This window comes from Cibotium barometz, chromosome 56, assembly GCF_041138505.1.
Source record: "Cibotium barometz isolate CiBa-2024 chromosome 56, ASM4113850v1, whole genome shotgun sequence".
NCBI lineage: Eukaryota > Viridiplantae > Streptophyta > Polypodiopsida > Cyatheales > Cibotiaceae > Cibotium > Cibotium barometz.
Genome location: NC_141101.1, coordinates 8,938,120 through 9,010,208, shown reverse-complemented (window position 1 = coordinate 9,010,208; position 72,089 = coordinate 8,938,120). Strand labels below are relative to the sequence as shown.

The 72,089-nt window shown below is 41.3% G+C and overlaps 1 protein-coding gene across 1 annotated transcript; it reads right to left on the bottom strand.

Moving 5' to 3' along the window:
• Positions 1-29,202: 29,202 nt before the first annotated feature.
• On the bottom strand, positions 29,203-53,804 carry LOC147606863 (dnaJ protein homolog). The gene is made up of 7 exons (XM_086791037.1): positions 53,306-53,804; positions 52,415-52,586; positions 30,938-31,079; positions 30,705-30,838; positions 30,480-30,622; positions 30,176-30,374; positions 29,203-29,764 (listed from the first exon to the last, which is right to left on the bottom strand). Exons 1-7 carry the CDS (start codon positions 53,453-53,455, stop codon positions 29,445-29,447), a joined length of 1,260 nt encoding a protein of 419 aa, XP_086647163.1. The 5' UTR covers positions 53,456-53,804; the 3' UTR covers positions 29,203-29,444.
• Between the last annotated feature and the right edge of the window lie 18,285 nt (positions 53,805-72,089).

The following is a 72,089-nucleotide window of genomic DNA, read 5'->3' as shown; positions in this document are numbered from 1 at the left end:
AAGACCAGTCAAGGCAAAACAGGAATAATATGCGTGTCGCAGATCAAGCTTTCGTTGCTAGTCTGAGAAGCGGGAAAGGTAAAGCTGGCTTTTCTTCTAGTAAGCAGAAATCTGCAAATGCTGCGCAACCAAAGAAGGAAGACAAAGATGAGAAGAAGGGTGACAAACAGAAGACATTTTGCAAGTACTGTAAGGGAAATGATCATGTCATCAAAGCGTGTCCTAAGCTGGCTGCGAAAGAGGCTAAGAAGAAAGAGGCTGGTATGGCTGTTGCAGATGCCTCTCCTTCTAACAATGAATCTGCTAATGTTGTGCTAGATACAGAATGGGCATTCAATGCGCAGTGCAGTTATGACCCATCTTTGCATGACACATGTATGTCTGCAGTAGATTCAGATGTATGGTACTTTGACAGTGGTGCCACTAAGCATATCACCTCGCAGCGCAGTTTATTCACTTTCCTTGAGTCTGCTCCCACAGGGAATACTGTCACTTGTGCCAATAACTCCTCTTATCCCGTTGAAGGAGTTGGACAGATTGTGCTGAATGTTGCAAATGGCAACACCTTTACACTTTTTGATGCATTGTATGTGCCAGGGATCAAAAAGAATCTACTGTCAGTCTCCGCATTTGCCAAAACAGGTTTGGTTGTAAAATTTGTGGATGACAGATGTACTGTTCATGATCTCTCTTGTGGTGACATCATTGTAGCATCTGGTTCACTATGTCGAGGGCTGTATAAGCTCAATATGGATGGCAAATGTGTAGAGGATTCAGCATGTGCTATTATGGATACGCAGGCTATTTCAAATGCAAAACTGTGGCATGCACGTTTTGGTCATCTGAATTTTGCAAGTTTGCTGCGCCTGCAGAAATCTGAAATGGTGTCTTCTTTGCCTAAGCTTGAGGCACCTGTCAAGCATGTTTGTGAGGGCTGCATATTGGGTAAAATGCAGCGTGCTTCCTTTCCCAAAGATGGATCAGTGAGAGCTGAACGCAGATTGCAGCTTGTTCACAGTGATGTTTGTGGACCCATGCAAACTCCATCATTTGGAAACTACCTTTACTTCGTGACTTTCATTGATGATTTTACCAGGCATGCATGGGTATATCCTTTGAAGGCAAAGTCCGAAGTGTTTTTGTGCTTCAAACAGTTTTTGGTTATGGCTGAAAATGTGTCAGAAAGTAAGATAGGCACCCTCCGTTCAGATCGAGGGGGGGAGTATATGTCTTCAGAATTTAATGCATTTCTGGCTGAGCGTGGGATAAAACACCAATGTACAGTGCCGTATACACCACAGCAAAATGGTGTGGCTGAGAGAAAAAACAGGTCTCTCATGGAAATGGCAAGATGTATGGTTAAGAGTCAAAGTCTACCACATGGTTTTTGGCTTGAGGCTGTCATGTGTGCCACTTATGTACTAAACAGGTGTCCCACCAAAGCATTACAGGTTGTCACTCCATATGAGGCTTGGCATGGCCGCAAGCCATCTGTTGGCCATTTACGTGTTTTTGGTTGCCTGGCATATGCATTAGTGCCTGTGCAACATCGCAGAAAATTGGATGACAAAGCTGTCAAATGTATTTTTGTTGGATATAGTGCTGAGAGCAAAGGCTATCGTTTGTATCATCCACAGACAAAGCGCATTTTGGTTAGCCGTGATGTTGTATTTGTGGAAGATGCAGTTCAGCCCTTGGTTTCATGTACTAAGGAGACAGATATCAGCTCACGTGATGTCTATGATACATTGTTGCCTCTTTTCAGTGGTGCACAGTCAAGTGCAATACCTCATGAGGCAGTTTTTCAGCCTATGCAGGTTTTAAATGATGGCACAGATCAGCCTATATCTGATGCAGATGTGCATGATGCACTTGAGGATGAGAGACAAGAGATTGAGGGCTCTAGGAATATGCCTAGATGGCTGGTGCAGACTTTGCGTGACAGCAAGTTGGATGCCCCTTTGTCTAGTCGCACTCGTTCTGGCTCTCATGGTGCCTCTTATGCGTCAGATTGTTATGCATTGGCTGTTTCTAGTATGTGCGATGAAAGTGAGCCTGTTTCATTTGATGAGGCACAAAGTTCAGAAAATTGGACGGCTGCTATGCAAGCAGAATACGATGCTATTATGAAGAATGGTACATGGTCTTTATGTGACTTGCCCCCTGGCAAGAAGGCCATTGGCACTAAGTGGGTATACAAATTGAAGCGTAAGCCTGATGGCACAGTGGATCGCCATAAGGCTAGGCTTGTTGCAAAAGGTTATGCTCAAGAGAAGGGCATTGATTTTGATGAGACTTTTGCTCCCACATGTCGTATGACCACTGTTCGTAGCATCTGTGCATTAGCAGCTCATAATGGTTGGAATGTACATCAGCTGGACATAAAGACTGCGTTCTTAAATGGAGATTTGCATGAGGAGGTGTATGTATCGCAGCCTCGTGGTTTTGTTCAAAGAGGGCAGGAAAACAAAGTGTGCAGGTTAAAAAAGGCTTTATATGGTTTAAAGCAAGCTCCACGAGCTTGGTATGAAAAAATACATGCATATTTGACTGCACATGGGTTTCAGAATAGTCCAACAGAAAGCACTTTGTATGTTAAACGTGTGGATGGTGTACATCTAATCATTGCTCTCTATGTCGATGACATGCTGCTCACAGGACCAAATGAGAGTCATATTGCTGATTTTAAGGCTGATTTGAATGCCTCTTTTGAGATGTCAGATTTGGGGCATTTGCATCATTATTTGGGGATACAATTTAAGCAGTGTGATGGAGGTATTGCTTTGTGTCAGACAAAGTATATTGAAACATTGTTGCGGAGATTTGGCCTTGAAGACTGCAAGCCTATTGCTACTCCAATGGAGACAGGTTTGAAGTTGAGTCTTCATGATGCTGGAGATCACTTTGATGTCACACTCTATCAGACAGCTGTTGGTTGCCTCATTTATGTATGCATTACGAGGCCAGACATTCAGTTTGCAGTCTCACAGGTGAGCAGATTTATGCATAGCCCAGGCATTAAGCATTGGCAGGCAGTGAAGCGTATCTTTCGCTATTTGAGTGGTACTCGGCATCTTGGGTTGTTTTATCCCAAGGGGGGATCATTGCCGCCAGATTTACATGTTTTTTCAGATTCTGACTGGGCTGGTTGTTATGACACACGCGTGTCCACGAGTGGTTTTTGCTTCATGCTTGGAAGCTCATGCATATCATGGTTGAGCAAGAAGCAGCCTACTGTGGCCACTTCTAGTTGTGAAGCTGAGTACAGGGCAGCTTTCACAGCTACGGTTGAGTGTGTGTGGCTCAGACGCCTTATGGCTGATTTGGGTGTTGGGCAGCCATCTGCCACCACCATCTTCACTGACAGTCAGAGCGCATTGGCAGTTGCGCGGAACCCAGTGTTCCATGCTCGTACGAAGCACATTGAGGTGCACTACCATTATGTCAGGGAGAGACTCTCTGCAGGAGAGATCAGTTTGGCTTATGTGCCAACACAGGATAACCTTGCAGACCTTTTCACAAAGGCTCTGCCTCGTGAGAAGTTCGAAGCTTTTCGCAAAGCTTTGGGCTTACTCCCTTTTGTGGATTCGTCCACATAGCTAGACACTTCCCTATACATGAGTGCTAGCTCTTGTTCACCGCATCACTCCAGGGGGGATTTGTTACCATATTATAGTAGTGATGTGTGTGAACACACTTAGGACCGCCGGGGCACTTTTTCCCTCACTAGGAGGTTTTTTCCCCCGTGCATTGTATATACGCCCATTATCTTCTAGGGCTTGTTATCTTTCATTTTTGGCACTCATAATACACTACTGTGTTGTGCTCAAGCTTCCTCATCTTCTTGAAGTTGTGTGTGCATTCCTGCAACCCTAATTCCAACAAGGTGATGACTTCATTTTGAGCCCATTAAAGGCATTACCTCCTAGGGAAGGATTAATGCATATCCCCTACACATTGATAGGTCCAATCCTACCTCCAAGTGAGTATGAGCCAAGTGACCATGAATATCACACGAGGACATAGCATGCCTCACAACTTTCTTATCCTTGGAAGTCCAAGTCCCGATAAGTTCTCTTTTACAAAGAAATTCTCAACTTTGGAGAGACTTATCAAACTAGATGAATGGGAATTTAAGAGCCCACATAGCTGAACCTAAACTTGAAGAGGAAGGAGGATGAGTTATTGTCTATTGAGCACTCTCCTTCCATACCCAAGATAAAAGGATAGCCAAAAGTGCCCACGAACAAGTTGGGATACTACTTCAAAAGAGATGAATGAATACCATGTTACTTGTCATCTATAAAGGCACGACGATCTCTGTATAATCTTGGATGGTAGTGCTGGTGTCAACATAATCACCAAGGATTGCTAGGAGGCCTAGGACACGTTCGTGTAGAAACACATGGATATCTATAAGGAAGGCCCACCACTCACACTACAAGGCACAAACCTTGTAGTGAAGTTTGTCTCGACATGAACACATCCAAACCCTTAGGCATCCTATAAAAAGAAAAAATTAAGACCTTCAAGCTAAGCTTCCCACCACACATTTGTGGTGATGGATTCTCAAAGAAGAGGGTCATACACCATGATCCTTGGAAGGTCTTACATGAGAGACATAAGGCTAGTTTACGATTGGGAAACCAATCACATTTATATACACAAGGGTAACCAGTCTTGAAAATAAATGTGATTGGAAAACCAATCACATTTATATACACAAGGGTAGCCAGTCTTGAAAATAAACTTGAAAATAGGGAAGACTAATCCCATAGGTCGAGGCATTCTCGCTAATGAGAGACACAAGGCTAGTTCACAATTGGAAAACCAATCACATTTATATACACAAGGGTAACATACTTGAAAATAAACTTAAAAACAGGGAAGACTCATCGCATAGGTTGAGGCATTCTCACCAATGAGTCTGACACAACTACTCATATGACTTTAATACCGATATTTTATCATGGAAGTGAGATTTTTCAGATATTTTATTTTTGCAAAAGAAAGCTTGTGGAGTAAGCTAGGATTTATGAAATATTTTATTTTTGTAAAAAGAAAGCTTATAGAGCAAGCTTGGGCTAAAATAGTAATGTAACCTATTTTTTATGGAATAAAATCTATAAAAATACTCAAGCAAGGATGCTTTTGGCACACGTTTGGGGGGCAGTTGGGACCCAATCTGGTGTTCTCTTGCGTTTGTATTTTTCTATTGACACACTTCCTGAGGTTCCATATACTTTCTCATTTCGGTGGTATAAGAGCCCAGGGTACGTTGTGCCCAAAAGGTATGTGTTTGTTGGGCACCCCAGACCGCCTAGGACTAGAGTTCATATGTGCATGAAGGTAACAGACGAGCGTGGCACGAAGCCCAAGCACGACAATTGATTCCAAAGTACACCCCATCATGAATATAGGCTCAAAGCGCCAACACGATGGATGCAAACGCCAGACGACACACCACACCACCGGCATGCCAATGGCAATGGCAACAAGTGTAGCTCCGGTTGCTCGTTAAGAGACAAAGGCACAAGGCACTCCTTTTTTCCCTTTATGCCCCTTCCTTCAAGCAAACAGATGCCATATGGGATTCAAAGAGACTACGTGGCAATGCGAGAAAGGCTGTGTGAGGAAAAGAAGAGCAAGAGAGTAAAGAGAAGAGAGGAGGAGATAGAAGAAAGAGAAAAAGAAGAAGAAGAAGAAGAAGAAGAAGAAGAAGAGAGAAGAAGAGAAAGAAGAGGGAGAAGAAGAAGAAAAGAGAGAAGGAGGAGACAAAGAAGAGGAGATAGAAGAAAAGAAGAGGAGGAGAGACAGAAGGAGAAGAAGAAGAGGAGGAGGAGAGAGAGAAGAAGTAAAAGAAAAAGAAAAAGAAGAACAAGAAGAAAGAAGGGAAGGACAAGAAGAAGTAAAAGAACAAGAAGAAAGAAGGGAAGGAAAGGAAGAGAAAAAAAAAATTATATGATCATAATCTAATTGTTTGGACTTTGGATTTAATGGTCTTAGATATTTTCTCAGCTTTGTCGACTTAGGTAAATTTTTCGGTTATACACCTAGCTCAAGACCATCGTTATTCTAGGATGTGTGATTATTTCCTACGCAGTTTATGTCGTAATTATGAAGAGATAATAGTCTTGAGTTTGTGCATGAGGGTAGGCATGTGTGGTGTAAGCATAATGTGCAGGTTATACCAATGATTCTATCATGGAGCCGCATTGAGTTTTCGACAATTATCATCTCGACTTACACACGATAAGTCCTCATTTATCATCTCAACTTAGCAAATAATTATGTTTTCAATTATTCACAAATTGTTTTAAACTCCCTATTTCTCTTAACATTTTCATTTTGTAGCCAACAATACATCAAGGTAAGACTCTCTTATTTTTGGATTTTATTTTACATCATCAAGTTTTGTTTAATATTTGTTGTTTAAGTTTATCTCACTTGGACTCAATATGATCGATGATGATGAAGAACAAGACCACCATGAGATGACTACTCCGACTCTTAGGGTAACATATTCATTTGATTATCTCTACAACAAAATTTATTTAAGAATTTTTGTAAATTTCAAGGAGAGTTCTTATGCATCAAAAGTATAACTTCTTGGAGGAACTTTCCCTTCCATCTTGAACTATACTTTATGAATTTTTCACTATGTATTAGTTTTGTGGTATGGGACACAAGATTAGTCTTGTGTGAAGTATTCCGATGCATACTTATCTCTAGATTTGTGTGGGATAATTTTCGGTGGTATGGGACACTAGAATTTATTACACATAGAAGTCCTTGATACAATGTCCCTTTTACATGTCTATGATGAATACTTAGTGATATTTATCTGTGATGGATAACTTATCACAAACTGAGTGTTGGTTGTTGTGAGTGAATCCAATCAACTGTGACATGTGTGATGCATGTAAGGAATGTGTGAGTGAATCCGATCAACTCTTTTGATAAATTCTTGATGAGGGTGACCCAGTGTGGTATAAGAATTGAGAGGAAATATGATTTTTTAGAGGGTGAACCTAGTTGTGAGTGAATCCAACCAATTATGACACGTGTGAGAAGTGCGAATACGTGTGATGCATATGAAGACATTGTGAGTGAATCGAATGTAGGAGGTTGATTGTGAGTGAATCCAATGTAGGAGGTTGATTGTGAGTGAATCCGATCAACTTTAAGACATGTGTGACGTGTGTAAAGATTTATACAATAAGATGAGGGAATATTAATAAAAGCATGATTCCAGCCCTCTTTCCATCCATTTACACATGGGCTATGAGCCTTCCATTAGCACAAAACACGCTTGGACTTTGTGAAGATGCCTATCAAAAAATCCTCTATCTTGCCCAATCAAATGGGCATCCCAATTGAGGTCCATGGAGCCATTGGATCAATGCATCCATGTAGAGAACTTCTCACAGTGGTGATTCATGTTGGCAACAATCATAGGATCAACCATGGAGCTATGGAGGATGAAATCAGGCTCTCCATCATCAAGGAGGAAGAAGAAGAGAGAACTTGAGCAAGCAAGAGAGAGCAAGTTGGGCATAACACAAGGTGATTGTATTATGAATGAATGAGATGAGATGAATGAACCACCAACTATAATACCCTTTTATAGGTATCAAACCCTATCTTTTGGCTTCAACTAAGAGGTTATTCACACCTAGATTATTCACACCAAGTTGGCTATAAACCTAATGACTAAATGCCCGTATCCCCAATGTCACATGGGATTTTGGTGTATTATTTCAACACCCTCTCTCAACAAAATATCCATGGCTACTATGATGTCAATGCTAGCTCTAGTTAATGCTTAAAAAGCTATTTATGATGACCATCCAAGTGCTTGTAGGTCTTACTCATGGTGGTTTACAATGCCAGTCAATGATGAAAGATGTTAAACATCTAGTTATGATTACATTTCACGTAGGATACAGGGGTAACCACATAGGTGGGCTAGCCTTGGTTGGTTCAGAAAGCCACCTATGCCTTTTATAACATCTAGTTATGATTACATTTCACGTAGGATACAGGGGGTAACCACATAGGTGGGCTAGCCTTGGTTGGTTCAGAAAGCCACCTATGCCTTTTATAACATCAAGGCTAAGCTAAATAACAAACCCAAAAGGCCCAAAAGATTTAGATTTTGGGGGGCTGCCTGAGCAAAGAACCATGATTGAACATAAAATAGAATTTAAAAATAAAGGGGAATCTCCCCTTGATGTGATGAATATGCTGATGAAGATATTCTGGATGTAGCTTGTAATGTCGATGTAGCTCTTGATCTTCTTCATGTAGATGTAGATCTTAATGTTAATGTAGCCTTTGGTCTTCTTCATCCTTGATTTCATTGTGTAATGAAATCCATGTAGGCAAAGATGGATCATATTCTCAATGTATTCATGAAGCCTGACATGATGATAATGCATGTCCCTTTCAGATGATAATATGTTGAATCTGCATAAGGGTCTTAGCCTTATCATTGGCCAATGTCTTTCCCTTTTAAAATTGATTTGTGAGCATGATGGATGAGGTACATGAAGCATATAAGCATAGAAATCCCATTGTCCCAAACAATGATTTATACTCGATTTTGGATTAACAAATTGACCAGTCAAATCAAGGGGCAAATCTGATTTAATGCTTTACAAAGGTTTAGCAACACTTGAATATGAGATATGAATCATTAATGGCCCTAAAAACCTCAGATGATTAGCATTAATCAAGGTATTAGTGAATGTAATTTTTTGTTAATTGAGCAAAAAATACCCTAATTTGGAGAGCATCTCATCGAAGGGGCAAATTAAGGGGCTTTCTCAATATGAAACTTTGGCAAGCAATAGCAAGTCTCCAATGGTATGATTGAACCGTCAATGTTCCAAGAACACAAGGATTAGTACTGATTAGTCACTGATTAGTAGAGACAATTAACTATTTGTAGTGCAAAAGAAGGGGTAACTTGGAGCTTTCAATTGAAGCCTTTTCACAAATCTTCTTCCAGAAACCTTCAAGGGGAACTAATAGCAATATGTTTAGTTGAGTTTGAAGCCCATATTCATGAGATTAATCAGAGTATGCATACCTTAATCTCTCTTTGCCAAAATGACTATTAGAGGCAAGCCTAATGTTATAGCGACTTGTGTGATGCTTCTTTCAAAAAGCTGAAGATGTAGACAGATTTGTGTTGAAATATACAAGTGAATAGGGTGTGTGCGGGAACAAGCCCTTGGTTAGAGGCTGTAAAAGAGAATGCGTAAATGTGAAAGAACCTGTGAAAAGGTGAGAAGAATCTACTGGGAGAGAATAAAGGGTAGCATGAGAAGATTTAGGAAGTGTGGAGATATTCTGGGAGATATTCTAGGAAAGTGAAGAGGTGGAGAGAATCATGGAAAAGAGGTGGAGTGAATCATGGAGAAATCAGTGGGATTTGATGCTTGATGTAAACTCTATAAATTGAGGCATTGCCCTAATGAGAATTTGCTGGTTTTTGAGTATCCATGCCTACATTAATCTATTTGTTAATTACCCACTAATTATGTCTTAATTATTTACTAATCACTTTATTAATGATGTTGATTCTAGTGTTTGATCTACCATAGCTCATCACAATGCTCTAATTTCAACTTGGTATTAGAGCTATTCTAATTTGTGAGTCCATTATCTTGCTAATTAGGATTAGTAGAAAATTATAATTTTCCCTCTTTTTTTTAACTCACCTCTGTACCCCCAGCCAGTGGAGGAGCTCCCTCTCCTTGCACACATAAAATTAGGTCAAACCCTTCTAGCACATGATAGCTATCTCAGTGCTCTTCAAGCTCATCAAGAAAGAAGCGCAAACCGTCAACGGAGCTGGGAGAAATCGTTGTTTTAGCAGGCGCCGTTTTTCAGCAGAAGATCTCAGATCTTGTCTTCACCAAATCAAAGTTCTCTAATTCCTCTTAGCCCAAGGTGTTTTCAAGCATGCTATACAAGCTGGTGAAGACAGAATTCAATTTCATCAAGTCTACAGTGAGATCCAAGCTCTTCATCAAATCTGCAGGTGACTTTGGTAAAACAGAGATTAAGCTTTCAATATTTGGTCAAATCTTGTGTTTCTTGGCTTAATCCTCTACTAGACTCATTGCTATTGATGCCTTTGAAAGCATTTGAGCTCATTTGAAGTCTAAGGCACCAGATCTGGACTCCCCGCATACTCTGTTTTTTACACACAAAACAATGGATTAATTTACTAATCAATGATTAATCACTGCTAATCACTATACTTTGGTATAATTGAGGGTTCAAATTAACCATTAGTATCTGATACAGATCCCTATAACTTCAGATTTCAATTCGGAGTTGGTTTGATACTCCAACCATTCCGTACAAATTGGTTATCCTTGATTTAATGTAATTTCTGGTGATTTTATGCTGATAAATTTGTTGTAATCATCTATTAAACACCAGATTGAGTTGTAAAAGGGTAGACACTACCCTTGAATCTTGAAGTTGGATCAAGAGGTAAGACCCCCTTCACATCACCATGAGTACAGCATAGGAAATAGCCAAATTTAATGGGGAGCAATTTTACACATGGCAGACAAAAACCATGCATTTGCTCATGAGGAAAAATCTGTGGGGATTAGTTGAGGGAAGAGATGAATGCCCAGAGAGAGGAGAAAATGAGTGGAAAGAGCAGGAATGAAAAAGCATTGGGACTTATTGCACTCAGTTTAAATGATGAAATCATTCATCACATCACAGGGATACAATGGGCAAAAGATGCATGGGATGAACTCAATAAATTATTTGGCACACAAGCTAAAAATTCAAAGATAAATCTGTTAATGCAATTCTACAAATTGGACATGAAGGAAAGTGAACCTTTAATCACACACTTGAACAAAAATAAAAGCAGCTGGCAGCTATTGGCAAAAAAGGTAGAAGATGATGAGGCACTAGCAGTGCTTCTGAAGAGTGTGGACAAAGGTGAATATAAAAATATTGTAGCAACACTAAAGAATGTACCTAAATTGAAGCTACACGAGATAGAAGCAGCTCTACTAGAGCAAGAGAGGAGAGGCAAAGAGAAGAAATGGCTCGACTCAACAGCAGGAGAAGAAAAAGCATTCTTCACCCGAGGAGGATTCTCTCAAGGACGAGGATGAGGAAGAGGCAGAGTAGGAGGAAGGACCTTCACTTGCCACAAATGTGGAAATCCAGGACACATGGCGAGAGACTGCTACAGCAAACCCAATGGAGAAGGAACGACATCGGCAAACTTCATGGAGGTTCCAAAGGAAGTGGAGTCGGATCATCTTTTCTGAGAGAGAGAGAGAGAGAGAGAGAGAGAGAGAGAGAGAGAGAGAGAGAGAGACCCCACAACCCCATGTAACCTGCCCCAACAAAGTAAAACCACCTCTGAGCCACCGATGATGTAGGCCACGTGGTAGATGTATGTGTGAGCACTTTAGTCAAGGTCGGGGGCACTTATAGTAGCCTTGGACACATAGAGAGAGAAAGTGTCAAGGACTATGGAGTTTAGGGACTTGAGGCAATGGTCGCGGGCTATCAAGAAAGAGGGAAACTTGGTATAGGGTCCAGGTGTGCTAGAGAGTATTCACTTGAGGGGAGGTGTTGAAATATACAAGTGAATAGGGTGTGTGCGGGAACAAGCCCTTGGTTAGAGGCTGTAAAAGAGAATGAGTAAATGTGAAAGAACCTATGAAAAGGTGAGAAGAATCTACTAGGAGAGAATAAAGGGTAGCATGTGAAGATTTAGGAAGTGTGGAGATATTCTGGGAAAAGTGAAGAGGTGGAGAGAATAGTGGAAAAGAGGTGGAGTGAATCATGGAGAAATCAGTGGGATTTGATGCTTGATGTAAACTCTATAAATTGAGGCATTGCCCTAATGAGAATTTACTGGTTTTTGAGTATCCATGCCTACATTAATCTATTTGTTAATTACCCACTTACGTCTTAATTATTTGCTAATCACTTTGTTAATGATGTTGATTCTAGTGTTTGATCCACCATAGCTCATCACAATGCCCTAATTTCAACAATTTGCAGCACCCAAAAACCCTAGGGTAGCATGGAATCTCTCCAATTTTGCTTCATTAAAGTGCTACAGTGTTTTTGCGCAAAAAACTATGTTTTTTTCAATCATCTTCTCTTGGCGATTTTGTGTGTGATTGTGCTCGATTGAATTAGTTTTTGCATGCGTCCTTGAGAGCTAGAAAGAGCCTCCAAGTGATAGCTTAATAAATGGTTGGTTGTATGGAGAGCAATCAAGGCTCCAATGACAGGAGATATAAATGCGTTTTTACAAGAAGAGGAAAAATGATAACATGGGTAATTTCTCACTAATCAAGATTAGGGTATGTGTTGATGACCAGGTATTAAGCATGAATCACTGAGAAGAATGGCTCTGATACCATGTTGGTAATCATAGGATCAACCATGGAGCTATGGAGGATGAAATCTCTCCATAGTTGAGAAGGAAGAAGAAGAGAGAACTTGAGCAAGCAAGAGAAAGCAAGTTGGGCACAACACAAGGTGATTGTATTATGAATGAATGAGATGAGATGAGATGAATGAACCATAGTTGATGTTTATGTTTTATGAGTTTTTTTCTTTATTAAGGATCATTGCATTTTAGTTAATGTTCATGGTTTATGGATTTTTTAAACACTTTGGCTATCATATTGTTTATTAAAAATTCCGCTCTTCCCCATGCCTTTGTACCCAAACATCGTCTGATGGTGGCCAAACTTTGTGAGCATGCAAAGCCCGGTCACCATTGGATGATGTTTGGGTTATCAAAAAGCGCCAACAAGTGTTGTGGATTTTTTAAACACTTTGGCTACCATATTGTTTATTGAAAATCCTGCACTTCACCATGCCATTGTACCCAAACATACTCTGATTGTGACCAAACTTTGTGAGTATGTGGGGAGGGTCCCCCCCCAAATGCTCGCAAAGTTTGGTCACCATTGGACAATGTTTGGGTTATCAATTAGCGCCCAATGCAAATTTTTCAAGTCTCTTAGTGCTCGAGAGGCCATGGAAAACCCCACTCTTCCCATGCCATTGTACCCAAACATGCTCGATGTTTAGGCTATCAATTAGCACCAAGTACGGATTTTGCAAGTCTCTTAGTTTTCGAGAGGCCATGGAAAATCCCACTCTTTCCCATACCATCATACCCAAACATGCTCCGATGGTGCGCAAACTTTGTGAGCATGTGGGGGGGACCCCCCCACATGCTCACAAAGTTTAGTTCATCATCCGACGATGTTTTATCATACCCAAACATGGCCCAATGGTGATCAAACTTTGCGGCATAAGGGGGGTCCCCCCCACATGCTCGCAAAGTTTGGTCACCATTGGACCCCCCACATGCTCACAAAGTTTGGTCACCATCGGACAATGTTTGGGTTATCAATTTAGCGCCCAGTGCATATTTCTCTAGTCTCTTAGAGCTCGAAAGGCCATGGAAAATCCCGCTCTTCCCCATGCCATCGTACACAAACATGCTCCAATGGTGACCAAACTTTGCGAGCATATGGGGGGGACCCCACCCACATGCTCGTAAAGTTTGGACACCATCAGAGCATGTTTAAGTTATCAATTAAAACCCAGTGTAGATTTTTCAAGTCTCTCACTGCCCCATAGGCCATGGAAAATCCCACTCTTCCCCATGCCATTGTACCCAAACATGCTCCAATGATGACCAAACTATGTGAGAATGTGGGGGGAGGGGCAACCCCCCACATGCTCTAATGGTGACCAAACTTTGCGAGCATGTGGGGGGGACCCCGCCCACATGCTCTAATGGTGACCAAACTTTGCGAGCATGTGGGGGGGACCCCGCCCACATGCTCGCAAAGTTTGGTCCACCATCGGAGCATGTTTGGGTTATCAATTAGTGTCAGTGCGGATTTTTCAAGTCTCTTAGTGATGGAGAGGCCATGAAAAATCCCACTCTTCGCCATGCCATCATACCCAAACATACTCCAGTGGAGGTGACCAAAATTTACAAGCATACAGAGAGCATCCCCCCCAAATGCTCGCAAGGTTTGGTCACCATTAGACGATCTTTGGGTTATCAATTAGCACCAAGTGTGGATTTTTTAAGTCTCTTAGTGCTCGAGTGGCCATGGAAAATCCCACTCTTCCCCATGCCATTGTACCCAAACATCGTCCGATGGTGACCAAACTTTACGAGCATGTGGGGGAGCCCTCCCCCACATGCTCACAAAGTTTGGTCACCCCATCGGACGATGTTTAGGTTATCAATTAGCATCCAATATGGATTTTTCAAGTCTTTTAGTGCTTAAGAGGCCTAAAAAAATTCCCACTCTTCCCCATGACATCATACCCAAACATGCTACAATGGTGACCAAACTTTGTGAGTATTTGGGGGGGGACCCCTCCCACATGCTCGCAAAGTTTGGTCACCATCGGACGATGTTTGGGTTATCAATCAGCACCCAGTGTGGATTTTTCAAGTCTCTTAGTCTCGAGAGGCCATGGAAAATCTGCTTTTCCCTATGCCATCATACCCAAACATACTCCGATTATTGTGACCAAACTTTGTGAGCATGTGGGGGGAGGGACCCAACCACATGCTCGCAAAGTTTGGTCACCATCGGAGCTTATTTGGGTTATCAATTAGAACCCAGTGTAAATTTTTCGAGTCTCTTAGTGATTGAGGCACCACGGAAAATCCTACTCTTTCCCATGCCATCGTACCTAAACATCGTGTCCAATGGTAACCAAAATTTGCGAGCATGTGGGGAGGGTCACCATCGAACGATGTTTGGGTTATTAACAATTAGGGCCGCCCACTGCGGATTTTTCAAGTCTCTTAGTGCTCGAGAGGCCCTAAAAAATCCCGCTCTTCCCCATGCTGTCCTACCCAAACATCCTTCGATGGTGACCAAACTTTGCAAGCATGTGGCAAAGTTTGGTCACCACCATCAAAGCATGTTTGGGTTATCAATTAGAACACAGTGTGGATTTTTTAAGTCTCAGTGTGCCCGAGAGGCCATGAAATGCTCGCAAAGTTTGGTCACAATCATAGGAGCATGTTTGGGTATGATGGCATGGGGAGGAAGAGCGGGATTTTTCATGGCCTCTCGGGCACTAAGAGACTTGAAAAATCCACACTAGGTTTTAATTGATAACACAAACATGCTCTGATGGTGGTGACCAAACTTTGTGAGCATGTGGGGGGGGGGTCCATCTACACTGGGTTCTAATTGTGCTCGCAAAGTTCGGTCACCACCATCAGAGCATGTTTGGGTTATCAATTAGAACCGAGTGTGGATTTTTCAAGTCTCTTAGTGCCCGAGTGGCCATGAAAATTTGGGATTTTCCAGGGAGCATGTTTGGGTATGATGGCATGGGGACCATTGGGACCATTGGGATTTTCCATGGCCTCTCGAGATGGCCTCTCGAGCATTAAGAGACTTGAAAAATCCGCACTCATGCTAATTGATAACCCAAACATCATCTCATGCTGAGAAAACTTTGTGAGCACGTGGGGGAGGCCTCGCAAAGTTTGGTCACCATCAAAGCATGATTAGGTCTAATGGCATGGGGAAGAGCAAGATTTTCCATGGCCTCTCTAGCACTAAGAGACGAAAAAATTCATGCTAGGTACTAATTGATAACCCAAACATGCTCTGATGGGGTGATCAAACTTTGCGAGCATGTGGAGGGGGGAGGGATTCCCCTCACATGTTTGCAAAGTTTGGCCACCACCCATCAAAACATGTTTGGGTATGATAGCATGGGGAAGGGGATTTTCCATGTCCTCTCGAGTAGTAAGAGACTTGAAAAATCCACACTGGACGCTAATTGATAACCCAAACATCGTCTAATAGTGACCAAACTTTGCGAGCATGTGGGGGGTTCCCCCCAAAATTTGATACACCATCATGCTCGCAAAGTTTGGTCACCATCGGAGCATGTTTGGGTACGATGCATGGGAAAGAGCAGGATTTTTCATGGGCTCTCGAGCACTAAGAGACTTGAAAAATCCGCACTAGGTGCTAATTTGATAGCCCAAACATCATTCGATGGTGACCAAACTTTGCGAGCATTTGGAGGGGGAGTGGGCCCCCACATGCTCGCAAAGTTTGGTCATGATTGAAGCATGTTTGGGTATAATGGAATGGGAAAGAGCGGGATTTTCAACAAACAATATGGTAGCCAAAGTGTTAAAGAAATCCATAAACCATGAACATTAACCAAAATGCAATGATCCTCAATAAATACATAACTCATAAGATATAAACATCAACCAAGTACATCAGAATGTGAGCTAATCGAGCTAGTTTGGGTTTAGCCATTTGGGTTTAGCCACTAACTCAATAGATCAAAGCATAATGTAAATGAGCTACCCCATTTAGTCTGAGGTTAGTGACTGCCAATAAATCTAAGTACAATGTAGGTGAGCAGGTCAGCTAACCCAGCTAGTCTGAGTTTAGTCACTATCAAGATAGAGATCTAGTCATCAGCACCCTCTCTAGCTCTCAAATGATCTAGAATGCTCTCATGGTCATCCACTCGGAGTTGAAAACGCGAGTGAGATCTGTGTTTTTGGCTTTGTACTCGATCAGCTCTGCTGGTAGCAAACACTACTGAAATGACTCTAACTCCCACTGCCACTGATGGAACTCAAGAATCCCCCAATGATGTCCAATTTGCTAGTAGAACCGGCTTGCCACAATCATGCTATGGGCATCAAAAGAAAACCCATGACCATCCACTGTATCCTGGTCAAGGATGCACTTTAGCCTAGTGAAACTCATCAAAAAGTAGTCTACTCCCTCGCTACTATTTCCCTCACTAGCGCAATAACGGCAAATACATCACCCTCCTGTAGCAAATCTGTCACATCATCATAGTTGTCCATGAACACAGGACCAATGTGCTCATTTGATAATACTGGATGTGAAGGACGCTTGGGGGAGATGACTGTCTGTATCCATACATCTGCCCATTCTCTCTCGAGGCACAATCTGACCAATCACCATCCATACATGCTCCACAAAAGCATGCAAACCATCGTATGTAAATCGTGGGGGCTGCCATACACGTGCTCTTGATGGAATGTAAGCCGAAGGTGCCAAATACTGTGCCACAATCATGGGGGCCTCTACGGTCACTCATGCTACCATCCACATACCAAAAAAATCTCATGACAATCCGAGCATCACATTTGGGATAGGATGATGCTGCACCTCCCACATAAATGTTGGGAGCACTATCGACCACGTGGCACACATCTCTGAACCGCTTAGCATCCTGCCACAGTTGATGACATCTTAGAGCAAGTTTCACACACGTGCCCGCACTGTCATGCTCACCCTTTTCGTGATGACCAGTCTCAAAGAATGACCAAATCACTAGGATACTAGACTGCACATGCCACCTATGAACTCATAAAAACAAGTCTTAGTTATTGTTTTCTTTAAGATGTTCTAGTGAATTTAGTTTAATTATGAATCCTTGAGAACTATAAGTACTACTTGTAGAGCCAATAGAACTGTTGTGCCGACTTGAACTGTGCACCACAGCCATCAGACCAAACCCATCACTGACGCCATGTGATCCCACAATCTCGTAAAAAAATCATCATGGAGACAAAAACAGTGTTGCACAAAATGTTCATCATGTGAACGATCTTCCACTGATATAGAAATGATACTCTCAAACGATCATCACCCTAATATAGAAATGATACTCTCGAATGATCATCACCCTAATATAGAAATGATACTCTCGAATAATGACACGGGCCTCGGGGGTACTTGCTATCCCATCTACATGTGCCTCTGCATGTTGATAGATAATGTGGATCATAATAGCAACCTGGTGAGGTAACGGAGAGAGATGATTAAGACACAAAAAATCATTTAAGTAATATAGCTCAAACATGAAAGAAATATTATGAAATATAACCATTACCTGCTATGAGAAGTAATACTCAAATTGCGTTAGGAGACCTTTGGACATCTTTTGGGCCTTGTAAGGATTCTTAATTTTTAGGGATTAAGGCTAATTTTGTGCTTTCTTAAGGAGATAAGGTCAATAAAGAGGCCTACTTGGAGCCTATAATTTGAGCTTTCTAGCCCATAACTCCCTTACAAAAATAGGGTCTAATGTTGTCATTCTCTCTCCTCTTCTCTTTCTAGCAAGCTCATAACTAAGGGGAGGGTAAAATGGATTATTATTATTTTCCTATTTTCCAAGTTTTATACTTTGAAACTGATCCCAGACCCATATATATGTAAAACATTCATTTTTAAACCTTGATTTCTCCCTAAAACCCACTCTATCTCATCATTGAATTCCTCCACCTTTTTCTCCTTCATTTAATGGCTCCACTTCTGCACCAAATCAACCAAATTAGAGATCTCACCCCACATTATCAATCTCGCAACTAAGGGGGGGCCAAAAATAGTGATTTTTTTCCTCTCATTTTTGAACTTTTTTGCTTTAAAAGTTATCCCAAACCCATATATATGTCAAAAAATCATTTTTCAATCTCTTTTTTCCCCCAAAATTGAACCAACTCTCTCTCTCTCTCTCTCTCTCCTCTCATCTCTTTACTGTGAGCTTGGCCTACATAGCTTCACTCTATCTCTCTCTACAATACTCTCATCTACTCTCAACTCTCCCTTTCTCTCTCTACTATGAGCTAATGGCCTGCAAATACTCTCTCTCTCTCTCTCTCTCTCTCTCTCTCTCTCTCTCTCTCTCTCATCTCTCTACTGTGAGCTTGGCCTACATAGCTTCACGCTATCCCTCTCTCTACAATACTCTCATCTACTCTCAACTCTCCCTTTCTCTCTCTACTATGAGCTAATGGCCTGCAAACACACACACACACACACACTCTCTCTCTCTCTCTCTCTCTCTCTCTCTCTCTCTCTCTCTCTCCCCCCCCTCTCTCTCTCTCTCTCTCTCTCTCTCTCTCCTATGACCACATCCTCCCTCTCTCTCTCTCTCTCTCTCTCCTATGACCACATCCTCCCTCTCTCTAATCTCAACTCCTTGGAAGGTTATGGCATGCACTCACTCCCTCTAATCTCAACTCCTCTCTCTCTCTCTCTCTCTCTCTCTCTCTCTCTCTCTCTCTCTCTCTCTACTATGATCTTAGGGCCTCCCACTTCTTTTCCACAATCAACGCCTTCTAAGCATGGCATTGCATGAAATCACTAATACGAATGTGCCATTGCATTGATGCAAGGTGGATTTGCATCATGTGCGGGTGTTGGAAGAGTGTAACTTCAAGCAAGGTTCATCTCACAGAATAGGAGAGGAATGTATGTAGGCAAGGGGGTCACACTAATGTGGATCTATGGGTTGATGGGCATCTATACCCCCAGCTGACCCAAGATCACATTACCCACCCACTTTCAAAGACTTACCATCATTTTGAACGCCTACGGCTCACTTGACATGTGGAGCACCCAAGGAATGGAGAAAAGTCATTACTGTGTAAGGGGAGTTTATTTCAAGAACACAAGACATGGAGGTGGCAAGACTCGATCAAACTATCTCAAAGAAATGTTTGATTGGTTCTTCCGTTATACCTTCGAAAGAAACCTTTCAAGGGAGAGGGTTCATGCAAATTAGCCCAAATTGCCAAAATGAAAAGTAAGGGTCAGAAAACAGCAAGGTGGAGGGTAGGGATAGGACCTACATGTCATGCGGCATGGCGGGTTACACGTAGGAGAGTTGGTAAAGTATGGGTCCCTATAGACTTGAATGAGGCCTAGGGTTGATGTGTAGCTGATCTATTGGATATTATCTATCAAATGTAATCAGGTGTTATAAATGAGAATGTAAATGGTTCTTTTTTGCCTAATATGGAACCATGTTATCTTTCGTGTTGAAAAATCCATTTTTCTGGTACGTGACATTTCTCAAAAAACTAGGGTTTGGTGTAATAATTACATTGGCCACTATAAATGAGCACACTCTCTCTTTTTGTCCATTTTGTACAAGCACTTTGAGAGCACACAAGAACTCAACTCCTCATGGGCACAATCACTTCTTCCGAACTCTCACAATACTTATTCTCTATCAAGGTCCCCATCCAACCTGATGAGGATGCCCTCTCAGCCCAAGAGTTAGAAGTCAGGGATTTGCACAACCTTGCCGCCTGGATTGACAATTTTGTTTTTGAATGTAGTATCAGCAGGGCTCAGTTTTTCATGCTTATGAGTGGGAGGCCATGTAATGACCCCTCCATACCACAAGCAAACCACATGAGGGTGTTGCAGTTTGCTAGGAACATTACAGAGCACTGGCAGTCTATGGTGCAAATTCTGTTGTGATTTTTGAAGTCTCCCTTGGTTTTGAGGACCATGAAGTCATGCGTCATTACCAATTTCGTTAGATTGGTATACTTCCCTTGCTAGGTTTGATTGTTGGTAGCGAGGAAACTTTGTAATACCTTCAAATATAGTTTTTTTTAATGACTTGAATTGTATCCCGAAGATTTACGATGCTTTGTAATACTCAAAGAAGTCTAAAGATGTTGATGTTTGAAATATGACATGCTTTGTATTCCACATGTTCGTGTGTTTTGATGCTTTGTGATAAGTGTCCAAAAGGGTGCAAAAATACACTGCAGTGTGGCCGGACAGGCTATTTTTGCACCCTTTTCCAGACCAATAAAAAATTTACTCCATTTTTTCAATATTGTCTCCAACGCTTATTTGAGTGATGCCCCATGCAGCTCAATGTGCATTTAGCATGCATACGATTTGTTTTCATGCATGAGTAACTTCATAAAGTTAGGGTTTTTTAGGGTTATTGTAATGATGGCATTTTCTTGTATAAATAAAGGTCGACCTCTACTTTTTCCCATTCCTTACCACAGCGAGAAAAACACACTAAAGCCTTCCCATCCTTACCCTCAGCTCTCCTCACCATGGCACATACAAAGCAAATAGTGAAGAAGATCACCGAAGAACGACACACCCGATATTGAAGGACAACGCAAAAAATAATTTGGAGCATTACAACTATAGGTTGAAGAAAAAATTGACAGAGCAAGCCAACTCATCCCAGCCAAGAAAACATGTAAAGTTGGTGGATTACAGCACGGAAGATAACAGTGTAACAGACACCGACAATGACATCGACTGGGGGGAGCCTACATGGGCACACATGGACATTCCCAACCACCCCGTGGAGCAAACACCTTGCCACGCATCTCTATGCAACAACAGATGCAAGAGAAAGAGCAACAAGGGGAGCAAGAGGAAGAAGCATCAGCCCCAAAAAAAATAGAAGGAAATCGACCTATTACAAGTCTCATCCACTACAACCATGTCCCGTCGAATGTCTTCCTCTCTCATGGCCCTGCCTGCAAGAGACGATTAGGGTACATGGATTTCCAAGAGATACGACACTACCAGAAGTCCATAGAGCTTCTAATCCAGGGGGCACCTTTCTCACGAACGTGCAAAGAAATTTTATAGGAATACAAGATTGAATGTCGGATGCAGTCGGTTGCCCTTGAGGCCTTGCAGGAAGCCATTGAAGCGTATCTGGTTAATCTATTTGAGGACACCAACTTGTACGCCATCTATGCAAAGCGGGTCACTATAATGGTAAAGGATATGTAATTGGCCCGCCGTATTGGTGGAGAAAAGGGGAACAAAAAATGAGGAATGTTCAATGATGTATCTCAATTTTTGATATAAATGAAGTTTCGATGTATAATATATCTTCCAATTGTCAATGTGTACGTCTTGCAATTGTCGATGTGCACTCTATCTTGCTATTGTCTATTTGATTTTTAAGCGTGTATGTGCTTTCAATCACGTTTCAAAAAAGGGCCAGAAGGTTTCGAAAAATGCCTCTCCGGGCCACGTGTAATGGCCATTTTTGCACCCTTCTAGCCCACATGGTCTTTCTAGTAAGATGTGTCAATTCTGGATAAACTCTCATCGTGAAGGGCTTAGGGTGGCTCAAATGGGGTTAAGAGTAGGAAAGTCGTGATGGCCAGAGTGGTGCGAAAATGTTGTGTATGGAGCCCTCGTATAGGCCATTTTCGCACCCCTCTGGCCCTCCTTTCTTGTGTGGCACATTGTCTTGTGGTGGTAGGTGGAGCTGGGGGTGGAGGCGAAAGAGAGAAACAAAGAACTATTTCGAGCAATAGGACCAGTTTTCCCAACAATTCAGAAACCTTCAACCTCAAATTTTTTGTAGGTTTTTCCCTAAAATTTGAAGGCTTTTTTTTATCAAAATTAAAACTCAAATCCCTTAAAATCTAACATGGTATAACTCAAGCTAATGAAAATTAAATGGCACATATTTTTTCATGATGGCCAGAAGGGTGCAAAAATGCCCTATGCAAGGCCCCTGGACAGCCCTTATTCCCACCATTTTGGCCCTCCTCTTTTCTAGATTACAAATCCATCACATGTACTCAAATTTTTGTAGGTTTTTTTCTAAAATTTGAAGGTTTTATCAAAATTAAAACTCAAATCCCTTAAAATCTGACGTGGTATAACTCAATCCAATGAAAATTAAATGGCACATATTTCTTCATAATAGCCAGAAGGGTACGAAAATGCTCTATGTGGGACCCTCGGACAGCCCTTATTCGCAACCTTCTAGTCCTCCTCTTTTCTAGATTACAAATCAATCACATGTACTTAAAAGCCACTTTTAACATTGAATTGATATAAAAATTTACATGTGGGATTTGGAAAAATTTACATTGTCTAGCAAAGGGAGTGAGCAATGAAGATGTAAAATGTAGGATTGGGGATTACTACCACATCAATGATACACTTTGCATTGCAGCATGGGGAAAGAAGACTGCGGATGGTAATGTTTCATTCGAATTCAATGAGTTCAACATTTTTGTTGAAATGTGAAAGCTACAAAAGTTAATGATATTGTTCTATGGGTTGCCTTATGGAACATTACATACATTAGTTTTGTGATCATTCATGGGGGATGACTTAACATTTTGTTTGATTTTCGTGTTTTGAAGATTCTCTCCATGAGTCACTTACAAAGACTACACACATTTTGCGGCCATGTCGTGAAGGAAAAACACGTTTATTTCACTAGAAAACCAACAAAAATTAAATGGTAAATTTTTCATGATGGCCAAAAGGGTGCGAAAATGCCCTATGTGTGGGACCCCCAGACAGCCCTTTCTCACACCCTTTTGGCCCTCCTCCTTTTTACATTACAAATCAATGACATGTACTTAAAATCAACTTTCAGCATTGTACTGATATAAAAATTTACATGTGGGATTTGGGAATACACTTTACAAGAGAGGTTCGTCGCTTCTTAGCTACGGGAAGCTCGCCAGTTAGAATAGCAGTGACAATTTCTCGCTGGTGAGTCATGGCCAAGTGACTTGGCAATGCCTAATTGGGCAAGCACCAGAGCCAACAAGCATCTAACAATGCAAAGAAGAAAAAAGACACAACATCGACATGAAGAATGAAGGAAGCAACAAGGGATCTTCATCAAGAAAAAGCAAGAAAATCTCAAGCCAGCAACATCGAGCTACCAACCACTATCCTAACCTAAATCATATATTGTAAAAGCCACCGAATGAGTAGGCAAATTTGTATATTTTGAGAACACTCGACCACCAGAGAGTAGCCAAACTAGCACTGTAGGGGAGTGAAAATCAACCCGACCACCTCTAAAGTAACCTCTGAGCTAGAGAGTAACCAAGCCAAAGAACCTTTGAGTTACCCAACTAAATTAAAAATGAAAGTGGGTGAAAATATGTTGTAAAAACCGACATCCAACCACTGAGTAGACCAAAGATTTGGCACCAAGGGAAGGTATTGAGAAATGTGGTGCCAAAGAGCACAAGGAAGAAATAGGAAGTGAGTTGAGTAAGCCAAGCAAGAGCAAAGCATAAGCAAAGGGAATCATCCCACATTGATGTACAAGCCCAAAGGTGTACTCCTCCATATAAAAAGAAGCCATTTCAAGCAATCAAATATGAAGCAAGCTCTTAAGCCTCTATATGAGTACAAGTCTCAATCTTGTAACGTAATTGAGCTTAAGTCTCCTACTTAATTAGTTTAGTAGTTATCATCATGTTTATAATTAGACATCACCCACCTTAGATTAGTTAATCACTAGATTAATATAAAACTAAAACTAATCATCTTACACATACACATGATATCCATGATTCTCAACAATAAGCCCAATGCTTCTAAGAAGAAGAAAAAAACAAAGGTAAAGTGTGTTTCTATTGTGACAAGCTTGGTTATGTAGATTGAGGAAAGCAGATGAGAAGAATGGTACTTTGAAGCCTGTAAAAAAAAGTTTGGGAATAGTGTTGAAGTGGAACTGGAGCTGTTTGTGCAATTGAAGAAAATTCGTGCAAAGGTGAAACATTCCCCAGTACCCGATGATTCATAGATCATCAACAATGGAACATCCTGACACATGACCATCCAAAAGGATTGGTATAACTCTGAGGACAAAAGGACGAAAGGACCAGATGTGCAAGAGATAAGAGCAAATCAACAGAACATGAAATGGATGAATGAGTGTATGTATAATGGTGAATAAAATCCAGTTAAAATCCAGTACAAGAGGCCTAGAGTGTGAGGCTCCGATGGAGCAACCTGATGTAGAAGTAGACCAGTGATAATCACAAATGATGATGCAGAGTCGAGTGGTCAATGATGAAGGCTTGGATCCATGGACAACGGTGGCACTCTGTAGTAGGTAGTAGTCGAAGAAGGTTGCAACCGCAGGACTGCAGCAGTAAGCGCAAGGTGATGCGCACAAAGCAGAAACAGTGCAGAGGTGTGCTACGCAGAATGGTAGAGCGCCGATTGGTGATGATGCTGATCGATAAAGCAGTATGTTAGGCGGCTGCCAGAGCTGCGCTGGCTAGTAGTCGATGATGAAGATCAATATGAGGTCCAGCCTCTCGACTGCAATGGTGGAGCGCCGGTTGCTAATGGGTGTGTCTAGGTAATATAATAACGGGCGCTTTTTGGGCGGGTAGTCACACACCCCCTCTCAAGCCAAAAGGGGACCATGACAGAAGATGAAGAAGATGGTAATTGGGTGAAGAGGAACATGACGAAGTATTTGGCTTTGGTTGTTGCGGGTATAGATCATGTGCTCTTCGTCTTGTGTAGAGTCTTGAGTTTGGGCTGTACTGGATTAATTCCACAATGCAAGCGTTTTCACATGTGTGAATGCCCATTTGGGTTTTCATTCATACATACACCCAAAACACAAAAAATAGAATGCGATGCAAAGGGATGCAAGATGGTAAATGCTATGCATTGGGTTTTCACATGAACAGTGCCCTCATGGAGTTTTCATTGACTCATGCGCCCTTTACAACAATGATAAATAATCCAAATGGTGAGGATTGTCCCCCTCTCAAGATGCCGAGGGTGATGGTAGAGGACTGATGTCAATCCGCTCGTGAGAAGACGCTCAAGGATAGGCCGATTAATGGACTTTGTAAAAATGTAGGCATGGTTGTCCGCCGTAGGAATGTACTGGAGCCTGATGGTACCAAGCTCAACCTATTCCCTGGTAAAATGAAAATGAACACCAACATGCTAGTTAGAAAAAATAGGATTGCCGGCGAGGGAAATCTCACTTTGACTGTCGACGAAGATAGTAGTAGCGATGTCCATAAGAACACACATCTCCTCAAGAAGTTGATGGAGATACATAGCCTAAGGGTTGGCCTCATAGAGGGCCCCGTATTGGGACTCAGCTGAAGAGCCTGCAACGGTATCTTGCTTCTTGCTAGACCAAGAGAAAGGGCCAGATATAAGTGAGTACAAATAAACACCGTGAGAACGTCGAGAATCGATATCTCCAGCCCAGCCAGAGTCCATGTAACCACACAGGGTGAACCCACGATTGAAGTGAAGTGTGAACATATATGTACCCGTTAGATAGCGACCTCATTGCTAAACTCCAATGTGGCTCCTTCAAAGCATTGAAATACTGACTTAAAATGGATGTGTAATAGGAAATGTCAGGTCTAGAGTTAGTGAGAGCCATATGAGTTTGCCATCGGTAGGCTCGCTCTTCATGTGGCGGTGAATCCCCTTCCTTTCTAAGTTTGATGGTTGGATCCAGCACAGGGATAGTACCATCATAAAAATAGGAAGTAATGAGTTGAAGACGGTACTTTTTTTGTGACACAAATACCATTCAAGATGTTGGACCACCTCCATGCCAAAGGAAATATGAGAGAAGACCAAGATCAGTCATCTCAAATGTTCGTCTCAGCTGTGCCATGATATCAACCATTTGGCTTGATTTGAACCAAAGATGATAAGATCATCGACATACAACACTAGGTAGCACACCATCCCCTAATCTGTGTGGATATAGATATTTGGATCACAGTGGGATGGTTGAAAACCTTGGCTGCCTAGAAATTTGTTGATGTAATGATACCACGCTCGAGGGGCTTGCTTAAGCCCGTAAACAGCTTTATGCAAGCGAAAGACTTTGTCCTCATACTTGGGGAGTGGGAAGCCCGGAGGTTGGTCAACACAAACTTCCTCCTCGAGAATGCCATTTAGGCAGGCACTCTTGACATCCATTTGGTAGATTGGCCATTTGTGGTGTGTGGCCAGATTGATGGTTGTCATTCGAGTTGTAGGTACGAAGGTCTCGTTGAAGCCAATGCCTTCTTGTTGGCGAAAGCCTTGCTTTGTACTTGTCCAAGGTACTATCAGCTTTAAATTTGATGTGAAAAATCCATTTGGTTCCAATGACCTTCTTATGCCAAGTGCGATCCACAAGGGACCACGTGCCATTACAGTCAATGCTTTCAAGTTCTCGTTCCATAGCCTGTTTCCAAGTTGACTGTTTGTTATTGGCTTAATGGCGGTTGCTCGAAGGTTTGAGTTGGGCCTATAAAAATGGTAGTGGCCTCGTAGCTGCTTGATGCAAGGTGAGAGAGTGTTTGTGCATGCATATAACTATTACATATTAACCATGGATAACTTTGGGACAAGGAGATGGATTTCCAAAAAAAAAAATCCCTTTGATGAGCGCGTAAAAGTGAGGAGAAAAGGAAGCGAAAGAAGAAGCAGCCACCACCGCAAAGCAGAGGGAGAAGGAAGCGAAAAGGCGAAGGGAGGGGAGTCGTCGTCTACCCAATGCAGAGAAAGAAACATTGGGTTCAAAAGCCAAGAGGTGCAGGGAGAGGAGTCGCCGTCTGCCCAGTGTAAAGAAAGAAATATCGAGTTCAACGAGCAGCAATGCAACAACACAAGGGTCATGGCCGGCGCATAGCAGCAAGAGAAGCAAGCGAGCAAGGCACCAGCTAACCAAGCAAGTAAGTGCGGTCGTTTAGCGCACACGGCAATAGCAACGAACCAAAAAAGCAAACCAAAAAGGCTACAACGAACCAGGTAAGCAACGAAGGCAGCAAGTACGTGAAGAGCAAGGCAGAAGAGGTAGTGCAAAGCAACCAGGCTAGAGGGGGTGGCGATGGGCGCACGCACATATGGAAGACCAACTGCAGAGAGTGTAGGCAAAGTGTGAAGAAGGAGAGCGGGGCACACCAAGGTGGTTGGGCAGTGCGGTGCTTGGAAGAAGTACTCCAAGTCTAGCTACATTGAGCTATGGACTGTTGGCTACAAAGATATCAACCAACACAGCTTACACCAAGGACTCCATAGCACCGTCTTCTCTTTCTCTCTCTCCCTGTGTGTGCCACATGGCGGAATAAGAAAAAGAGAGGGAAACAAAAGTAGTAGGCCATGTGTGGATTTGAGAGAGAAAGGGGAGGTCCACCTACCCCTACAACAAAGTGCGGGTCTCCAACTAGTGTATATATATATATATATATATATATATATATATATATATAGAGAGAGAGAGAGAGAGAGAGAGAGAGAGAGAGAGTGAGTGTGTGTGTTGTCTAAAATATTAATTTTAAAAAACTCTTCGTGTGTGTGTGAGAGAGAGAGAGAGAGAGTGTGGGGGTATAATTTAAAAAAATATAACGTAAATGGGCGAATGGGATTACTTTTTAATCTGCCTTTGGAAAAGAAAAATTAAAAGTAAGGTGTAACTAACCCTTATCAAAATTAGCTAGTTCCCCCCAATTAGTTGATATGGGCAGTAAACTGAATATGGGTGGGCAGTAGACACATATTAGGATCCATAAGGTACTCTCTAAACACTTAGGTGAGGAATCATCTTTACGCACACAGCTATAAGGAATCATCTTTACGCAATAAGACACACAAAAGAAGTGGCAGCCTTTCAAGTATGCCATGTGGCAATGTTCAAAAAATAAATTCTAATCTCATGTTTCATGGCCCACTTGTGACCTTTGATGTTCAAAGTGGTTGTTTGTTCTCCCAAACGACATATCACCTTTGCTTTAATCGATCAGATCTTGTTGATGAAATGCATCCAACAAGGGCTATAAGGTAGAAGGAAAGATGGTAGAATTGGTGTTTGGCCATGTAGCCATGGAGATGAAGCTTGCTTTGCTGGTCGGTGTAGTTATGGTGCTTGGCTCCAGGATGCATTCTGAAGTCAAAGAGCTCACATGCTAGTAGATGCCTAGCACCACCATGAGCTTAGCATGCACACCATGAGCTTAGCTTGCATACCACAGGAGTGGTTAGAGAGTAGTACTTGGTGATGTGAGCCTCATGGATGTCTTCCTCTATACCCCAAATCACAGAAGGCTCTTATTTTGTTCACCGACCCATGTGCGGGCACTTTCTAGTGGGTGGGCTGACAAAAGTAGAGGAAAGACGGCACAATCTGCTCACCATAAAGCTGGCAAAAGGAATCCTTTCCCCCAACACAAGCATGAAGCTCAAAATGACATGCAGGATGGATCTTCACTTGAGAGGTTTTGTGCATCAATTGTGCGCAAGAGAGAGGAGAAGAGTGTACACAGCACACTAGATTGGGAGCCCACCCCCCCCCCCTATAGTACTAGCTTCACGACATAAGTCCACACCTAGTTGGCGATTTATGCGACTCCCTTTAGTGCTAGCTTCCCGCATGAGTTCACTCACCCCTAGTTGACGTTTGAACCCACACCTAGTTGGCATATGCGACTCCCTTTAGTGCTAGCTTCCTGCATGAGTTCACTCACACCTAGTTGACGTTTGAACCCACACCTAGTTGGCAATTGGACGAGTCATCTGACAAACAACAGATTTAACCAAGGCTTTACCTGAGATACCCAACAAATGACCAGGCCTACCCAATGTCTGGTACATATCTCAATCACGCTTGTACACCATAGTCATACTCTCATCATTTCAATTACATCATGATTAATCTGCTGTACTAAATCATATCCTCAAGACAGCAGCAATATTAGTCTAGGGGTGCAACAGGCCTCAACAATTCCCAATTCTTTTCGGTCCTCTGCTGAGCTGAACATAAATGGATTACTACTGCTGGGCACACTGCACCTGTGGCCCAGCTGATGATTCTTCTTCTTCGTATGCCTCCTGCCGTGCCTGTTGTTTCCTTCTCATTTCCTCCTCCATGTTCACATCCTGTAGAATCGTTTCTTCACATTCATCAAGTTCCATATCAGTCATTTCACTGGAGGGCCTGGGGGGCAATATAGCGTCCAAAGCCTTGCACTGTTCCTCGGATAGTGAGCCAGACTCTGGAAAATTCAGAGAGAAGTGGATGTACAGTTTGCCTTTCATGAAAGGCTGTTGATAAATGGGCATACCTTCATCATTGATAGCCTTGAATTGCCCTGTCAAGATCAATCAACAAAGATGGGTTACGTTCCACTCTATCACAGAGCTGTTGAGGTGAAACAATCCAGGTTCCACATCCTTTGATTGAAACATCATCATAAAAACTACCAACCTATAATCTATACAACATTCCGGTACGACTACAGCATAGACATGATACTTCAAAACCAGCAAAAAATATCAGAGAAGCTGGAGAGTTATGTTACTGTCTATCACTGAACTCTTATGGAGGAACAACAAAACAGGTCTCTCAATCTTCAATAGAAGCAAGTCAACCTCTACACATTACAACATTTTCGTACAACTACAAGCTATACCTATACAACATTCTGGTACAACTACAAAATAGATATGAATAATACTTCAAAAACCAGTAAAATATCAGAGAAGCTGCTGGGTAAGCTTACCAGGCTTCACAATCTCTGAAGGTACTGACTTTAAAAGCAATTGACGCCCATCAAGATGGGTGAGTATAAACTGGTAGCCACACAAGGCCTCAGAAAGAGTTAATGTGTGCTCCACAAAAAGGTCATCACCCTTTCTCTTAAATTTGGCATGGTCCTTAAGTTGAAGGACAAACACTATATCACCAGTAATAGTATCGGGCTGCACACATGACATCATCCCCATCAAGACTTGAAATAATGAATGCAAAATTAGACACTAAAGTTTGCATACAATGTGTGATGCACTCATTAATGAACCACTCACCGCCTCATCAGCTTCACCAGCAAAAGTAATTTTCTGGCCATGTTTCATGCCCTTCTCAACATGTACTTCTAGGACCTTTTTCTCTTGCACAACCTTTTCACCTTTGCATTGCGAGCATTTGTCTTTCTCACTTATTGTTTCACCTGGGAGAGAGCAAGCATGGTGAGATTATATCCACAACCAAGAACTGACTACAATTAGCCATGTGAATGATGGATGGCATACCAGAGCCTTTACAGTCAGGACAGACTTGTTGCATTTGCTGTATCATGCCGGGTCCAAGCTGCCTGATTGATATCTTCATGCCAGAACCTTGGCAACCAGCACACTTCACGGAGGAGCCAGACTTTGACCCCGTACTGGCAGACAACAAGGGAATACATAGTGAGTACACTACGTTCAAACAGTGCTGTCAGGTAAGTAAGAGTTAAGAGGAAATTAGCTCAAAATTAGCTCACCCTTTGCATTTGGAGCACAGCACGTTTCTTGATAAAGACAGCTTCTTGGAGGTTCCATTGTACACCTCTTCAAGCGACACCTTCAATGGATGGACAACATCCTCCCCACGCCTTTGCCTCCGGCCTCCTCTTGAACTTCCACCTGTATAGTGAGAACGAAGTTTAGCCAAAAAGTCTCCAAAAAAAAGTGCAGAGGTCCTTTGAGTACCATCTAACCAGATTGAAAAAACTTGCCCTTATGATTAAGACATATGCAGCACCTTATATCTACGCGTATACAAAAGACATGGTTCTGGGAAACATGCCGCCAACATCATTTTTTTATTTATTTCAATTCTGTGAAGACATGCCGCATAAACAGGGTGTATACTTCAACTAATATACACTTAAGGTCATGGGTCATGGCATTAGCATTCAATCCTTCATACACATTAGGATACTTCATATCCACAAAAAGTCCTTTGAGTACCATCTAACCAAATTGAAAAAACATGGCCTTCAGCTTAAGACACATGCAGCACCTTATATGTATGCGTATACAAAAGTAGAAAGTTCTCAAATCAACAACAAGCCTTTAAATAAAAACATACCTAAAAATTAAAATCATGACCTAGCATATCAATGAAACTGATCTATGCATGTACAGTACATTCTAATATACACTACACTTGCTTAGGCAATTTAAATCAGCCTCATAATGGAGTTTTTTTCCCACTCCAAAAAAGAGATCCTTCTATAAGTTGGAAAAGACATGCCTAGAAGGCAGAGTACAAACACTACTACAGCAGTGAAAGAAACACAACATAGAATTCCTCCATGGCTGGTCGCTCTCAAATGAAGGCTACATTACTAATACAAAGATAGAATACCACACTAGGGACCTAATCGGAGTGTCGACACCTAAAACTCCACCAGTCGGCGTGGAATGCTTGGTTGAACATAATGCTAATCAATACACTTAAATACACCAAGATTTAATGGACAACAATAACAATACATGAATTGACAAGAGACACACAATGAGCCACTATAATGTTTATTGATCTTAAGAGAATCAAGTACATAGTGTCATGGGCATTTCTCACCAGATTTTCATACCAATGCATATGAATACAATATTGTTGTCGGTACTCTTTGAAGTGCCTATGTTCCCTAACATCTACTCTCTATTGTTCCACCAACTGTCAAATCCCCATAGGATCTCCTCGTAGAACACTCCTGGTACGAGACTTGAACCTGCAAACAACCCAAACAAAACAAGAAGGGGCTGCAGGCCTGACTCACCACCCAACCATGACAGCCGTGGGGGCAAGCCCACATTGGCTGTCCCCACCGAGCCACAAGCTGAGCTAACTAGGTTGACGTACCGACCAATCTCTACCTCACGACGTCCCATACCGCCACGAAGCTACCCTCCTGGACCTCGAGACTGCTGCCAGCGTTGACTGCGTAAAGCAGGTGCACGTCTACACTAGATCCACGCTCCAAACCATAGAGCTCTCACGAATCACGCGAGACTCTATATCCTAATGACTAAATTGGCCACCCTTTTATAGGCTCTTGGCCGGTCACCGGGCGTCCACACTTGGACGCCTGTCCGTCCATACTTGGACGCCCGCCCCTTAGTCTATCCCTAACTCCAAGCTTCCCCAAACCTCGAAGCTAGTCTTGTGTGCGTATAGCACACGATAGATACACACTGTGCACATGACGACTCCCCTTCCTCTAAGAGCTCACTCCTGAGCTCACTAAAAAGCCAGGGTAATCTCTCTGAAGAGTGGTCAATGTCTCCCATGTAACGTCCTCCTCAACACGATCCTTCCACTTGATCTTGTATTCCGTGATAAGCGTATTACGCAATATTCTTTCACGAAATCCAAGAATCTTTTCAGGTTCGTGTGGAACAAATGTCCTCGACATCTATGATTTCTTGAGGAGTAACTAACTGGTCTGTTCCACCCAATACTTCCTTAAGTCTACTTAAGGAAATACAGGATGAACTTTCACATGAGAAGGCAAATCCAATTCATATGCAACTGAACCAATCTGTCGTGTAATACGAAATGGTCCACAACATCTAGGGAATAATTTCGAAGATCGACCTGTCCGTAAAGTCTCGGAATCTTTCGGAACTCGCAAATACACCATCGTTCCTTCAAAGAACTCTCAGGGTGAACGATGTCTATTGGAATAAAATCTGTCTCGATCTTGAGCACTTCTAATAGATTCCTTCGCAACTTGTAACATTTCTTGCATGTCTTGCAAAAAATTACGTGTTGCATCATGCTGAAGTCCTGAGAATCCCACTGTAATAGGTGATCTAGGTTGAAAACCATACATAAGCATGAAAGGACTAAAACCTGTACTCGTATGCTTAGTATTGTTATATGCAAATTCTAACATAGGAAGATAATCCTCCCATGAACTGTCTTTTGGATACATATGCTCGAAGCATATCCTCCAAAATCTGATTCACTCTTTCCGTTTGGCCATCGGATTGAGGATGATCTGAGGAACTCAAATTCAAAATTGTTTCCAACTTCTCAAAAACAAGTCTTTCAAAATCACTCGTAAACTTAGAGTCCCTATCACTGACTATGTCCTGTGGTAACCCGTATAGTCTAAACAATTGCTAAATAAACTGCCCTGCTAATTGCGTAGCTGTAATAGTCTTCCGGGTCGGTAAAAATCTAGCCATTTTTGTCAAGCGATCTACCACAACCCAAATAGAATCGTGGCCTTGATGTGTTCTTGGCAATCTGGTTATAAAATCCATGGAAATACTTTCCCATTTATTACCTGGAATTTGCAAAGGATGCAACAACCCAGCTTGTCTAAAGCGTTCAGTTTTATTTGCTTGACACTTGACACTTGAGAGCATAATCTTCTACATATCCTTTTCATCTTTGGCCAATAAAAAGTGTGTTTCACTACTGATAGCGTCCTGTGTACCCCGAGATGTCCAGCAGAAGGGACGTCGTGACACTCCTTACAAATCTTGGACCTAATGTCCGGGATCTATGGTACATATTGTCATTACGGAATAGTAAACCATTCCGAATCATCCACTGGCCTCCTGCAGCCTGAATGGTAGGCTATTCAGTCATTGAGCCTTGGTCAATCAATGAGCTCCCGTCCTGGATCTTCTGCCAAAATGGACCAAAATAACTATCAGTCTTGCAAAGCCCTCTCAATGACTGAAATAAGTCAGTAGAAATCTCGGTGAACGACAAAGTATTCACCTCTCTAATTCCACTAAGCGCATATGCAACACTATTCATGGACCCTTTTCGATAATGAATCTCAAAATCAAAATCTTGCATTAACTCAGCCCAACGAGCTTTCCTTCCTCTCAAATCTTCCGCATCACACATACTTGATGGATTGATGATCAGTCAATACCACAAACCTGGAGCCATATAAATAATGTCTCCAAACCTTGAGAGCATGAATCACAGCATAAAGCTCCTTCTCAAGGATTGGCCAACGAGATTGAGTGTCATCTAACTTCTTACTTTCAAAAGCAACAAGTCTACCATCTTGAAATAGAGCAGCCCCGATGGCATAGTCACTCGATCAGTTTTAAGAACATAAGACTCAGGTAATGCTGAGATAGGTGCTTCCTTGACTTTATCTTTCAAAAGTCTGAAGGCCATATCCAAATCGTTATTCCAAGTGATAGACTGACTTGACTTACATCCACGACATTTCAACAAGTCGGTCATCGGTAGTGTGAGCTCAGAGTACTCCCGCACAAATTTCCGATGAAAAACAACAAAACCGAGAAAAGAACGAAGTTGTTTCACTGTTCGCGGTATAGGCCAGTCCAGAACCTTCTCAACTCGGTCATAGTCAATGCTCAATACATCTCTAGTGATCTTGTGTCCCAAGTAAATGATGTCTGTCATAAAAAACTCGCATTTACTTAATTTAGCAAATAGTTGATTCTGTCTTAAAATAGATAAGACAATCGTGAGGTGTCTAACATGATCCTCAAAAGTACGACTATATATCAAAATATCATCCAAGAACACCACCACAAATTTTTCCAAATGTTCACGAAAAAGATCGTTCATCATTTACTTGGAAAGTGATTGGAGCATTGGTTAATCCAATAGGTAATACGAGAAACTCGTAATGGCCATACCTAGTCCGAAAGACGGTTCTTTCGACATGCCTTTCATGAATACGTATCTGGTGATAGCCAGTACGTAAATCTATCTTCGTGAAATATTTTGCTCTTGCTAACCGGTCAATCAGGACATCTAATCTAGGAGGAGGATAACGGTTCTTAATTGCCAGCTTGTTCAATCTCTTGTAATCTATACACATTCTCCCAGTGTTGTCCTTCTTTCTTCTAAGCGCATCCCAAGGTGATTAACTTGGACAGATCTGGCCCATCCTCAAATAATCTTCGAGTTGTTTAGCCAAATCATCTTCCTCAACTTGGCTCATCCTCTAAGGTGGAATGCTAACACGATGAGCACCAGGGATCAAGTCAATACGATGATTTACTGCCCTTTTAGGTGGTAAACCTGATGGCAATTCCTTAGAAAATACATCTTGAAACGAATCAAGTATCTTCTGTAACTCTTTGCTTTCTAATACATTTAATTCATTGACATCCATGGAAGGTATGAAAAATGAAGAAAGTGGAATCAATACACAATGGAAAGCAGTATACAAAGAAGAATCCATTATATTTTCAAAATCAATTGTACTTACAAGAGGTTCCTGCGAGGAATGTATACAATCATCTAAAATACTATACTGAGTGTTCCTATGTTGAAAAGAAAAAATATGACTAGACCAATCTATCTGGACTTAAAGAGTCTTAAACCACTCAATCCCTAATAACAAGTCTACATGTTCTAGGTGCATAACATAGCATTCCAAAGTATCTTTGTAGTCTTGAATCCGCATTGGTAGCATCTCCACCTTTCGATCCTATACTTGTCTTCCCGCAGGTAGACGTACCTCATAGTTTGGTATCGTATCAAGACTCAATTTTTGCAGAAGTTTATAGTTAAAAAAATTGTGTGAGCTACCAAGGTGTAGAAGAATGTGGATTCTATGGCAATTCACTTCTCCATAAACTCAGGGAAGATCATGCAAGCCAAAAACTTTAGAGTTGAACAAACAATTAGAACATGAACTAGGGCGAGAAAGTACTGTAACTGACGTATCTGTCAAAGACAACTGGTTAGCTGCCTTTGGCTTAGATCCTGCGTTGGTCTTTGCACCCTTTTGCTTCGAGCACTCGTTACGCATGTGTCCTTTTTCTTCGCAGATGAAACAACGTCCCTCCTCCTTGAGCTTCAAAGCTTTAAGGAGTTGTTTCTTCTTCGCTGGTGTTGAACTTGAATTCTTCTAAGGTTGGTCCGAAGACTTTCCTTCAATCGTGTTAGCCATTGGTGCGGAGAACTTTCTTTTGTGCTTGTTCCCCTGCTCGATAACGGGTTTAGACTTGGAAGAGATCATAGATACGAGTTGAATGAATGACCTTTTTTTAATTTTTGCATTTGTTATTTTTAATCTGTAAACAGTATGAGTCTGGTAAACCGGCTACGAAGAACCTCAAAAGAGTAGTGGGATCCATCTTTGTAGCTTTCATCTGCAAGTCCCTAAACTTCTGGAGATAGACCTCATAAGTGAGGTGCTGCGAGGTCATAGTCAAAGCTGTAAACCAGGCTACAACATCATAATCATTCTCTTTCTTGAAAAATTCCTTCTTGAAGACATCTTCGAATTGTGCCCAAGTCGTTGGCTTAGGGTTTAGTTTCTTCCACCAAAGCAAAGCTTTGCTTGAGAGGAAACCTGCTGCTAACTGTATCTTTTTTCCATCATCATATGGATGAAACTGAAAATGGACCTGCCACTTATGTAGCCAAGTGTCCACAATCTCCTTGGTACGCTGCTTTTGCTCGCCCCCGAACTGTTCCAGAGTAATGTTGGGACCTAAAGCAGAGACCAAGGTATCCATACTCAAAAGAGTAGATAGGGTAGTGGTCAAGAGAGATGGGGTTCTGCAAGGCTTGCATTTGGGCGGCGATTTGTGCCTAACGTTCCAAAGAAGAAGCTTCGAGAGCTACTTTGAAATCTTGGAAAATCTGATTTTGACACATAATCGTCAAAAAGATCGGCATCGGTATCTTCCGTAGCCGGCAAGCCTTCGCGTTCGACAAGGGGCTCCAACTCTAATTCTTGGGTCGACACCTTGAAGAGGGCAAGTGGAGAGAGAATTCGATCTTGAACAAGAATAGTGCGAGAGAACTTGGGAGCTTGAGAGCTTGAAAACTTGAGAGATGTGTGGCAAGAAGCCCACTTAAGGAATTTATATAATCTTTCGCAAAAGCAACTTAAGCTTTTGCTTTTGTGTTTTTTTTAAACATATATGCATATATGTATATATACATCTATATTGTTTTCTTTAAAAAAAAATACTTTTAAACCTTGTGGGGGCTATAAACTCTTTAAAAAAAAGTTTAATCTAAAAAACAAAAAAACGAAAGCAACGAATTTGGCATGTCAATGCTTTTACTAGTTTTTTTTTTTCACCCCTCCTGTATACTACCGTCGCCTAACACATTGTCTTCACCTCACTGCTACCAACATCGCCTTCAGGTATCCTTGGCTGCGTACGACAGCTTGCGCCAGCCCTCACCTAGGCTTGGCCGCATGCGCAGGCCTAGCCGGTTGCCAGCCTGGCCTAGGCACCTGCCTGCGTAGGCGTGGACGCCTGCCTACGTGCGCCTGGCCGACTGCCTGCCCGCCTGCCCGCCAGCCCGCTCGCTTGCGCCTCCAACATCCAATAGCCCACGACCAGCACAAGACAGAACGATCCCCATCTCGCGCTTTCTCTCTCACGTTTAACAAAAAGCAAACAGGCTTTTTTTTTCTATTTTCTCTCACAACTTGTTCATGCGACTGCACAAACCCCTTCAGCCTTCTTCTTGCATAGCAAACAACCCTGCTAGCCACCTACACCCTCATCACGGGTTGAAAAAAAGAGCAGCATGCATAACAAAACAGCAAGCTTCTTGAACACATACCTTTCTTCGACCTTATCTTCTCTACCTACTGACACCAAACAAAACAAGAAGGGGGTGCACGCCTGACTCACCACCCAACCATGACAGCCGTGGACAAGCCCACAGACTTGGCTGTCTCCACCGAGCCACGAGCTGAGCTAACTAGGTTGACGTACCGACCAATCTCTACCTTGCGACGTCCCATACTGCCACAAAGCTACCCTCGTGGACCTCGAGACTGCCTGCCGACCTCGGCAGCGTAAAGCAGGTGCACATCTGCACTAGATCGAGGCTCCATACCATAGAGCTCTCACAAATCACGCAAGACTCTATATCCTAATGACTAACCTTGGCCACCCTTTTTTAGGCTCTTGGCTGATCACCGGGTGTCCACACTTAGGCGCCCGCTCGTCCATACTTGGGTGCCCGCCCGTTAGTCTATCCCTAACTCAGCTCGCCATTCAGCCTGCCTAGCTCCAACTTCCCCAAACCTCGAATCTAGTCTTGTGTGCGTATAGTACACGATAGATACACACTGTGCACATGACACCAACACACGATCTGCAAGAGCACACGAAGGACAAGAGAACACTACACAAGGTACGTGAACATGGAGTGCTGCTCATCCTTTTTGTACTTACTTCTATAATTAAGCAATAATGATTACTAATTGCAAGTAGAGTTGATGACAATGGAAGTCTTCGAGATGGAAGCATCTAGAGTATTAAAACCTTCAACGAGATGGAAGCGTCTGGAGTGTTAAAACCTTCAATCTGACACAATCCTTTGTGACAAAAAACTTCAAGAGGATGAAAGGAACCCTAGGATGGCCATACCTAGTCCGAAAGGCGGTTCTTTCGACATGCCTTTCATGAATACGTATCTGGTGATAGCCAGTACGTAAATCTATCTTCGTGAAATATTTCGCTCCTGCTAACCGGTCAATTAGGTCATCTGATCTAGGGAGAGGATAACGGTTCTTAATTGTCAGCTTGTTCAATCTTTTGTAATCTATACACATTCTCCAAGTATTGTCCTTCTTTCTCCTAAGCAACACAGGTGCACCCCAAGGTGATTTACTTGGACGGATTTGGCCCATCCTCAAATAATCTGCGAGTTGTTTAGCCAACTCATCTTCCTCAGCTTGGCTCATCCTATAAGGTGGAATACTCACAGGATGAGCACCAGGGATCAAGTCAATACGATGATCTACTGCCCGTTCAGGTGGTAAACCTGATGGCAGTTCCTTAGGAAATACATCTTGAAACGAATCAAGTATCTTCTGTAATTCTTTGCTTTCAAACACACTTAATTCATTTACATCCATGGAAGGGATGAGAAAAGAAGAAAGTGGAATCAAGACACAATGGAAAGCGGTGTACAAAGAAGAATTCATTATATTTCCAAAATCAATTGTATTTACAAGAGGTCCCTGAGAGGGATGAATACAATCACCTAAAATACTATACTTGGTGTCCCTATGCTGAAAAGAAAAAATATGACTAGACCAATCTATCTGGACGTCAAGAGTCTTAAACCATTCAATCCCTAATAACAAGTCTACATTTTCCAGATGCATAACATAGCATTCCAGAGTATCTTTGTAGTCCTGAATCTGGATTGGAAGCATCTCCACCTTGCGATCCCAAACTTGTCTGCCCGCAGGTAGACGTACCTCATAGGTATGGTCGCTGAGTGTCGTATCAAGACTCAATTTCTGCACAAGTTTGTAGTTAACAAAGTTATGCGAACTGCCAGGGTCTAACAGAATGTGAATTTTATGGCCATTCACTTCTCCATAAACTCGGAGAAGATCATGCATGCCAAATACTTTAGAATTGAACAGACAATCAGAACAAGTACTAGGGCGAGAAAGTATAGTAATGGACGTACCTGTCAAAGACAACTGGTTAGCTGCCTTTGGCTTGGGTCCTGCGTTTGACTTGGTACCCTTTTTCTTCGGGCACTCATTACGCATGTGTCCTTTTTCTTCGCAGATAAAACAACGTCCTTCCTTCTTGAGCTTCAAAGCCCTAAGGAGTCGTTTCTTCTTCGCTGGTGTCGAACTTGTATTCTTCGAAGGTTGGTCCGAAGACTTGCCTTCAGTCGTGTCAGCCATAGGTGCGGAGAACTTTCTTTTATGCTTGTTCCCCTGCTCGGTAACGGGTTTTGACTTGGAAGAGACCATCGTATCATCGTAGATACGAGCTGAATGAATGACCTCGTCCAAAGTTTTACATTTATTATTTTTAACCTGTAATCGGTACGAGTCTGGTAAACCAGCTACGAAAAACCCCAAAAGAGTAGTGGGATCCATCTTTGTAGCCTTCATCTGCAAGTCACGAAACTTCTGGAGGTAGACCTCATAAGTGAGGTGCTGCGAGGTCATGGTCAAAGCTGAAAACCGGGCTACAACATCATAATCATCCTCTTTCTTGAGGAATTCTTTCTTGAAAATGTCTTCGAATTGTGCCCAAGTCGTTGGCTTTGGGTTCAGTTCCTTCCACCAAAGCAAAGCTTTGCCGGACAGGAAACCTGCTGCTAACTGTACCTTCTTTCCATCATCATATGGATGAAACTGAAAGTGAACTTGCCACTTGTGTAGCCAAGTGTCCACGATCTCCTTGGTTCGCTGCTTTTGCTCGCCCCCAAACGGTTCCGGAGTAATATTGGGGCCTAAAGCAGAAGCCAAGGTATCCATTCCCGAGAAAGTAGAGAGGGTAGTGGTCAAGAGAGCGATGGAGTTCTGCAAAGCCTGCATCTGGGCTACGATTTGTGCCTGACAATCCGCCGAAGAAGCTTCGAGAGCTACTTTGAACTCTTGGAAATCTGATTTTGACACAAACTCGTCAAAAAGATCGGCATCAGTGCCTTTCGTAGCCGGCAAGCCTTCGCGTTCCACGAGGGGCTCCAACTCTGATTCTTGGGTCGACATCGTGAAGAGGGTACGTGGAGAGAAAATTCGATCTTTGCACAATGAAAGTGCGAGCGAACTCGAGAGCTTGAGAGCTTGAAAACTTGAGAACTTGAGAACTCGAGAGATGTGTGGCAAGAAGCCCACGAGAGGGGTTTATAAAGGTTTCCCAAAAGCCAAAAAAAATCTCGAAAAGCTATGCTTAGCTTTTGTGTTTTTTTTTGTGAATAAATATATATATATATATATATATATATATTTTAATATATATATATATATGGATATATATATTCTCTTGACTTAAAAGAAATAAAAACCTTGGAAACCTTAGAAAAGGGAGGACTTTTAAACCTTTTTTTAAAAAAATTTTAAACTCCCCTAAAAAAACAAAAACGAAAGCACTAAAAAAAACGTAATGCTTTACTTGCGTTTTGTTTTTTTTTCGCTTCCCTCCTGGATTAGCCTGACGGCGGTGAGCTGACGTCGCCATGCTGCCGGCTTTTTCCTTTCCGACGCCTCCATGCCTGCCGTCGGCGGCTGCTGACTAGTCGCCATCCTGCGCCTGCCGTCGGCGGCTGCTGACTAGTCGCCATCCTGCGCCTGCCGTCGGCTGGCCTGGCCGATGCGCTAGGCTGCATAGGCCTGGCTGCCTGGCTACGCAGGCCTGGCCGGCCTGGGGTGGCTGCGCAAGCCGCCTGGCTTGGCAGGCTTGGCCGCCCAACTGCCCTACAGGCACGTACCTGCCCGCCTGAACACACCTGCCCGCCTACCACGTCAACAAGATACGGCCAGCAAACCCACTCGCCAGCTCTGCTCTCGCTCGCTCTCTCATGCGCCAAAAAACAACGAAAAGGAAACATGCTTTCTTTCGTTTTTTTTTTCAGTTTCTCCCCCTGCAGGTTATGCGACTGCACAACAATTCACCTCTTCTTTGCAAAAGCAATCAGCCCTATTAAAACTACCATCTCCCATCATCAACATGGGTTTCTTTGATGAAGAAAAAGCACATACCAAAACTGAAAACCGCAGTATGCACAGAAAAAACAACATGCTTTTTTAACACATACCATACTTCGACCTCATCTTCTCTACCTACCGACTTGCTCGTTCACGGGGTATGCTCTGATACCACTGTCAAATCCCCACGGATCCACTCGTGATCGATCTTGGTTCGAAACTCGAATCCTGCAAACAAACGAACAACAAACAACAAAGGGGGTGCAGGCCTGACTCACCTCCCAACCATGACAGCCGTGGGCGAGCCCACAGTCTTGGCTGTCCCCACCGAGCCACGAGCTGAGCTAACTAGGTTGACGTACCGACCAATCTCCTCCTCGCGACGTCCCATACCGCCACGAAGCTGCCCTCGCGGGCCTCGAGATTGTTGCCGGCCTTGGCTGCATAAAGCAGGTGCACGTCTGCACTAGATCCAGGCACCAAGACCATAGAGCTCTCACAAACTCGCGAGACTCTCTATGCACAATAACTAACCTTGGCCACCCTTTTATAGGCTCTTGGCCGGTCATCGGGCGTCCACACTTGGCCGCCCGCCCGTCCATACTTGGGTGCCCGCCCGTTAGTATATCCCTAACTCAGCTCGTCAATCAGCCTGCCTAGTTCCAAGCTTCCCCAAGCCTCGAAACTAGTCTTGCATGCGTATAGCACACGGTAGATACCCACTGTGCACATGACAGTTGGCCAACGAGATTAAGTGTCGTCTAGCTTTATAATTTTAAAAGCAACATGTCTACCATCTTGAAATAGAGCAGCCCCGCTGGCATAGTCACTGGATCAGTTTCAAGAACATTGCTAAGATAGGTGCTTCCTTGACTTTATCTTTCAAAAGTCTGAAGGCCATATCCAAATCGTTATTCCAAGTGATAGGCTGATTTGACTTACGTCCACGATCTTTCAACAAGTTGGTCATCGGTAGTGTGAGCTGAGAGTACTCCCGCACAGATTTCCGAAGAAAAACAACAAAACCGAGAAAAGAACGAAGTTGTTTCACTGTTCGCGGTATAGGCCAGTCCAGAACCTTCTCAACTCGGTCATAGTCAATGCTCAATCCATCTCTAGTGATCTTGTGTCCCAAGTAAATGATGTCTGTCATAAAAAACTCGCATTTACTTAATTTAGCATATAGTCGATTCTGTCTTAAAATAGATAAGACAATCGTGAGGTGTCTAACATGATCCTCAAAAGTACGACTATATATCAAAATATCATCCAAGAACACCACCACAAATTTTTCTAAATATTCACGAAAAAGATCGTTCATCATTTGCTGGAAAGTGGTTGGAGCATTGGTTAACCCAAAAGGTAATACGAGAAACTCGTAATGGCCATACATAGTCCGAAAGGCAGTTCTTTCGACATGTCTTTCATGAATACGTATCTGGTGATAGCCAATACGTAAATCTATCTTCGTGAAATATTTCACTCTTGCTAACCGGTCAATCAAGTCATCTAATCTAGGAAGAGGATAACGGTTCTTAATTGTCAGCTTGTTCAATCTCTTGTAATCTATACACATTCTCCAAGTGTTGTCCTTCTTTCTTCTAAGCAACACAGGTGCATCCCAAGGTAATTTACTTGAACGGATCTAGCCCATCCTCAAATAATCTTCGAGTTGTTTAGCCAACTCATCTTCCTCAACTTGGCTCATCCTCTAAGGTGGAATGCTAACAAGATGAGCACCAGGGATCAAGCCAATACGATGATTTACTACCCTTTTAGTTGGTAAACCCGATGGCAGTTCCTTAGGAAATACATCTTGAAACGAATCAAGTATCTTCTGTAATTCTTTGCTTTCAGATACACTTAATTCATTGACATCCATGGAAGGTATGAGAAATGAAGAAAGTGAAATCAATACACAATAAAAAGCACTATACAAAGAAGAATCCATTGTATTTTCAAAATCAACTATATTTACAAGAAGTCCCTGATGACAGGGATGTATACAATCATCTAAAATACTATACTGAGTGTTCCTATGTTGAAAAGAAAAAATATGACTAGACCAATCTATCTGGACTTGAAGAGTCTTAAACCACTCAATCCCTAATAACAAGTCTATATGTTCTAGGTGCATAACATAGCATTCCAGAGTATCTTTGTAGTCCTGAATCCGCATTGATAGCATCTCCACCTTTCGATCCTATACTTGTCTTCCCGCAGGTAGACGTACCTCATAGGTATGATCACTGGGTGTCGTATCAAGACTCAATTTCTGTAGAAGTTCATAGTTAACAAAATTGTGTGAGTTGCCAAGGTCTAGAAGAATGTAGATTCTATGGCCATGCAAGCCAAAAACTTTAGAGTTGGACAAACAATCAGAACATGAACTAGAGCGAGAAAGTACTGTAACTGACGTATCTGTCAAAGACAACTGGTTAGCTGTCTTTGGCTTAGATCCTGCGTTGGTCTTTGCACCCTTTTGCTTCGGGCACTCGTTACGCATGTGTCCTTTTTCTTCGCAGATGAAACAACGTCCCTCTTTCTTGAGCTTCAAAGCTTTGAGGAGTCGTTTCTTCTTCGCTAGTGTCGAACTTGAATTCTTCGAAGGTTGGTCCGAAAACTTTCCTTCAGTCGTGTTAGCCATTGGTGCGGAGAACTTTCTTTTGTGCTTGTTCCCCTGCTCGGTAACGGGTTTAGACTTGGAAGAGACCATTGTATCATAATAGATACGAGCTGAATGAATGACCTCGTCCAAAGTTTTAGATTTGTTATTTTTAATCTGTAAACAGTATGAGTCTGGTAAACCGGCTACGACGAACCCCAAAAGAGTAGTGGAATCCATCTTTGTGGCTTTCATCTACAAGTCCCTAAACTTCTGGAGATAGACCTCATAAGTGAGGTGCTGCGAGGTCATAGTCAAAGCTGTAAACCGGGCTACAACATCATAATCATCCTCTTTCTTGAGGAATTCCTTCTTGGAGACATCTTCGAATTGTGCCCAAGTCGTTGGCTTAGGGTTTAGTTCCTTCCACCAAAGCAAAGCTTTGCCTGAGAGGAAACCTGCTGCTAACTGTATATTTTTTCCATCATCAAATAGATGAAACTGAAAATGGACCTGCCACTTATGTAGCCAAGTGTCCACGATCTCCTTGGTACGCTGCTTTTGCTCGCCCCCGAACTATTCCGGAGTAATGTTGGGGCCTAAAGCAGAGGCCAAGGTATCCATACTCCAAAGAGTAGATAGAGTAGTGGTCAAGAGAGATGGAGTTCTGCAAGACTTGCATCTGGGCGGCGATTTGTGCCTAACGTTCCAAAGAAGAAGCTTCGAGAGCTACTTTGAAATCTTGGAAATCTGATTTTGACACATAATCGTCAAAAAGATCGGCATCGATATCTTCCGTAGCCAGCAAGCCTTCACGTTCGACAAGGGACCTCCAACTCTGATTCTTGGGTCGACATCTTGAAGAGGGCAAGTGGAGAGACAATTCGATCTTGCACAAGAATAGTGCGAGAGAACTTGAGAGCTTGAGAGCTTGAAAACTTGAGAGATATGTGGCAAGAAGCCCACTTAAGGGATTTATATAATCTTTCCCAAAAGCAACTTGAGCTTTTGCTTTTGTGTTTTTTTTAAAATATACATACATACATACATACATACATACATACATACATACATACATACATACATACATACATATATATATATATATATATATATTGTTTTCTTTTAAAAAAAGTTTAATCTTTTTTTTTTAAAACGAAAGCAACGAATTTGGCATGTCAATGCTTTTACTGGTTTTTTTTTTCACCCCTCTTGTATACTGTCGTCGCCTAACACGTTGTCGTCACCTCGCTGCTACCAACGCCGACTTCATGCAGGTGCGTTGGCTGCGTACGATAGCCTGCGCCTACTCCTCGCCTAGGCTTGGCCGCATGCGTAGGTCTGGCCGCCTACTTAGGTCTGGCCGGCTGCCAGCTTGGACTGGGCGCTTGCCTGCGTACGCCTGGCCGGCTACCTACATGCTTGCCCGCCTGCTCACTTGCGCCTCCAACATCCGGTAGCCCACAACCAGCACGCGACCCAACAATCCCCATCTCGCGCTTTCTCTCTCGTTCAACAAAATGAGCAAACAACCCTGCTAACCACCTACACCCTCATCACGGATTTCTCTGATGAAAAAGCAACATACTATCTGAAAAAAACAGCAGCATGCATAACTAAACAGCAAGCTTCTTGAACACATACCTTTCTTCGACCTCATCTTCTCTACCTACCAACACCAAACAAAACAAGAAGGGGGTGCACGCCTGACTCACCACCCATCCATGACAGCCGTAGGCAAGCCCACAAACTTGGCTGTCTCCACCGAGCCAAGAGCTGAGCTAACTAGGTTGACGTACCGACCAATCTCTACCTTGCGACGTCCCATATCGCCACAAAGCTACCATCATTGACCTCGAGACTGCTGCCGACCTCGGCTGCGTAAAGCAGGTGCACATCTGTACTAGATCCAGGCTTCATACCATAGAGCTCTCACAAATCACGCGAGACTATATCCTAATGACTAACCTCGACCACCCTGTTTTAGGCTCTTGGCCGGTCACCGATTGTCCACACTTGGGCGTCCACCCGTCCATACTTGGATGCCCGTCCATTAGTCTATCCCTAACTCAACTCGCCATTCAACTTGCCTAGCTCCAACTTCCCCAAACCTCGAATCTCGTCTTGTGTGCGTATAGCACACGATAGATACACACTATGCACATGACACCAACACTGTATACATATATCTATATACATGTATGTATACATATATATGAAAACATACATATATATATAAATATGTATATATATATATATATATATATATTATATATATATGTATACATGTATATACATGTGTATACATGTGTATACATGTATACATGTATACACATGTATACATGTATATATACATGTATATACATATACATATATATATATATATATATATATATATATATATATGTGTATACACACATATATATATATATATGTGTATACACACATATATATATATATATGTGTATACACATATATATATATATGTGTATACATGTGTATACATATATATATATATATATATATTATATATATATACATGTATACATGTATATACATGTGTATACATGTGTATACATGTATACACATGTATACATGTATACATGTATATACATATACATATATATATATATATGTATGTATATGTATATACATGTATACATGTATACATGTGTATACATGTATACATGTATATGTATACATGTATACATGTGTATACATGTATATATACATGTATATACATATACATATATATACATATATATATATATATATATATACATATATATATACATTGTGTATATACATGTATACATACATGTATACATATACATATATATATATATATATATATATATATATATATATGTATACATTGTGTATATATACATTGTGTATATACATGTATACATATACATATATATATATATATATATATATATGTATATATATATATATATATGTATATATATGTATATGTATATACATGTATATATACATGTATACACATGTATACATGTATACATGTGTATACATGTATATGTATATACATATATATATGTATATACATATACATGTATATACATGTATATGTATATACATATATACATATATATATGTATACACATGTATACATGTATATATGTATATACATGTATATATGTATATACATGTGTATACATATATACATGTATACATGTATATATGTATATACATGTATACATGTATATACATATATACATGTATATATGCGTATACATATATACATATATACATATATATATATATACATATATATTTTTAAAAAAAACACAAAAGCAAAAGCTCAAGTTGCTTTTGGGAAAGATTATATAAATCTCTTAAGTGGGCTTCTTGCCACACATCTCTCAAGTTTTCAAGCTCTCAAGTTCTCTCGCACTATTCTTGTGCAAGATCGAATTTTCTCTCCACTTGCCCTCTTCAAGATGTCGACCCAAGAATCAGAGTTGTAGCCCCTTGTCGAACGCGAAGGCTTGCCGGCTACTACGGAAGATACCGATGCCGATCTTTTTGACGATTATGTGTTAAAATCAGATTTTCAAGATTTCAAAGTAGCTCTCGAAGCTTCTTCTTTGGAACCTTAGGCACAAATCGCCGCCCAGATGCAAGCCTTGCAGAACCCCATCTCTCTTGACCACTACCCTATATACTCTTTCGAGTATGGATACCTTGGTCTCTGCTTTAGGTCTCAACATTACTCTGGAACAGTTCGGGGGCGAGCAAAAGCAGCGTACCAAGGAGATCGTGGACACTTGGCTACATAAGTGGCAAGTCCATTTTCAGTTTCATCCATATGATGATGGAAAAAAGATACAGTTAGCAGCAGGTTTCCTCTCAGGCAAAGCTTTGCTTTGGTGGAAGGAACTAAACCCTAAGCCAACGACTTGGGCACAATTCGAAGATGTCTTCAAGAAGGAATTTTTCAAGAAAGAGGATGATTATGATATTGTAGCCCGGTTTACAGCTTTAACTATGACCTCGCAGCACCTCACTTATGAGGTCTATCTCCAGAAGTTGAGACTTGCAGATGAAAACTACAAAGATGGATCCCACTACTTTTTTGGGGTTCTTCGTAGCCGGTTTACCAGACTCATATTGTTTACACGTTAAAAATAAGAAATGCAAAACTTTGAACGAGGTCATTCATTCAGCTCGTATCTATGATGATACAATGGTCTCTTCCAAGTCTAAACCCGTTATCGAGCAGGGTAACAAGCACAAAAGAAAGTTCTCCGCACCAATGGCTAACACGACTGAAGGAAAGTCTTCGGACCAACCTTCGAAGAATTCAAGTTCGACACCAGCGAAGAAGAAACGACTCCTTAAAGCTTTGAAGCTCAAGGAGAAGGGACGTGGTTTCATCTGCGAAGAAAAAGGACACATGCGTAACGAGTGCCCTTAGCAAAAGGGTGCAAAGACCAACGCAGGACCCGAGCCAAAGGCAGCTAACCAGTTGTCTTTGACGGATATGTCAGCTACAGTACTTTCTCCCCTAGTTCATGTTCTGATTGTTTGTTCAACTCTAAAGTTTTTGGCTTGCATGATCTTCTCCGAGTTTATGGAGAAGTGAATGGCCATAGAATCCACATTCTTCAAGACCTTGGCAGCTCACACAATTTTGTTAACTATGAAATCATGCACGAATTGAGTCTTGATACGACACCCAACGATCATACCTATGAGGTACATCTAGTGTGTTTTTATCCACGATTGCTAGTGTGTTTTCGAAGCTTTCAATAGTGTGTCTAGGTGATATTCACTCTCCTACATACTCCCAATGACTGAAATTTAGCAAAACAAGTCTTATATTTATTGTAATTTCTGGTCTTTTGACTGAAAACCCTAATTTTAGTCATCCTTTCTCAAGTTGAACCATAGAGGAAGCTTTTATAGGATTCCTTTCATCTTCTTGAAGATTTTTGTCACAAAGGATTGTGGCAGATTAAAGGTTTCAACACTCCAGACGCTTCCATCTCATTGAAGGTTTTAACACTCTAGATGCTTCCATCTCGAAGACTTCCATTGTCATCAACTCTACTTGCAATTAGTAATCATTATTGCTTAATTATAGAAGTAAGTACAAGGAGGGATGAGCAGCACTCCATGTTCACGTACCTTGTGTAGTATTCTCTTATCCTTCATGTGCTCTTACAGATCGTCTCTACCATTATGTATGTATACATACATAATGATACACATATATGTATACATACATATGTATATGTATGTATGTATACATAGATATATATATGTATGTCTGTATACATATATATGTATATACATACATACATGCATGCATATAGATATGTATACATATATATATATATATATATTTATTTATATTTATATATATAATTGTTTTCTTTAAAAAAATACTTTTAAACCTTAGGGAGCCTTTAAACTCTTTTAAAAAAAGTTTAATCTTTTAAATAAAAAACGAAAGCAACGAATTTGGCATGTCAATGCTTTTACTGGTTTTTTTTTTTCACCCCTCCTGTATACTGTCATCGCCTAATACGTCGTCACCTCGCTGCTACCAACGCCGCCTTCATGCAGGTGTCCTTGGCTCTGTACGACAGCTTGCGACAACCCTCGCCTAGGCTTGGCCGCATGCGCAGGCCTAGCCGCCTACATAGGTCTGGCCAGCTGCCAGCCTAGGCGCTGCCTGCGTAGGCGTGGGCGCCTGCCTACGTACGCCTCGCCGGATGCCCGCCCGCCCGCCCGCTTGCGTCTCCAACATCCGATAGTCCACGACCAGCACGCGACCGCCAACGATCCCCATCTCGCACTTTCTCTCGTTCAACAAAAAGCAAATAGGCTTTTTTTTCTCTCTCTATTTTCTCTCACAACTTGTTCATGCGACTGCACAAACCCCTTCAGCCTTCTTCTTACAAAGCAAACAACCCTGCTAACCACCTACACTCTCATCACGAGTTTCTCTGATGAAAAAGCAACACACTGTGAAAAAACAGCAACATGCATAACAAAACAACAAGCTTCTTTAACACATACCTTTCTTCGACCTCTATCTTCTCTACCTACCGACACCAAACAAAACAAGGAGGAGATACACGCCTGACTCACCACCCAACCATGACAGCCGTGGGCAAGCCCACAGACTTGGCTGTCTCCACCGAGCCACGAGCTGAGCTAACTAGGTTAACGTACCGACCAACCTCTACCTCGCGACGTCCCATACCGCCACGAAGCTACCCTCGTGGGCCTCGAGACTGCTGCTGGCCTCGACTGCGTAAAGCAAGTGCACATCTGCACTACATCCAGGCTCCATACCATAGAGTTCTCACAAATCACGCGAGACTCTATATCCTAATGACTAACCTTGGCCACCCTTTTTTAGGCTCTTGGCCGGTCATCGAGTGTCCACACTTGGGCGCCTACTCGTCCATACTTGGGTGCCCGCCCGTTAGTCTATCCCTAACTCAGCTCGCCAATCAGCCTGCCTAGCTCCAAGCTTCCCCAAACCTCGAATCTAGTCTTGTGTGCGTATAGCACACAATAGATACACACTGTGCACATGACACCAACACATGGCAGAGACGATGTGCAAGAGCACACGGAGGACAAGAGAACACTACACAAGGTACGTGAACATGGAGTGCTCCTCATCCCTCCTTGTACTTGCTTCTATAATTAAGCAATAATGATTGCTAATTGCAAGTAGAGTTGATGACAATGGAAGTCTTCGAGATGGAAGCATCTAGAGTGTTAAAACCTTCAACGAGATGGAAGCGTCTGGAGTGTTAAAACCTTCAATCTGCCACAATCCTTTGTGACAAAAATCTTCGAGAAGATAAAAGGAACCCTAGGAAAGCTTCCCCTATGGTTCAACTTGAGAAAGGAAGGCTAAAATTAGGGTTTTCAGTCAAAAGACCAGAAATTAAAGAAAATACAAGACCTGTTTTGCTAAATTTCAATCATTGGGACTATATAGGAGAGTGAACTAGACACACTATTGGAAGCTTCGAAAACACACTAGCAATCTTGAGTAAAAACAGACTAGTGATCTTAGATATGGTGTTGGGAAGGAGAGAGTGCAAAAAATACAGCCAAAAGACCGGCCGTCCTTGCAGCAACCGAGGCTGACATCTCAAGGGACTCAACAACCTAGCCCAAGGTGCAGCCAATCACCTTGAGAAAGGGGTAGTTACTCCTTGTGAAGGCCTAGAAAGCAAACTGTGACTGGGAACCCTACAACAACTGCCAACGGGTTAGCATGGGCTCGGAGCCGTGCAGCCATCGACCAAAGTACGCATGCACACTCCACAACACGATGGGCTTCTAACTGAGATCTCTATCGTGGCAGAGCCAAAATCCACATGGATGCAGCCGTGGCCAAGGATCTCGATGTTAGAAATTTGCCCTTGCCCACCTAACAAGGTGGCCTAAAGGAGGTCTCGAATCTGACCCCTGGGAGGTCAACTACCCACAATCTTGCAACCCAAGGATGTCAAACGCTAGAGGTCAACTACCCACAATCTTGCCAATGCCAAACGCTAGAGGTCCGCTTCATGGCCTCGACCAGGGAAGATGGAGCGGCTGCCGTAGAGTCCTCTGAAGGGGGGAGACCAGAAACAACTGCCAATCGCCGATGAAGAGTAAACTCAAACTCGAGCAGCAAGAAACGGGGGAAGAAGAAAGAGTGTTTTTTTTTTGGGGGGGGGGGGGGGGGGGGTGGTGCTACAGGAGGAGAGTGCGTTTTCCTTTTCACAAGCTCATAATGGAGCCAACATGATATCTTTTTCAATTCTGTGAAGGCACGCCGCAGAAACAGGATGTGTCCTTCAACTAATATATAGTTAAGGTCATGGCATTAGCATTCAATCCTTTATATCACACATTAGGATAGTTCATATCCAAAGGGCAGAGGGCATAGACACCCAGCTGTCTGCATTTAAGCAAAGAAGGCATACCTCCACCAAAGGGACTAGCTCCCCCAAAGAAAGACTCGAAAATGTCGAAAGGGTTGTGACCGTCACCGCCGCCCCCCATGCCTTCTTTGATGGCATCCTCCCCATACTGATCGTAAATCTCTCTCTTCTCTGGATCACTCAAGACATCATATGCTTGTGCCAATTCTTTGAACTGAAATAAGCAGACAGCAGATGTAGAAACTAAGAACAAGATCACAAAAAATCGCACAAAGTTAACACTATAAAACGCATTCTGCACTGTATTGTGATGTGGGCAGAAGCACACACATCCATGAAAATGTTTGATTAGCAGAAACATGCACATGTATGTAAATATGTACCTAGCATGCATGCTTGCCACATATGTAGTGAGTGTATATGTGCATGCATGTAGTACTCATTAATTATGATGCAGATGTATGAATAAAGCGTGAGTATTTGTGCAAGTATGTGTATCTTGTATGAATGTTTATGTAGTGTCTGTAAACATGTGAGTGCATGATGTGAGAAACAGAAACAATCAATGTGCTCCAATTATCAGGCCTTAGAAATTCAAGCAATTCAGGACCAATGCTTGTTGTGAGATGCATGTATGTACGCATGCATATACGTACGCATGCATGCATATAAGCAAGCATGCCTGCCATGTACGATAAAGAACATTTGAATGCATGCGTGCTTACATGTCTAATGAAATAAAATTTGAAAGTTATAAACTTGCACCCATATCCGAGACCATTCAGGTGAAAGAAACTGGCAGATTACGAGAAATTTCCAGCCAATCAAAGGGCACAAAGAATAAGAAAAATTGCCACAGAATCACATTCCTGATCTGTGCTAAAAGGCCGATTTCAAAATACAGAGCAACGATCCCTGGGATTGTAAGGGTACCTTTTCAGGGTCTCCGCCTTTGTCAGGATGGTTCTTGATGGCAGCTTTCCTGTAGGCTTTCTTGAGCTCATCCGCAGAGGCGTTCTTGGAGACCCCCAGGACCTCGTAGTACCTGGTATTGTTGCTCTTCTTGGGAGCCCGGCCGAACATAGCTGTGAAGGTGTTGGATGCTTAGCAAAAAGATAACTGCCGCCCGCTGGTTGATAGACGAGCAATGGCTAGGGTTTCGAAAGCACAGATAACCAGAAAAATCTCCTAGCTGGGGTTATAAAGGTTTGCACGCTGGCTAGGGTTTCGAAAGCACAGATAAAGAAGTCTGCTGGCCAGGTCTGCAAGCTCGGATTTCAGGTCTGATGGCTAGGGTTTCGATAACGCAGAGACGTATTGACCAATCGCTAGGATTTTATGATAGCAAGGGCAACGCGCTTGGTGGAACCTTCGGGGGCTTCCGGCAATCGCACGTTCGATGGCGCTGCTATTTTTTGGGGGCGGGGCCATAAGTTAATAATTAGTATTTTCTCAATATATATTACCACCAAAACGTTTCTTTGTATTAATTAATTAGTGTCCGTGAAAATATTGTATATTTTTATAACCTTGTTTTCGCTTTTTTTAAAGGTTTTAGGAATGCTTTCTTGAAAAAATCTTTTCGCATCCTATCTTTTTTGGAATATCTCTCCTCCAACAAGTGGAGTTGCATGCATTTCTGGAGCTTCTCTCTCTCTCTCTCTCTCAAATCATCCATCCCTTTCGCCTTTTCCATTTCAATTTCAACTCGATGCCCCCCTTCTTTGCGATGCCCGGGCTTCTCCCTCTGCATCACGCCCCAGGTCACCCTTTAGAGGGCCTTTGCTGGCCTCTTGCTGCCTTGCACTTGGTCGGCATCTATGCAATTAGGGGTAGTCTGCACGACCTAGGAGAGAGACAGATGCGCTCTAGTCGTGAGGAGGGTTGGAGATATTGCACAATAGGAACGAAGGCTTTTGGAGGTGGACAAGCGTGCACTCAAAACTTTAGGAGCGTGCAAAATAAAAGATAGTTGTGAATATGCGAGGGGACTGTGGGGGAGGCGGCTGGGGAAGCAAGGAGGCGAGGAGCAGGCAAGGAGACTGTGGGGGAGAGGACTAGGGAAGCAAGGAGGCGAGGAGAGGAGAGGCAAGCGCGGCGAGCAGCTGTGGAGGTTGCTGAAGGGAGGCGAGCGTCCGTAACCTCAGACCAGAAAATTTTAATTAAGTGGCCACTTAATTAATACACCAAAACAAAAAAGTCTGAATATACCACCAAAACAAAAAGTCTAATTAATTAGTATTTTCTCATTATATATATAGTATTAAATGTTTAAATTGTTATGCTCTGATTGTGTTTTTGTATTTATTTTTCTCCCACTAATATTTGAAAAAAAAAACATTAATATGGGTACCAAATTTTGCATGCATATTAATTAATTAGATTAGGTGGGTATTTTATAAGGTGCAAGGTTTTAAACATTAAGGCCGAAGGTGCAAGGTGGTATATAAACATTAATTAAATAGATTAGGTGGTTTGGAGATCGATGTGCTGGTTTTTGCCGCTGGTTTGAGGCGCCCGTGGTTTCTGCCCGGTGGTTTATCTGGTAGCTTCCGCTTTAATCCTTGCTGCTAGTGCCTTCACATCCTTCTCTCATAGTTTCCGCCCGATGGTTTATCTGGTAGCTTCTGCTTTAAGACCTTGGTGTTGGTGCCTTCACATCATTCTCTTCGTTGGCCTGCCCCTCTCGTCTTTGCTTGGCTTTTTAGCCTTGTCAATAGAGGGGCATGCAAAGACACAGATCTCCTTAGCTCGTCTGGTCCATTTTCCACACTTTGGTTGTGGTTGTTTATCGCTCTATTGTTTATCCATTAGCTACTGTCAGGTAAAGGCGGCTCTGTAGGTCGGTCCTCGTATACATATTTGTGCATTTTATGTTTATGTTTCCATGGCGCCCCGAAGACACCGTCCGATAGGGACTAGGGCGCCTACTGGCACCATAGCACCTCTCTTGCATCCTCCATTTTACAAGTTGTGAACTTTGTCGCCATGCCTGTTCAAAATGGGTCCTCTGTAGGCAAAGAGAACATAGATCCTGAAACTAGCGCTCGTTCTTCTCTCAAGGCTTTGAAAAGGAAAGCCAAAGATATAGGTTTGCCGGCATGCTTTTATATATATTTATGTATTTTCTATGCTTGTTTCGATTTGTTTCTCTTGATGTTCCTTGCATTCTTATTTGCAGGTGTATTCAAATCTATGGATGCACATCCCAAGAGGAGAGAAATATCTAGAGTTTCCAAACCTGTCAAAGTTAAGAACTTTGAGGTTTCTATCATTGTCGGTGTTGGAAGCATTGATCTTGACATTTCCTTCTAGGCTCCTATTTGTATTTTCATAAGGAATGAATGCACAAAGGACCTGGCTGCATTAGAGAAGGGAGGCACTATGAACCACCTACACTGTCAAATCGTGGTCAAGATGTGAGCATCTTCTCTCATTGCTACTATCGGTAATGCACTGAAGTCCTACATGCACTAGGATACATGCAAGCCCGATGGTGGGCTTGTCATGTGTCATGCTCTTCGTCAAGTACAGATGCATACCTTCGAGGGCATGTTGGGCTATTGCATGAAGGATATGCACAAACTGCACTTTAGAGTTTGTGTCCACAATGTTTCTGCCAATGAAATAAACCAAGGCAGAACTCTGTATCAAAAGTATGTCAAGGTGATTTGAAAAACCGAGTCTGCTTGACTTCTCAACATCTTTGAGAGGGCATTTGTGTTCATGGAAAAATTCCTTCCAAACCGAATGTCAGCAACTCTAGGAGTGACTTTGCTCAAGATGATACGCACGGGGAAGTTCTTCCCTCTGCCTCGTGGGTTGTTCCTCATATAGGAAATGACATGAGCTCAGCTAAGGCAAGAGCTGTCTGAAAGTGCATGAAAGATCCTAAAAGTGCTGATATGTCAGACATTCGCAAGGTTTTCTTCCATGACAACTATATTGAGGGAGAGTGAGCACGTTACTTTTTGCATGGATCTCATGCCAGTAACACCGAAGTTGAAGAAATCGATCTAGTTGAAATGGAAGATGAGGAAGACAAGATCCAGGAGTTTCTTCAGGCTATAACTGAACAACATGAATCCTGTTGCACCCCATCTAGATCTCAGTTGTGATGCAATTTTGTAAATTTTCAAATAGTTGTGATGCAACACATGGCTGTATTTTGTATCTGAATCCAGCCATGTGTTGTGGCTATTTAACATCTATAAATATCGGTGCCAAAAATGTAAAGCAAATATGCAAATATGTAAATAATTAAGTGAAATATTTGTATATATTTCTTTTTGTATTTTTTTATGTTTCCAAAAGCATGATACGATTAGTGACGTACTGTCGATTGTCAATATGACGAGCACATGTGAATATAATAATACCTTGGAGTTTTAATTCCAATAACCTTAGGTCATTCGATTAATTAGTGCCCGCTTACGGTCACTAATTAATCAATATGTCATTAGTGCCCGCTTACGGTCCCTAATTAATCGATATGTCACTGTGACTGAATATGTCACTAGAACCAATAAGTATGTCCAAACTTCCAAATCTTGCCATTTTAGAAACTGCTCCCTAATAATTAATGAAGCAGCAAACGAGCCTCACATTAACCTTAGTTGTAACATTAATTTTGTTGGTGTGCATATTTATTAGTTATCTGTGGACGTCGCAATATTTGTTAGGAAGATAGGTTAAACCATGGTTAGTGACAACATTTATTAGAAACATCACTTAAAGTATGGTAGGCTTATCAGCCACATTTTTCATCGAGTCACATTTTTTCACGCGAAAAAATAACGTTGCATACATAATATGGACATATCGATTTACAAGGAAAATTAGCAGAGAAGACAGCACAGACAAGAACTAGAAACACAAAAACACGATGAAAGTTTGTACATAGAAACCTCCATGAGAAAATTCAAGCTCATGATAGTGTCTATCTAGGAAAGGAGCCATCTAAGGAACGCAAGCATTGTCCTTCGGCAAGCTTGCATATTTTTGAGTAGTGGGGGAGAGAGGCACATAGTCTTGTCCACTGATAATTGCTTCCTTAAATTTAACTATTTTTTCTCGAACGAACAAGTAAGTGTCACTATAGTCTTCTTCTTCAAGACACTCCTTAGCATCAACCACAATTGGATTTTGACGGCAACTACCTTCCTCGTCATGTTCTTCATTGCCATGATCATTTGCATGATTCTCATCTTCTGTGTTGCTCTTCCATAGAAGTATCTTCTTCCTGGTGTGTCCATGTATAAAATAGTTTCTATGTTAGTGCATTGTGTTAAGTGTGGGATTTTCATGACCTTCAAATGAAACTTGTTTTCTGTCCATGTCATTTCCCGTTTTAGGTATTCTCTATAATGCAGTAGGGTAATACTTCTCAGTTCGTATCATTCGAAGTAGAGTGTTTTTAAGTGATGCACCGAATGTATTGAGAACATATGCATGCTCAAATAAATTAACAAGTGATAAGCGTACCTTGTTCTTTAGATCTCCTTGATCATACAGAGCGTATAGCTACCGGCCAAGAGTTATTTCTTTAGATGAAATGTTGTGGCATAAGAACTTGAAATGGCTTTTGTGAAGATCCTTCATACAGTAGCCAACCTTACCTTCAAAAGTGTGCATACGGATTTGACACAATCCTCTACACATCACCAATCCTCCTTTCGGTTTGAAGAAATCCCATTGCATGTATCTTTTTATCAATTTCCCAATGCTTATGAGAGAGGGTGATACCATTTGGAAATGAAGATGGTTTGGTGTTCCACCTTTCTCCAATGCAAACATTCCTTTGAGACACTCCATACAAACAAACTCTTCAAGAGGTTCCTAGTTGGATATACCGATATCACCACTTCCAATCCGTATTGTGACTGAGGCCTCAATAAATTTTGTCTTTTCTTGAGTAGGGAATTTCAAGCAGAAGGATTGGATTGTTGCTTCATGCCTTTTCTATCAACAATTTTAGAAGAGCCTGATACAAAGCGTACATACATATATTAGAGGAACATGTAAAGCATATGCGGCAAAGTATGCTTGTGGTTCAGTAGCTACTATATTTTAACAGATTTTAAAAGAACTACTCTATACACGTAGTAAGAACAAACCAACCTAGTGATCTTGCTCTCCTTTTCACTGCCAGAACATTGCAAACACAATTGGGACTTTCAGGTGATGTAAGTATCCTTCCTAGTGGTAGCGAATTCGAAGGTCCATTTCTCGGAACAGTAGTTCAAGTTGGTTCCATTTCATGACAAAAAAAAGGCACTTGATAGAGGAGCAGGCACAGAGTTTGTGACATCACTGAGAGGGAGCCTTTTAGATGGCATGGTTAGAAGGAGATGGGCAATCAAAAGAAGGTGAAATTTATAAACAATCCACACGGGAGGGCATGTTGGAATCAGAAAAAAGAGACATGCACGTATAGCTGCTGTCAGCATGTGATATCCATCCTCCTACAAGCATGGCGATATCCATCCTCTACTACAAGCATGGTGGTCCATGCACAGTAACACAAGGACCGTTGTACAAGCTCGATGTGTGCGAGAAGCTTCCAAGAGTGACGAAAAAGCACAGAAGACCAAAACAGAAAGCATGCTATGAATGATCAATAGGCCATACCTTGGAAGAACGACATACAAAGCGAGACACACACCTGATCAAAGATGAAGGAGCGCCAAAACCACAAAAGAAGCAATGGCGGCAAGCAAACAAGAAGGAAACATGGCGCAACGTAGCGAGCAACAATAAGGCACGAACATGCAGAACTAAGAACACATCAATCACACTGGAAGAGTAGTGCCATAAAGAGAGGATAAAAGCATTCCAGAAGCCCATGTGATGGCAGAGCCATGAGCAACAACCAGAGAAGAGCACATCAATCACCCTGGGGAAGAATGGCGTACAGAGCACACAGATTCGAGACGCACACCAGATCGAAGATGAAGGAGCGCCAACCGCAGGAAAAAAATGGCGGCAATCGCACCAGAGATCTCTAAAAGAAGCCGTTCTAAGGTCCGAAGATACCCAAGAAAAAATATCATACCACTCGTTAATTAATTATTTGCCCTAAAAAGTTATCTTGGGCCCTTATTAACCTTAGCTGTAACATTAATTTTTTGCAACCCCTTTAATACACCTACCTTCTCTCTCTCTCTCTCTCTCTCTCTCTCTCTCTCTCTCTCTCTCCATCTCCATCTCCATCTCCAGGTTCAAACTGTCAAGCTTCACAAGTCCCTAACCTCTTCAAAAAAAAAATTGCATAAGTTTCCCTCATTTGGAATCCACTAAGGTTTTTCCCTCTCTCACATTAATTAATTAATGTGATTTCGTTGGCCACCCATATTAACTCCTCCTCCTCCTCCTCTCTCTCTCTCTCTCTCTCTCTCTCTCTCTCTCTCTCTCTCTCTCTCTCTCTCTCTCTCTAGTTGCTACATCGTAAAACTCATCTTCTTCTTTGTTCTTGAGTGGGTTGACATGCATTAATTTTTTCCTTGTACATGCCATAACCCTTATCTGCCAAGAAGATACATGCCTACTTGACAAAGTAAGTAATCCATATAGTTGCTTGCACAAATCAGCAAGAGAATGCTGCACTAAAGGGGCAACTTCATGAGCTAGAGGGTCGTGTTATGACATTGCAAAATAAACGAAGCCTCGAAACTGTTACGTCACATAAAGAAAAATTTATTGTAAAGGTGAAAACCAAGGTGAAAGATAATTTTAAAAGAGATGGCTAGTAGCATCAAGGAAAGGGTGTGTGAGAGCACATTATTCTTGACATTACTGTTGAAATCAAAGAAGACAAAGTAAGCCAATCGAAGGATCTTTAGATCCATGTGGGTGGTTTACTAGAAGGATAACAAAAAGATGGAGATGAGAAGGGATACTTCTCTAAACAATTAGATGAAGCCCTACCAAATGATTAAAGGGATATATTGACCTACATATGCAGTGATCACTCACCACATCAAATCCAACAACATTGGAGTTTTGAAGCATTCATACACACACACACGCACACATAAAAGCTATAGGGGACCAAAGATCTCTTTGTCGGCGAGGTAGGTCAACAATCAAATGGTAGGGAATAGCTAGGGTGGCAAGTTGGATAGGGAGAAATTGGGGAAGATGGGTCTATGATATAAGCAATAAATAGAAGCTTGCATATCCTTTGCGTTAATGCAAATCTCAAACATTAAAATAAGTGAATATAATACAATCATGAAATTCTAGATGATAATGAATATGATAGAGAGAGTGAAATTGTGGGCCAACTCTTCATAACCTTCTTTGACAAGGATTTTGTCACAGAGGGCTTCATTAGTGTTGACACTTGTGGGGCCATAGCGTTTTATTACCACTTTTTCTACATTTCTTCCTACATAGAACTTTTTTTGTATTAGCCAAATGTTGAGGGCCCTTCTCACCTATTCCTTATCTATGATAAGATGATGCCTTTTGGTAGCTTGACTTACCACTTCGGTTATATGTATTAACAAAATGGAGTGTCATGAGGATGTGTGGACCCCATTCATGTTGCTCCCCATAGGCCCTTAAGGCAAGCTTTGTGAAGATTTAGAGCTATATGAGGGGCCTAGAGTGTGTTAAAGTACTCTTGAGTGGGATAGGTCACCTTGTAGTTTTGGATGTTTATCATTTAGACTTGACTGGGATAGGTCACCTTGTAGTTTTGGATGTTTATCATTTAGACTTGAGCCATGATTATAACTCCCTTGAGCTAGTGGAGAATTTAAAGCCTAGTGGGTAGTTATCCTCTCCATCTTGGTGAATGTTGCAAGGAGGTCTGTTCAAGCACTTTCTTGAGCTGTGATTATAACTCCCTTGAGCTAGTTGAGCATTTATAGCCCTAGTGAGTAGTTATCCTCTCTTCAATCTCTTTCTTGGGTTCTTCCACCCGAACTCTTGCATGCCTTTAGTACCTATTTGTTCTTTATGCAAGGCTTAAACCCTCAGTTTTTTCAATAAGTGCACAAGTGATTTTTACATGGTGAACTGCTAAGAAGAAGGCAGACTTATCAATAAATAAACTCTATACAATGGGATAAACACTTAGTACACTTGCTAGAAAGCACAATGTGGAGATAGGAGGAAAAACTAGTTTTTGGAATTGTGTATTATTATGCAATCTTGTTGAAAACACGATGTGGAGCTAGACTAAAACACACAGGTTGGACCTCAAACACATGGGTTGGATTGTGTAATACGCAAGGTTTAAAAGGATGAAAAAAATGGTATGCAAGTTAAAAATTTGAGTAGTAATACATATCTAATGTGTATGAAAACTTGTAGTGAAAATCCTAGTTGAACCACCACAGCTAGATTGACCCCATAGGTTGAGAATAGTCTCACACTAAGGAGCTAAAAAAAACACAAAACCCTATATAGGCTGTGTAAAGGAAGACAACAAAAGAAGCACATAGGCTAGGCTATGCAAACACTAATTTTAATCAAAGAAAAATGCTAGTTGAAACCCATAGGCACAACACATGAGAAAAGATTTAAAAAAACATAGAAAAATACCTATGCATTGAAGCCTATGCTTTTTCTTGGCAAAGACATAGAGGAGATGATAACCTATGCGCACATCTAATTTCCTTAAACCCTCAATTTGATGGTTGGAAATGATGGTAGTCTTGCTCTTTATAGATTAAATGACTTGTTTTTTATGCTATAGGGTTATGAAAGAAATTTTGGTAGAGTTTTGTTAGGTGAAAAAAAACTCGCATGTGTAGAAAGTATAACATTTAAGCTTACATACTACTCACATAAGGTTAAATTTGGTTGGTGTGGAGTTTTAACATGGATAGATTGGAGATGTACCCACATGATGTGGAACCCTAGGGTGTGAGCAGCATTGCTTGAATCCAACGGGTTCAATGTTGATGACGTGAATTTTTCTACGGGTTAAAATTGACATGAAGCACTGATGGATTAGAGATGTACCCACATGGTGTGGAACCCCAAGGTGTGAGCATTGGTTGAGCCTAGTAGGTTCAATAACGTGCTAATTTTTAGAACCTAGTATCTTTGATGATGTGGTATGACGGGACATGACATGTTGATGACGTGAATTTTTCTATGGGTTAAAATTGACATGAAGCACTGATGGATTAGAGATGTACCCACATGGTGTGGAACCCCAAGGTGTGAGCATTGGTTGAGCCTAGCAGGTTCAATAACGTGCTAATTTTTAGAACCTAGTATCTTTGATGATGTGGTATGATGGGACATGACATGAGTAATCAATCAAACCTAATGGGTTTAATGAATATACGATATGAGGAAGCATGAACTTAGTGGGTTCAAACTACAAGAATAAAACAGATTTGATGGGTTGACCAAACTGTCCTTGGCTAATTTTGATGATAAAATTTTGGTTTCTTTAGATTTTTCTCCAACATTGTTCTCTAACGCTTCTGCTTTCTTCTTTCAGCTACTTTCTTCAAGTTTTCTTGCACTCACATATACTTTCCTCAACATTTTTTGTTCTACATTTTTAAGGGACTTCTCTACGCAGCACTCTGCTTCCTTTGACATTTCTCTTCATGCAGTTATCTAGTATAGTCCACTTATTACACTTCGACAACACTGTCATCAAGCATGGCACTACTTGTTACACTTTGATAACATACACCCCATCTAGCATGGTCTCAAGCTTATACCAATAACACTAGGTAAATCTAGTATTTAATGTGGGGACACCCACAATACCAATTCATTAGAATGGCACACCATTTAGCTAAAGGGTGGACATTATGTAACAATAATCAAGGAGTGATTAATGAATTTATTAGTAAGATTAAGGTTACGTGGGATTCCCCTCATTAATTGAAAACTTAGGGTTTGTGAACTTTGATATTTGGGGGGAGAGAGAGAGAGAGAGAGAGAGAGAGAGAGAGAGAGAGAGAGAGAGAGAGAAAGATTTTATTAACGTCTTCCAAAAGACCGAACTCGGCCTATGAGATAAATCGGAGTACCTGTATGGGGTATCCTCTGTCATCCCAACAAAATGAAAAAGTACTAAACAAAAAAGCTGAATCTGGGTGTGCAGGGGATGGAGCTCTACTACTAGGAGAATGCAAAGCTATATGCATGGAGTATACAATCATGATATGCAACCTAGCTAGCTCCATCCCGTACCATACTGGGGGTATAAAATGGTATACATCAGTGAAGGGGGTGTCCACAGAGCTTCTAATTTATAAACAAGCTATAGCCATATGTGAAACTAAAACTCAACAACAACCTTGATTTCTTCAAGTAGAGCAACAAGAGAATGAGAAAGGTATAGCACAACTCAATCTAGCACTACAAGTGGTGGCCTCACCATGGTCTCTGTCATGCAAATAACATCTTGTGTATTTATAGTTAACCTGGCAGAGCTCAGCTATGTAAATACAGAGGCGTACACATAGCAATAGCTGGTGCATAGCTTGGAGAATGGCATCAACAAGAGAATAAAAAAGAAAGGAAGAGGTTGCACCTTTTTTATCCAGTCTCATTTGCATATGATTTAAGTACAAGGGTGTGCAAGAAGTACTTTCTTATCTTTGTGTTTATCATTAACCCTTTTTGTATCCATAATTGGTGCAACATATCCCTAACATGAGAAAATAATGGCATTCTATTACTCAAGGGAAGGGAAAGCTTCTCTTTCCTTGTTCCCCTATCCTAAAAAAGGGAAATTTGACAAAATAGCTATAATTATCTATTTCTAAGTTTAAATGATTTATGCAGAGTCAAGAAAGAGGGATTCCTAGGTTGCTTTACCTTAACCTCATAAAGAGGCGACAAGGTCAAGCCCCCTTTTGGAACCCTATATATTTCTTGAAAATTTTGACATAACCTGGCTACTATTTTGAGTTTAACTTAAATTAATGGCTAACATTTCTTAATTATAAAAGAAGAGGTATAGGAATCCCTTAAAAGAAGAGAAGGGATGATTAACTATCTAACCATGGCTAACATTGCTTAATTATATCCCTTAAGATAAGATAAGAGATGGGAATCCCTTAAGATAAGAGAAGACATGATTAACTAATTATAAAAGAAGAGAGATAGGAATTCCTTGCCAAGAGAAGAGAAGAGATGATTAACTAATTATAAAAGAGAGATATGAATCCCTTAAGAGAAGAGAAGGGATGATTAAATATTTAATCATGCCTTAAAAAATTAATCAAATATTGATTCACTAATCATGATTAATTAAAAAACATGCTTGAGCTTAAAAACACCTCTTTGAAAGGGATTTTTTAAGAATATTGATAGAGTAAGTGTGTTCTTTTGGAAATGGTTATAATTTATTCTACCCCTCCGTTCCTTTTAGCTGAGGAGGGCTCCCCCTTTTGAGGAACCATCTTGGACTTTTATTTGGCTAGATTTTGATAGGAAAAGAACCAAAAAAGGTTCATTTGGATCTAGTTTGGACAATAATTGACACTTTGACCAATTTCAAGACTTTTAAGGCTATTGCCTAATTTTTTTGCAAAAAGGGATTAAAAAACAACTTTCTCTATGTGCCTCATTTTGGTCTCTCCCCCTTTACATTTTAAAATATTTTGTGCCATGTGCTAATATCTTAGTCCCTTAGGTCAATTCTTACATCAAATCAAGGTCATATGTGTCTTTTTTAATCAATTTCTTGGGTTATTTAGTATAAAATTATTTATTTTCTTATAGGATATGATTATCCATGGGAAACCTTAGAAAAATCCATGTTCCAAGGCTTTTTTTGTTTTGAAAATTTGTGACCCCTGGCACAAGGGGGTGCTACGAAAAGCCTCTCTCTTCAACTTTTCTCGGCTGTTTGAATTCAATTTTAAATTCTGACTAGACCCTTGAGTTCTTAAGTTCAAGAAGAAGGATCTTGACCTATCATATTGTTAAATTCAACACTCTCTCTCTATAATAAATTTTCTCTCGCTTTTTATGAGGTAAACACAATGTTTTTTGGGTTGAAAGGTTTCAAGTGTTTCTTAAATATAGTGGTAAAGTGTTTAATAGCTTATAAGACATCAAACATAGATTTTTAAAGCAGTCTAATCAAAACCCGCTCATTACAAGTAGTACTTGTTATAGAATAGTCTTCAAAGATAATACTAATTTAGCCTTGGTTCCACAATCGGCTTTCCCTTTTGATTTCTTGGGATCAGAGGAAAATTTTTATTTAGATAATTGTTGAGAAATTATTTTTCTCTCTAAGTTATCACTCTCTGTCTCTATAAATTTGATTGGTTTTAGAAGAATTTGGCCATACCTATTAAAGCGTTAGGGAGGGATGTTACATCCTAAATTATCACTCTCTGTCTCTATAAATTTGATTGGTTTTAGAAGAATTTGGCCATACCTATTAAACCGTTAGGGAGGGATCTTACATCCTCCCCCACTTAAAATATTGAGATGCCCTCATCTCATAAATTAGGGTAATCCCTTAGTATTTCATTTTCTTTTTCCTAGGTAGCATCCTCTATTGGGGAAAAATTCCATTTTGCAAGGTATTATTTATAGTTTTTTTTCCTAAGAGTCTTTTCCTAAACATCTGGAATTGTTTCAGACTTTAATTCCAATTGTCTTTGGACTGGGGCAATAAGTTGATTATTTTTTAAAATGTGATTGGGGTTGGGGACATACTTTTTTAGCAAGCTGACATGGAATACTTTGTGGAACTTTATATGAGGAGGAAGCAACAACTCATATGACTGGTCTCCTATTTTTATGGTGATAATTAGGGTCTATAGTATCTGGGAGGTAGCTTTTTGTACTTTCCTAAGGAAACAAAACTCATTTTAGGTCATACATGTAAAAACACCATATCCCCTTCTATAAATTCTTGGTTAAACATTTTTGGATTTACATATTGATTTTTTCTATCTTGGGCTACTTTGATATCCTTTCTAATGATTTGCATTTGGTGGTTCATTTTATCTAACATCTGCTTTGACATCTTGACCTTGATCATAGGGTCCGACCATTCCAATGGTGTAAGGAAAACTATCCATAGACTACCTTAAATGGGCTCATCCCAATGCTATGATGATACGAAGCATTCTCTGCAAATTCCACGAAGTGTAGGTAGCTCATCCACTTCTTGGGTTCTTACCCACAATAGGATCGAATTATATCTTCAATAACTTGATTTACCCTCTAAGTTTGGTCATCAGTTTCAGGATGATAGGCAGTGCTTGTCCCAAAGAAAGTGGTCCAAAATGTAGAGGTGAACTTGTAATCTCTATCACTGAACGATTCTCTTGGGAAGCCCATATAGCATGAATATTCTTTTAAAAGGCTCTAGCAACATCCGGTGCAGTGTATGCCTTTTTTGTGGGAATTAGCTGGGTTACCTTGGTTAACTGGTGAGCTACCACAAATATGGAGTCATATCCAAAACTTACACGCGATAAACCAATGATGAAATCTATGCTTATAGATTCCCATTTCATTTGGAGAATATCTAAGGGGTACAACTTTTTGGGCATCTTGACTCTCTCTACTTTGACCTTTTGCACACATGATCTAGTACATCCTTCTTAAGTCCAAGCCAAAAGAAGCTCTTTTTCGTGATGGGTATGTTGGGAACACATAGCTGATTTGTTGAAGTACAGACATCCGACATCTAACTTGTATCCTTGAAATTTCTTTAGTTCCATAGGAGTCTTAATTTTCTAATTGACTAAGGTTGTTATTAGTGGTGCAAAAAAATTTTCTTGGCCAAGCCTTTCTCTAATTTCCATAATCAAGGGATTGGTGATCATGGAGATTACTAATAAGGAGACCTTTCTATTAAGGGCATTGGCTACCACATTTTCATTGCTTGCTCTATATTTTATCTCAAAATCAAACTCTTGATTGAAGAGTTTACATCCATCTCCTTTGGAATTCATTGAGATAATGCTGAGTAAAGATCTATTTTAACTTTAATGATTGGTCATTAGGGTGAACCTCTACCCTAGGAGACAGTGTCTATATAACTAGAGCTCATTAATTCTTAGAATGGGATACTTGTTCTTAATGGTTAATTAGTTCAGACCTCTATAACCAATACATATAGTCTGAGTGTTCCATCGTTCCTTGGACTTTGTTTCCTTATAGATCTAAGGAGGAGATTGTTCTCTTATGGTAGTGGATATTAGTCTGATTTTTGTAAGCTAATCCATACCAAGAATGTCATCATAGACTCTTAAAGATAACACCTTGAACCTACATTTAGTAGAGTTTCCATCTAATAAAAACTAAATTATACATATCTCAGTGAGTGAAGAGAAGTTTTACACTAGCCAATTCTGTTAGTATACACTCAATGCTCGCCTCTCAGAATGTATCTCACATTGATATTTGGTGCATATTTATAAAGGTCCCCATTATGAGGAGCCCTCATTATGAGGAGAAGCCATTGGTACATGTATCTTTGGTGGAAACCCCAAATTAGATGTCGATGGGCCTGTTATTGTGACAATTAATGGATAAGAGATGGTTGGGGGTTTAAGCGTTAGCTAGGCCTAGGGCACTCCAGGCCACAACAGCCCCTTGGCCCAATGGTGTGGGTTTGTTATTAGTGGGCAATGGTCAGTTGGCCACATTTTGAGGGTGGTGTGAACGTGTCTCTGTTGCATAACTATCTGCATTGTATAAGCACCTACCATAGCACCTATATCATTATATATAGACATAGTTATCACATAAGCTAATGTATCCAATGCTTGTGAGTATCCACACCCTCTACACTTAGTACATCCTCTATATAGAGTCTGTCTAGACTGCCATCTATGCTTTATTTGAGAGCGCATGGGTGGCATTACCATCATTTTATACCTTTCTCAGAATTTTAAATTCTCTCTATTCTCTATCCATTATTTTGCTATCTATCTTTCCGTTGTGCCATATTCTTATATTGTATCAGAGCTTAGGTGCTTTTAGCAAAAAAATAGTGCATAAAGTCTAGTTTAAAATACTAGGGGCTTCATTCAGAATTTGACCCTTAGTTTCCTCATCATTGGGAATGCATAGCCTGCAATTATAATACATAATTCCATCATCCAGGTTGTACCCTTGAACTCGGTTGTTCAACTCCTGTGGAGTTTTGCTTTCCTGCATAAGTAGGGTAGCAATAGGGCCAAAGAATCTATCCTGCATGATCTTCTCGCTTGCTTCAATAATCAAAGGATTTGACACTACAGTAATTACAAGCAAGGAGGCTTTTCTGCTGAGGGCATTTGCTACCACATTTTCTTTGTTTGGGCGGTACTTGATTTTAAAATCAAATTCCTGCAGGGTCTGCATCCACCGTCTTTGGCGCATGTTGAGATCCTTCTGAGTGAAGATCCACTTTAAGCTCTGATGATCTGTCACATCAAAGTGAATCTTTGACCCAGTAGGTAATGTCTCCACAACGTCACTGCATATACTACTCAAAGTAGTTCCAGGTCATGGACAGCATAATTCCTCTCATGCGTTCTGAGTTTTCTAGATTCATAGGCCACTGCATGACCTTGCTGCATGAGTGCACCTCCCCCAGGGCAAAACCACTGGCATCAGTTCCTACCTCAAAGGGTAGAGAGAAATCTGGTAGCTTTAGAACGGGATTTCAATATCTCTAGCATTTTACCCGAATCTTGAATAACCCTAACCCTAATCTACTAATACGTAGACCTTATGTGTATAGTAAAGTAGGCAAAAAAAGAACCACATGTGTCACAATTCATAATGTCGCGTTGATAATGATTCACCGCTTGCTCAACATGAAGAAGAAATGCCTTCATCAATGGCACATGAAGTGAAGAAAATTTAGGCATGGATGAGATGAAGGATAACTTCTTTGAGAAAGAAGGAGAGGAGGAGCCCAAGGCCTCAATTGATAAAGATCAATTCGACAAGCCGCTTACACTCCACTCTACAAAGGGTGTGCACACGATTTTGACATACCATATCTCTTATAAATAATAATTTAGATTCTCTCAAAATCTTTGTAGGCTCATGAAGAAGATGCTTCCTTCAGATATAACAAGATGCCAAGCACACAAGGGCACATGCTAGGAGAGTATTGACGGCACTTGGATGGATTATGAACGTATACATGCATGTGCCAATGATTGTGTGCTATTTCGAGGAGCTCATAAAGATGCAACTCAATGTCCAAAATGTGGAGAGTCTCATTACTAAAGTGACTTGCAAGATACGATGATTCCTCAGAAGGTATTGAGGCATTTTTCTATCATACCCCACATTCAACACATGTGCCAATGCAAGTCTATTGCCAAACTCATGAACTCATGACATGGCATGCACATAATCGTTTCACCGAGATGGCACGATGGGGGTCCTGATGGATTCGCCGACATGGCAACACATAGAAGAGAGTGGTTAGAATTCAAGGATGAGCACGACTTGGATTGGGTATGTATGGATTCGATCCATTTGGTCTCAAATCAATATCATGGACTACATAGCCAATGGTAGTAGTGAACTACAAGCTCCCTCCTTGGAAGTCAATAAATAAGGGTCATGTGATGCTAGCTCTTCTCGTGCCTAGCAAGAACAAGGTCAAGAATATGGATGTGTACCTTAAACCTTTGATTGAGGAGCTTGGGACACTATGGCGTGACATCCAAGTGCACGATGTGTCTCGACCGCTTGCATAATGTAGCACGGAGGTGAAGAAAATTTTAATGTCGAGACAATGCATGACTTTCCAAGATATGGAGAGTGCTCCGATATGTTTTCTATCCTCAATCACCTTCCATTTGATTTGAATTATCAAATATTAGATGGCTCTAAATATATTTTATTTCTGCATTGTGCATAATTAGGACTCACAACATTCGGTCACAATGCTTGTCCTATTTGTGGTATGTCGCTTGTTACATCATGGCCTATGTATCTCAAGAAGGTCGTCTATGAAGACCATCACCGATTTTTTTCAATTGATCATGAGAAGTTTGTTCCATCTACAAAAGGAGTCCCCCCACATCCTTTTAGTGTAGGACATTGGGAAGTATTATCAAAGGATCTTCCAATACACAACCGTCGGGAAGTATTATCAAAGGATCTTCCAATACACAACCGTTGGGAATGACAAGGTACTTAATCTTCTTTGGTCTCCCATATTGGGGACAAAGCTAAGAATCAATTATCTTCTAGATCCAATGCACATCATAAAAAATGTAGCATAAAAAATTTGGGACCACATAATTGGTAAGAGAGAGATTTTTTAGCGGTTTGGGAGATCTTGAGATTGATTTAATTCCTCTCCAACACTTGGCCAATAGTTCAAGAGAACGGGAAGATAATTTTACCTAAAGCACCTTAGATCTTGACAAAGAATGAGGAGAAGAGAGTGATGGATCAAATTGCCTCCTTTCATACCCCTATGGGTGTCATGCATTCTTTAAAGGGGGCATTTAGAAAAACAAAGAAGAAAGGAGCAACTCAATTGTATGGTCTAAAAATGCATGATTAGCACAAGATGTTTTAGGCATGTTCAATTTAATTAAATAAGTGGCATGATGGTCTTTCATTGTAATTAAATGTCATTGATTACAATGTTGTGTGTCACAATCATTGAATGCAATGTTTTGTGTTACATAGTTTATTCTTCCTATATGAATTAGCGGGTGTGGAGATCAAAAAGTGTGCGAGGCCATCTACAAAATGGGGACAATGGTGAGGTATGAAAAACTAAAATGCTAACATGTTGTGCTAGTTTGTGAGACATGTCATGCTAATTAAATGGACTCAAGTCCATCTTAGGTACATAAGTTCCAATGAGATCCATCCATCCACTATTGATGCAGCTCGAGTAATGGCAGTGGAGGCAATATGCATGATAAAGGAGAACCTCCCAAGAACTATCCTCACTAGTCAATTACATCTTGTGGTACACTTGATAGATGAAGTGTCGGTGTGTGGTGTTGTGCATGCTCAGTGGATGTTCTTTCTTGAGAGTTTCATGAAGACCTTGAAGGATGTTTTTAGGCAAAGAGCTAGGCCAGAAGGAAGCATGGTAGAGGGTTGGTTAGTGCAAGAAGCACGTGTCTACATTTCAGAGTATCTCTCTCGAGTGGATACCATAATGCCACGATTGTGGATACAAAGAGAAATACCCAAGATTGTGGGGTTATGCCAAACTTTGAGCAAGAAAGTGGAGTAATGCTTGATTATTGTGGTATGATTCAAAACATCCTAAAGGTTGGATTCAAGACATTCTAAATTTTTATATTGGATGTGAAGTGGTTCAAGGATGTGTGCGGAGGTGCTCAAGAAACCATGAAAAGGGATCCAAATGGATTTATAGTGATCGATTCTACAAAATTTTGGCAAACAAAGAGAGACAAATTTATGCTACCTCACTATTGTGAACAAGTAAATTCTAACCATAAGCTTTTATTATATCATACTTACTTATGCATGTTTAATTTACACTCGATGTGTTTCTTCTTAGAAGGTTGTGTTTCATGCGGATATAAATGACAAGAAATGGTGGTATGTCATACAAGTCTCTCCTCATTCAAAGAGCATATTTCAAGATAGGGATGTTGAAGAGCTCATAGATGAAGTGGCAGTAAAAAATGAACATGCAAAGGATCATGAAGAATGCCAAATACCACCAACTAATCAAGATGAAGGTGTCTTTATCCAAGATGATGAGGAAGGAATTGATTTCAAGCACGATGATGATGATGATGATGAGTCG

Bases quoted from the DNA above. Each gene is read 5' to 3' on its own strand.
- LOC147606863 (XM_086791037.1), bottom strand. From the start codon at position 53,455: ATGTTCGGCCGGGCTCCCAAGAAGAGCAACAATACCAGGTACTACGAG. The intron at 30,623-30,704 runs GTATGCCATCCA...GCTCTCTCCCAG, and splicing joins TCCTGACTGTAAAGGCTCTG to GTGAAACAATAAGTGAGAAA. The intron at 30,375-30,479 runs GTGAGTGGTTCA...TCATGTGTGCAG, and splicing joins CTGGTGAAGCTGATGAGGCG to CCCGATACTATTACTGGTGA.